Genomic DNA, 67,834 nt, shown 5'->3' with positions numbered 1-67,834 from the left:
CAAAAAACTGACGTCAGTTTTCTGCGGCCACTATTCATTGAATAGCAGCCACAGAAGACATGTCAGTGCACACAATGGAGCGTGCGGCCTCATAACAACGGGTGTTGTTATGAAATATGGCCTTTGTCTTTGCATAGGTGTGAATCTAGCCTGAGTGTGTGTTTTGCAGCTCAGTGCCATTGAAGTGAATGGATCTGAATTGTAATATCATGCACAACCTGATGACAGGGGTGGTGCTGTTTTTGCAAGAAAGTAGTTGTGCTTTTTCTTATCCTGGATAACCCCTTCAAAGGTGATGCAAAAAATGGTCGCAGCTTAGCACGGCCTCCGCTCACACATGTTGGAGTTTCATAGCAGTACTGCAGCATCTTTACAGAAATGATGCAATACACATTGATAAAACTGCAATGTGTGAACACAGCCTTAGGGCAGAAATTAAGTGTAAATTAGAAGAGAGATCTATCCCAGCTGGTAGCTGCCATTGGTTTCAGTGTCTGGTGCCTGGACAGTCACAGATTAACCAAATTTATTAAGAAGCCTATGCCACTTTGGCGCATCTCACACCTGCGCCTCTATACAGTAATACCAGCGTATTAAAATGCTGTCTTCAGAAAGTCCCCCATTGCATTCCCTTTGAGGTTTCAGATGAGACGGGCTCTTTGACATATTTACAGCTATTGTAAAAGCATCCTAAGAAAATTGTGAATAATATCACATACAATTGCGGTTACCATAATAATAATACTACAAGGGATGAAGCTGGAATCAAGGTGGTGATTTCAGATGATAACATCAAGCTGCAACTTGAATAAATAATCATTTGCTTGAAGCAAGGACTCGTGTATTGGTATATTTGCTCAGATTCTATCCAGAGATACACAAAGGTTTTTCCTCTTACATAGACATTGACAATCCATAAGAATTAGGGATGGTCCTAACCTGCCGAGGTTCGGGTTCGTATGAACCTGAACGCTCGGCAGCAGATTCCCGCTGTCTGCCCGCTCCGTGGAAAAATGGGATACAGCCTATGGCTATGGCTGTATCCCAGTTTTCCAGGCTGTCCTCCCGCTGGATCCGCCCGCTCCACGGAGCAGGCAGACAGCGGGAATTATTACCGAGGGTTCGGGTTCGTATGAACACGAACCGAACTCGGTTCGGACCATCCCTAGTAAGAATATATAAGGTTACCACTGCTTACGGTTTATCTTCTAGAAAAACTGCACCGTGTAAAGCAAGTTTGTCATGAATGTAGTTGTGGTTCGTGTTCTCAGAATTTTATTTTGTTACCAACACTTCCTTCTGTTGAAAATTTCTTCCAAAATTACCAAATATTTTGGATATAGCCATGTAAATAAGGTCTTGTATACGCTACAATACAATACATTAGGCAAAATGTATTGTTGAGTCTAATGGCTGCAATTTTTTTTACCTAGTTTTTGCCATTTGTATTTCTCCTTGTCCTTGCTGAATTTATAAAAAATTGTGCACAGCATTTTTTGTCTAATAAACAAGTGAAAAGTCTACACCTGGTCCGGACCAGACATAGGCCTGCGCCAGAAGATGCAATTTTTATTTTTATTTTTGTGCACATTATAAATAAGGATCAAATCTCAGATTCTGCAAATATTTAGGTGAATACACAAAACTAAGATTTAAAAAAAAAATTGCATTGAATAATTGTTCACACATCAAATACTGGTTAATAATAATAATAATGCTTTAATTTGTATTGTGCCAACTGATAAATAGTTTGTCAATGTTTCCCTGTCCCCATGAGGGCTCACAATCTAGATTGACCTATCTGTATGTTTTGGGTGTGGAAGGAAACTGGAGTATCTGGAAGAAACTCACGCAAACACGGAGAGAACAAACTCTTTGCAGATGTTGTACTTGGGGGGATTTGAACCCAGGACCCCAGTGCTGCAAGGCTACAATGCTTAGTGGTCACTTAGACCAAACAATGGGTGCACCCTATGTTTAATGGAGCCAAAGAAGAAACAAGGAGGGAGTTCACAGTCTTCCCATACAGTGTCGGACTGACCCACCAGAGGATGGGAGAATCCTTCGGTAGCTTTAGAACCTGCACTAACACTGACCAACGTGTCTTTTCTTACTGGTTCTTCATTGGTGGGCCCCCAGGATCATTTCATCTTGTGGGCACCAGATACCCCAGTCCGACACTGTTCCCATAGTATAAGAAAAACATAAAACCTGTGTCTACACACTGCAACGAAGGTAGCATGAGGTCTCTCCATTCAAGTCATTCTCCATCTGCAATACTAGAAGCAATTGTTTTCCAGGTGCAAAGTGAACAATGCACAGGCTTCCAATCACACCTATTGTTTCCTATTGGTTCTTGTCACCCTACAGCTGCATCATCCAACAAATCCTACCAATGGGACAGCTATCTCATCAGCCTTCTGCAGAGGTCACTACAATAGATGGAATAACGCTACCAATAGATAGGCCGGAGATGTGTAGTGACAATGTACAGCTCAGCCCTCCTTGAGTCTAAACAGATGACTTATTCATGCAAAGAACATACTTCTCATAATCTGTTCGTGTTCCCCTTGAAGTATGCTTATCTAGAATGTATATTTTAAGTTGTCAAATACAGGTCTTTACTGGTTGATGTAAAGGTTTCTTTTCTTTAACTCAGAGATATTTTTAGGTATAACCTCCTTCTGAACTGTTAAGATAAAAGAAATGTTAAAATGTTTGGTCTCTTCTGTCACTAATGTATATGGCAGATACTAACACTTTCTTATCCTATATGATTCAGTTTTCCACACGACCAAGACTGATAACAAGAATTCTGCACTTTGGAAGAAATTACCATAATTTTTTTTTCACATTATAAGCTTTGTTATTGGTTGTAAAGGGTTTTTCCAGGATTACCAAAAGCACAGACATTTTCTTGCAAAAACAGCACCACTCCTGTCCTCAGGTTGTGTGTGGTATTACAAGTCAGCTCCATTCACTTTTAGGGTGGGTTCACACTGAGGAATTCTCGAGGAATTGAAGCAGAAACTTTTCTGCTTTAAATTCCTCGCCTATTCAGCTCTGGCAGAATAGGAGCAGAATTTGAGCGGAAATCAAGCAGAATTTCAAGCAGAATTAAAGGGGTTATTCAGCGCTACAAAAACATAGCCACTTTCCCCCTACTGTTGTCTCCAGTTTGGGTGGCGTTTTGAAACTCAGTTCCTTTGAAGTAAATGGAGCTTAATCGCAAACTGCACCTGAACTGGAGACAACAGTAGGGGGAAAAGTGGCCACATGTTTTTGTACAGCTGGATAACCCATTTAAAGCCCCATTTACTTCTATAGGATTCCTGTAGCGGAATCCGCCCAAAGAATTGACATGTCAATTCTTGAGGCGGAAAGTGGATCCACGGCGGAATTTTCAGCGCGGAAATTCCGCTGTGTGAACAAATAATCGTACAGCCCATTAAAGCAAACGTACATTCACAATGTTCATTCTTTACGGGCAGAATTTCATGCAGATTCCGACCACATTTTGCCGCGGAATCTGCCTGAAAATCCGCGAGAATTCCTCAGTGTGAACCCACCCTAATAGAGCTGAGCTGCAAAACCAGCACCCAAACAAGAAAGTAGCCATGTTTTTGTCTACTCCTAGATAAACCCTATAAGGGTTAAAAACTTGAGCAAAGCAAATGATTCTGGAAAACCTGATGACAATAAATGTCACACAAAGAAGTGCTAACCAGGGTGCAAAATAACGGTTTGGTTTATTTGTATGTATGATTTATTTCCTTGAAACCAAGGTAACTTTGTGTTCTACTTTAACCTTAATTATTAATTAACACATTTAGTGTATGTATGTATGTATATATATACACATATGTGTGTGTGTAGGTATGTATGTGTATATATATATATCCATATAATTTTTAGTTGTAGGTGTGTGAAGGTTGCCTTATGATGCATTCACACAGAGAGATTTATCTGACATATTTTTGAAGCCAAAACCAGGAACAGACTATAAACAGAGAACAGATCATAAAGGAAAGATTGAGATCTCTCCTCTTTCCAAATCCATTGCTGGCTTTGGCTTCCAAAATCTGTCAGATAAATCTCTCTGTGTAAACGCACCATTAGGCGGCTTCCCTTAGAGGTCGAAGCTTCAAAGTGTGTAGTTAGCCCCGCTTTCTGGATTGTTCAAGTAAAACAGCTACTTATTAAGGCAAACTATAATGCTATCAGTGCCATCTACAGGCCAAACCTAGGCATTACAAGTTATTGTTGAGCTATAGTCGTTAATGCGAAAACGAATTTTTGCAAACAATGAACAAGGATTTCAACCAACAAGTTACGAAATATACTGAATCTTTTTACAAAAAACTATATATGAATCTGCTTAGCAACTAGCAGCTCTATAACATGACGTCAGTAGATTGGATTACATGTTCAAAGTGATGGGTTTATTATATAAATCATATAATGTGAATAATCTTCTCTCTAAGGGTCCATTTACACAGAAAAATTATCTGACAGATTATCTGCCAAAGATTTATAGCCAAAGCCAAAAAGACTATAAACAGAGATCAGGTCATTAAGGAAAGCCTGAGATTTCCCCTCTTTTTAAATCTATTCCTGGCTTTGGCTTCAAATCTTTGGCAGATAATCTGTCAGATAATCTTTCTATGTAAATGCACCCTTAGTTATCATTATTGGAGCTTGAAGGGTGTTGTCTCAAGACGACATATCCCATTTTAGGACATATAAATCTTTTAGGGGAAGTCCCCACTTGTGCCCCTTATGTGCCAGCAACAAAGAGGTACAATAGTAGGTCTAACATTGCTGATAGCCAGACCCATTGCCTAACAGTTATTAAAAAAAAAAAATAGTCACACAGACATGTCTAATGCTGCGTTCACATGAAGTGATAATTCGCCCAATCAATCATTTAACGATTTTGAAGTAACGATTTGGTTTTTATATTGATCAGCGTTTAGACAAATAAATTGTTCGAAAAATCGTTAGAAAATTCATAAGAAAATTTGTTATTGCGATCATTTTAAAGATCGCTTAAGCCCATTTTTCACATAGGGTGAATCTTTAAAAGACTGAATCTTTAAAAGACTGTTTACACAAAGCGATCTGCCAATTTTTAGCAAACGACAAACAACGATTTGAGGACATGTTGAAAGATCAAAATGAACGATTTTGTGCTCGTCGCTTGATCGTTTGCTCTGTTTACACGGAACGATTATTGCTGAATTGAGATCATTACTGGGATCATTATAGAACGATAATCATTCCGTGTAAACGTAGGTTTTGATTGGTCAGGAGACCTTACCGATCACTAGATACAGCCGGGAGAATTGTGCTGCTGGGCACTTTATTCCCTGGTTCAACACTTTATCCAACTTGATTTATAGACTTATTTATTCTGCAAACTAAAGTGTATGTACCAGTTCCACTGGTGATTTTTTTTTTTTTTTTTTTTTTTACTACCTGTTTACTGTTGGTGCAGAGATCTCCGTGGCCCAGACAATTAAAAAAATAAATAAATAAATAAATAAACACAACACATTCTCTTCATGTGCATTAGTCCGCTCTATGCACTGTACGTGCCTTCATTAGAATCAATGCAGTGCATTGAACAGGCTGGTTTACATAAAGAGAACGGTGCCAATCGTGGGGACCGTGAGGTGTTTTGAAAAAAGGACCATGCCGGCCCCAACCAGGTAGTGAAAAAAAAAAATCATTCACAACTGGAACTGGTACATTCGCTTTATGCAGTGAGACAGAGAGTGAAGTGCACAGCCCTGCGTTTTAGTTATATCCAACAATCAGTGTGGGTCTCAAGTACAATTTACTGTACGCCTACATGCGGATGTAAGTTGTGGAATAAATACTTTAAAGCAACTCTGTACCTACAATTCTGTCCCCCCCCCCTTCCCCCCAAACCGCCTGTACCTTCGGATAGCTTTTAATCCAAGATCTGTCCTGGGGTCCATTCAACAGGTGATGCAGTTTTTGTCCTAAAAAAAAACTTTTAAACTTGCAGCCCTGTATATGTGCCCTAACTTTGCACCACCCCTCCGTCCATCCTCCCCGCCCTCTTCACCATTTCTCCTATTCCTCTGCAGTGAAAACTACACAGGTGCCTTAATGATCCAGCCCATGTGCCGTGCTGACACTAGTGATGAATAGTAGAAAATCTGCCTGGAGCATTCCTAATGATGAGGAGGGACAGAGAGGGTGTGCCAGCCTAATGCATACACAATCTAGGCCACGGCCGTTTGGCACAGGGCTGCAAGTTTAAAAGTTGTTTTTTAGGACAATAACTGCATCACCTGCCGAAGGACCCCAGGACAGATCTTGGTTTAAAAGCAGCTATCTGAAGGTACAAGTGGTTTGGGGGGGGCAGATTGTGGGTACAGAGTCACTTTAAGACCAGCATAAAAATACATTGGTCTTCATAAATTCTCCCCCATATGTGTCCCACATCTTAATCCCTGAATTCAGGTGTTTTTTTTCAGCCCCCATTGCCACAGGTGTGTAAAATGCAGTCTCTACCAGTGCAGTCTACTATTACAAGCATTTGTGCTAGAATGGGCCACTGCATTCCTGCAGGTGAATAGTACAATATTAGGGTTTAAAAAAATAATAAATTACAGCCAAATGATGCAATGGGTGGGGATGAAAAGGATGTCTTTACAATCTGCATCAGAATGCCACAAGTTTATAGGTACAAAGCTGTTGTAAGTTTCGAATATTCTACAAGCCGTGCCCTCTTTACCAACATTAGTATTTGCTCTTTTGGATGAATGAGAAAAAAATCCTACATATACGCTGCAAAACCTTGTAGATAGTCTTCCCAGGAGTGGACACTATTTGAACTGCAAAGGGTGGGGACCAACTTGGTATTAATGTTAATACTTTTGTCCATATAGTGTATTTCCATTGGCTACAAAAATACGCCTAACAAACTAACAATAAATCATCACACAAAGGTCATAGTAAAACATTATGTAGCTCACCATTTGGCAATTCCCCTTGTACAGTATGTTCTGCCGACGTGCAAAGTCCTTACACATTTTCTAAATGATGAAATATTACATGTTTGCACCTGAGCAGATGTCAGAGCCGCGCGAACGCATAAACCAGGCTACAGCTGTTACACATTATTACAACTATGTTGTGGGTGTCCACACCAGTGTATGATGCATTGGAAGTTTAAGCACATAAGGCAGTATGGTAGAGTTTTGGGTGCTAGGAACAGTATAAAGAAAACAAATATATATGTAAAAAAAAAAAAATAGAACACACGGCCTTAAAATTATGAAAAAACACCAACAAAAACTCCTTGGTGTTTGTTCTTTGTTTGCAAAACCCAGATGTTAGCTGGGAGTGAATGGAAGTTTATGATCTGCCATACACAGGTGCCATACACATACTGTACAGTGTTTTTTTAGGGGTGGCGTTTGTCTCCTCTTTTGGCTTTTTTTTTTTTTTTTTTTGGGGGGGGGGGGGGGGGGGGGCGCTCTGTGGTAGTTTTTCCAAAATGTAGCATGCAGTGGGTGTTTTTCTACCATAGACTTCAATGGGAATGTTCTGGTTCTCTCAAAAACGCAATTGCTGTGTGTATGGCTTTTTTTCCTGGTGTTTTGTACCCTTTTGGTGCAGCAACTGAAGTTCAGCCATCTTGGTGCACACAAAGATGCCTAAACCACAAAGAAAGATTAGTCACGTGTAAAAAAAAGTCTAAAACATCAGAAAAGAAAAAAAAAAAAACTGTGTGTGAGGACACCGTTAAACCTAGAGAACAAATCAATACGCACGAGTCTTATATAAGCAATACCTCCACACTATCCGATTCCACCAAGATCCAGTATCAGTCACTAGTCACAAGAAAGGGCAGATAAGGAATAAATATCTCCCCATTTTGCTGTCACATCTAATGAGTGATATTCTTGGGGGTTCATCCACCATATATTCATTTATTTCATCATCAATCAATAAAATGCAGGTCGTAGCTTCCCCTTCCTCATGCGCATGAGAAAGGAGGAGCTACAACCCTCCGAAACGTTCATGGGAGCGCAGCGTGTCTGGGCGTCCAAGTGTTGTACCATCAGCTGTGAGCCTTTTTGTATGCTGCATCTTATAGAATGATTAAATAAATGAATATATGGTGGAAGTCATTGTAATTTTCCAGTCATCAACTATTCGAGTATAATTGAAAGGTTTTTCAAAAAACTGCCTATTATAGTATATTTTAAAAAACAAAACAAAAAAATCCCACTCAAAATGTATGTTCTAAACTATTAAGCACATCAGTTTTCAACCTTTTCATTTTTATTAAGAATAAAAAAATGCTCATTTGTGACATTATAAGCACTAGCAGATTATTACAAACTGAAATCAAACAGTTTTCAAGTCAAAACTTTATTCTAGGTGATGTTAGGTTAGCACTAGGGATGGTCCAAACAGAGTTCTGTTCGGGTTCGTACGAACCCAAACTCTCGGAAATTATTCCCGCTGTCTGCCCGCTCCGTGCAGCGGGCGGATCCAGCGGGGGGACCGCCTGGAAAACTGGGATACAGCCATAGCCATAGGCTGTATCTCAGTTTTCTAGGCGGTCCTCCCACTGTATCCACCCGCAGCACAGAGCGTGCAGACAGCGGGAATCTGCCGAGGTTTGGGTTCGTATGAACCCGAACTCTCAGCATCAGTTTCAGACCATCCCTAGTTAGCACATAGGACTCCTTGTTCGAAAGGAGCTTCTGAACTCTCTCGTTCATTGAATTTGTTTGTTTGTTTCAATTGTTTTGCATGAGGACAGAATCTCCTCCCAGAGCTGCTGCTTGGATGTGAACTGCCTTCCTCCATCATAGACACTCCTTTTGATGATGCTCCAGAGGTTCTCAATGGGGTTGAGGTCAGGGGAGCATGGGGGCCACACCATAAGTTTGTCCCTTTTTATGCCCATAGCAGCCAGAGATGCCGATGTGTTATTTGACGCATGAGACGGTACATTATCATGCAGGAAAATGGTCCTGCTGCGAAATGCAAGGTTCTTCTTCTTGAACCATGGCAGGAAGTGCTCTTTGAGAAACTCCACATACATTATGGAGTTCATCTTTATCCCTTCAAGGATCCTAAAGGTACCGACAATCTCTCTCCCCATGATTCTAACCCAAAACATTACTCCACCTCCTCCTTGTTGGCGCCGTATCCGTGTTTACATGGGGTGTCCATCAACCAACCATCCTCCACTCCATCCTTCTGGACCATCGATCGTTGCACGGCACTAATTGGTGAACAAAACAGTTCTAAAGTCAGTCTTCATGTATTGTTTGGCCCACTGGAGCAGTTTTTGCTCGTGTGCAGTAGATAGAGGAGGTCGACAGGATGGCGACAGGATGGCTTACGCACAGCTGCAAACCCCTGAAGGACCCTGCATCTTGTTGTTCGGGGGACGTTGGAGGCACCAGCAGCTTCAAAAACTTGTCTGCTGCTATGACCAGGCATTTTTGCAGCTGCTCTTTTAACCTGACGTAACTGCCTGTTGATTGTGCGATGATCACAATGAAGTGTCTTGGCAATGTTGATTGTAGTCATGCCTTGACCTAAAAACTCCACAATTTGTTGCTTCTCAGCTGCCGACAGATCCTTCAATTGGACACACCTGTCAAATAATTAGCACAGGTGTCTGCAATTGCTTTCAGTGATATAAAGAGCTCTGACACACGTCACCATCAATGAGTTTAACTGACAAATAAAAAATGTCTTACCTTATCACTCCTAAACACTTTTTGCATAATAATTTGGAACACAGTATAAGAAGTATAAAAGTTAATATCAGCCCCCAGCCCGCCACGTCACAGAGGGAAGGGAAGATAGTCACACTGGGGGCCAGCAGGCCAGCTCATAGAGCTTCATGCCGGGTCGGTGCTTGCGAATAAACCAGCGCAATGCACAGGAACCAGGCGGCATTTAAAAAAAAAAAAAAAAGGAACTGGCGCCAGTCTATTCATGTTAAAAAATAACAAAGCGATGTCCTAGTGGTACATTCGCTTTAAGGATTTACTGAAAAACCAAGACAGGAAAACAGGATAGCAAACACTGCAGAGGTATGCCACCAGATGGAGAAAAAGAGACAAAGACGTAAGAGAGTCGCCAAATGTAAATGTTTATTTTGCCAATGACTTCATCTAATATGTTCCGTACTTACTGTGTGGTCTGAAAATTGATGATGGGTGGAAGCATTGTAGTTAATGAAAGAGCTAGCAGCATATGCTTACAGTCATACAGGGAGCTGTAGTGTCACGTGGTAACATGCTGGCTGTATTTCATAGACTGAAGGCTACGGGACTCCCTGCATCATAATGATATAGTGAGCTCCAGAACATTTAAACACTTCGCTAATAAATGTTCACAGCCGCGTCAGCTCAGTGGTGTACAGTAGTCAGGAGCACACTGCATCATACTGAATTAAGGATGAATGAAGAATCTTTTCTTTCTTACTATCATTATAAATACATCAGTCATGTCAAGAGTTACTGATCACAAGGAGTCTCACTGCTTACCTAAGACCTGAGGCTAAAGTGTCAAAATTAGTGAGTGGCCAGGGAGTAAATAGCGCTGCTGCCATACTTTTTTTCTGGCTATATCTCCTGCTCACAATGGGTCTCAGCAGTGAGACCCGCTGCAATCAGTAACTTTAGATATGTGGTTCAGGGAAGAAAAAGAGTGCTGCACCTCACACCTATGGCTAACACTAGTGCCTCTCGGCTGCATAAAAAACATCAGAATTCTGTATGTGAATTGATCAAGCCATACTGCCCCATGTACCGTGTGCAGTTATCTGATACGCATGGGTCCCTACACTAAGTCCACACTGTGCCGGTCAGCGACCACCACCCCCGCAGGCGTGCACAGTCAAGGAAGGGAGGCCATGGAACGGCCCTACAACCCCCATGCCACAGGACCAGACCCAAAAATGCCACACCAAAACCCAGCCACCACCACCGGCGGAGGAAGCTGCCCCCAAACAGCACAAGTCTGGATAAGGTATTGCACTCACCATAGCTATCAAAGACAGAATGGGACAGACAGGAGGGATTAAAACCATGAGCACTCAGGTGTCTCCTGCTAATTGCGGTCATGTGGGTCTCACCAGGAGGAGTCCAAAACACGGAGAAAAGAGAGAAACAAAATACGGTTCAGGGAAGAAAAAGAGTGCTGCACCTCACACCTATGGCTGATACTAGTGCCTCTCGGCTGCATAAAAAACATCATAATCCTGTATGTGAATTGATCAAGCCACACTGCCCCATGTACCGCGTGCAGGTATCTGATACACATGGGTCCCTACACTAAGTCCACACTGTGCCAGTCAGCGACTACCACCCCCGCAGGCGTGCAGTCAGGGAAGGGTGAGACCCACATGACCGCAATTAGCAGGAGACACCTGAGTGCTCATGGTTTTAATCCCTCCTGTCTGTCCCATTCTATCTTTGATAGCTATGGTGAGTGCAATACTTTAGCCAGACTTGTGCTGTTTGGTGGCAGCTTCCTCCGCCGGTGGTGCTGGCTGGGTTTTGGTGTGGCATCTTTGGGTCTGGTCCTGTGGCATGGGGGTCGCAGGGCCGTTCCATGGCCTCCCTTCCCTGACTGTGCAAGCCTGCGGGGGGTGGTGGTCGCTGACCGGCACAGTGTGGACTTAGTGTAGGGACCCATGTGTATCAGATACCTGCACGCGGTACATGGGGCAGTGTGGCTTGATCAATTCACATACAGAATTCTGATGTTTTTTATGCAGCCGAGAGGTACTAGTATCAGCCATAGGTGTGAGGTGCAGCACTCTTTTTCTTCCCTGAACCGTATTTTGTTTCTCTCTTTTCTCCGTGTTTTGCACTCCTCCTGGTGAGACCCACATGACCGCAATTAGCAGGAGACGCCTGAGTGCTCATGGTTTTAATCCCTCCTGTCTGTCCCATTCTATCTTTGATAGCTATGGTGAGTGCAATACCTTATCCAGACTTGTGCTGTATGGGGGCAGCTTCCTCCGCCGGTGGTGCTGGCTGGGTTTTGGTGTGGCATTTTTGGGTCTGGTCCTGTGGCATGGGGGTTGTAGGGCCGTTCCATGGCCTCCCTTCCCTGACTGTGCACGCCTGCGGGGGGGGGGGGGGGTATCAGATGCCTGCATGCGGTACATGGGGCAGTGTGGCTTGATCAATTCACATACAGAATTCTGATGTTTTTTATGCAGCCGAGAGGTACTAGTATCAGCCATAGGTGTGAGGTGCAGCACTCTTTCTTCCCTAAACCGTAACTTTAGATATGTTTTGATCTCGTCTTTCTCACTGCTTTAATTCCTGAATTACTTCTAGTTCTTCTAAAAGCCAATCTATAACCAAGATAGAAAACTACATTTCCCATCATGCATCTCCCTGATTGGTCTGTTTGCATACTTGCCCCCGTAGTTGTCATTACTATTGCACAGTAAACACAGGCCTGTTTTTTTCCACCGATTTTCCATCACATCACCCCAGTATGTATTCCATACTAGCTGATGGTGAAGCAGAGCCGACGTGTGCATGATGTAGTTATGTGCTGCATTAACAAGCATCTGTTTACTGGGGGTGGGTTGGGGTGGGGTGTATCGAAGATTTAGATCTCTGCTTGCTGACTGAATAAAAACAAACATTCTAGTTCCATCCAGACTCTAAGAACAATATTCAGAGCTGACACAGAGACAGGTATATATGCCTGAATTCACTGACAGCAAGCAGAGATATAACTATAATTCATATTAGAGATGATGCAGATAATATCTCCTGGGGAGTCGACCGGGTTACCAAGTCAATAGACAGCTAACTGACCCCCAGAGAGGAGATCATGTCATGCGACTACAAGGGGGGGGGGCTGGGGAGAAGGAGCTGAGCATGGTCAGAGTGGACACTAAGGAGATGATTTTACACTCCACAGTGGATAGACACACAGAGAAGACAAAAAAAAAAAAAAAAAAAAAAGGGTGCAAGCACCATCCCAGTTTGACAAGTCACAAATTAATCATTGGTGTTTTTTCCCCAATGGTAGAGGTTATTGGATTAAAGGGGTTATCCAGCGCTACAAAAACATGGCCACGTTCCCCCTACTGTTTTCTCCAGTTTGGGTGGAGTTTTGAAACTCCGTTCCATTGAAGTTAATGGAGCTTAATTGCAAACCACACCTGAACTGGAGACAAGAGTAGGGGGAAAAGTGGCCATGTTTTTGTAACGCTGAATAATCCCTTTAAAATAGACACATTCCACTGAATACCAGTGGGTGAATTTCAGGCACGCACCTCATACATAGGGCCCTATTCCACAGTAACGATAAATCAGCCGGATCGGCCCCATTTGGCCCGATTCGGCCGATTATCGCTCGGTGAAATAGAGAGAACGATCAGCCGATGATCGTGTCATTGGCTGATCGTTCATTTAGGGCCAGCCCTAAAATCATCGTTCCCCCACCGCGCATCGCTACGGTTGAATAGCGGTGCACGGCGGGCGACCGACGATTTGACAAGCAGCAGCAGCATACATTACCTGTCCAGGCTTCTTCTCCGCGCTGTCTTCATCTCCGGGTCCCGCGCACTCTATCTTCTGAATGGCCGGTCAGCTGACGGAGCGCTCAGCCAATCACAGGCCGGGACCGCGGCCTGTGATTGGCTGAGTGTGGCCTGTCCGCTGACCGGCCATTCAGAAGATAGAGCGCGCGGGACCCGGGCATGAAGACAGCGCGGAGAAGAAGCCTGGACAGGTAATGTATGATGCTGCAAGGACATCTGTAATGATGTCCCTGCAGCCCTCGCTCAACAATCATCGGGCCGTGGAATAGGCCCAGTAAACGACCGGCGATCTAGCAGATCGGCGCTCGTTTACATCGTTGATCGGACCCTCCTCGGCCCATGGAATAGGACTCATACACTGCGACTATATATGGGAGCTCTAACTAGCCAATTGTCAGCATACAAAATGATTATTCGATGCTTGTTGTTTAGATTTGTTAAACAATGGTTAGGTAGATGGATTTCTGCTTTACAGAGATGAAATGTACACAAGATAATCTGGACAATCCTACAAGTCATTCTTCCAGCACCCCAGATGCCACATTTTTTTTATCATAAAAAATCAATTAATTTTCCAATTACATTGTGTTTACTGAATAGCTCAGCTTAGGCATACAAACATATAAGCCTGTGACGACAAAATATGTCAGTGAAATCCAGAACAGAATCTTTAGTACATCTCGGCAGCTTTTAGCAAGGAGTCTTATAGGGCCATGTTTTCTAATTTTTGCTGTGAGCCTGAAGGTGACATCTAGCGGTTATCTGCTTTATATGGAGGAATACAGGACTACAATCTATGCTTAGATCATCAGGATTTGCAAGTCTCGTACATAATTTATTAGGAGTCCTAGGAGATGCGATTTCTTGTGGTGTATTGTACATATAACATTATCCTGTTACACCCAGCTTCAGGGCCTATAGGAGTACTAACATGGTAAGTCTGAGGACCTTCATTAGGCCCCTAATCAATTACTCTGTCGAGAGCCAGTTAGGTGACGGAGAGAGCCAAGTCCTTCTAACCATCTCATTAATACATGCGACATCTTAGGGTCCATTTACACAGAAAGATTATCTGACAGATTATCTGCCAAGGATTTGAAGCCAAAGCCAGGAATGGATTTGAAAAGAGAAGAAATCTCAGGCTTTCCTTTAAGACCTGATCTCTGTTTATAGTCTGTTTATGGCTTTGGATTCAAATCTTTGGCAGATAATCTGTCAGATAATCTGTGTAAATGGACCTCTAGGAAGGGGGATAATTTTGTTACATGTTAATAGTGTGAGAGTAGCCTCTGGATCACTACCACCTCTGAGACCTATTTCAGAGAATTGGGAGCTTGATCTGTTACTGCAACTTAACCCTGCTTAGGCTGGGTTCACATTGAGTTTACTAAAGTATATTAGAGGTATCATTTAGCATAAGGTGATAAGCTCTGAATGTTGTAAGTATATGTCAGCATCCTGTCATAAAGGTATACTGTGGTGCAGTGGGTTTATTCGGCTTAATGGCCTTAGCAAAGTCAACTAGATTTCCCATACATATCCACTTCTTTAAAAAAAGACTAAAAAACATAGCAGACTATGCTTTGGAGTCCCACTAAATAATAACATAACTAGTGATTGCATTTGGCTACATTTCTTACAGGTATAAGTCTATATATTTTCTGACAGGATGGTAACGAATACCCAAAGAGCTGCCCAGCTCTTACTGTACACACTTCAATATACATAAGCAGCACACATTTATACTGTACCTAGACACAGCATTTGCGGTGAGCATCCTTGTCAGTTCTGATTGTAAAGCATCCAGAAAAAAAAATTGGTGGACTTTCGTACATAGTAGCAGTGCTTACAGGCTTCCTAGTAGAACGTTTAAATTAATATAATCACCATATGAAGGTGCTGCCATCTTGTGGCCACATTAGTTAAAACCCATTTTTAGAACAAAAACTTTGCCCTCGACTTACCAAATAATCATAAATGAAAACAATAGGTTATGTGTTCTGGTCTAGTATGGACAGCAAGGCCAGGATTACTCAATGAATATTCAGGAAGAGGAGGTGGAAAGCAGCATTTTGTTGAATACTACTTAGTGTAATCAGAGCAAGATCGGTGTAAAAACCTACATGTCAAGGCTGTAGATGCCTCTTTACAAGGTATATCTATAGGTTATTGTGCATGCTTCGCATATAGTCTAGAACTGCCAAAAGTTATAGGGCTGGCAGATGCTGGTACTGAGGTCAGTAAAGAAATGTAATAAATACATTTTTTTGTGTAGTAAATCATGCATGTAATTTTTTTAATGGGGTATTCCCCTCAAACATAACTTTTGATATGTTGCTGCCCATGGTGAGACTAACAATTCATTCCATCCTTATTATCTACTTAGTCTCCTTCCCCCAGTTCTCAGCTGCTTTCTACTGAAGACACAAAATTGTGTGTGAGTTTTTCCTCTCCTTCTCCTCGCTCCTCTACACTCCCTTCCCCAGACAGCTGATGTAAACAAGTCCCTATCTGCAACTTTGTAGCTTCTTTGTAAAGCTGGGAGGGTTAATCAGGGCATCTATATTGCATATTGGTGTTTTATTTGACATTTTATCCCCAAATCTTTAATAGAAATACAGGAATCTAATGACAGTAATAAGCAAAAAAAACATGCAAGGGATAAAACTCCAGAGATAAAAACATCTAAAATAATTTACACTGTAATGAGAAAGCAACAGAAAAAAAAATGCCAAAAAGCAAGCAATACTGCTGGTAGTTTTTTGGGCATTTTTACACCAAGAATAACACTGTTCAAATTTGTGTCTGGGGAAGCCTAAATGACACTTTCCGCTTTATAGCTATGGGGGATACACCCTTTCCTCACACACTTGTTTTACTCTCAGGCCACATTCACATGTCTGTAGTGCAGCCCGCAACGTGTGAACGGGCCATTGAAAAACCTTTGGTCCTATGTTCTGTCCACAATTGTGTGTCTGCAGCTGTAGACAGAACTATGGACATGTGAATGTGGCTTTATGATTCACTAGCAGAGAACTCCCCCATCTCAACAGAAGCGGTCAGCCATTCCAATACTTGTGTTAAAGCTTTTAACATGCTCTCAGACCTGTTCATCGTGGAACATATCCACAGTAACACGATCTTCTTCATGACAGGTACCCTTTAAGTTGCTCTCAAAACAACATATTTGTGCATAATACGTTTTCTTATGTTTAGGAACAGATATAGAAAAAACTGAATTTGCAATAGTCATTTTATTGCATACAACTAGAAACTAAATAAACTGACAGACATGTTTCTCAATGTATAAAGCTTAGCACAAAGACACTGCAAACACTGTTTCCTAATATGAGAAGAAAATAGGAGTGGTAGGAAAGATATCTAAGTGAGGCACTAACACACCTATATATATTATTTTTTTTATCAAGATTTCCATTTAACCAGGAAACCACTTAGTCTGCTGTCATATGCTACTTAAAAAAAAACAAAAAAAAAAACATTCTTTAGGATCCATTGAAAATGGAAACGTAACTCGGGTGTTACAAAGCATTAACTATAAAGTCTGCAAATATAGAGACCTAAAATTAGGTGTTTGTTTTATTAATAGTACAGAAAACAATTGCCTTTTCTAACCTAAAGTGGTCTACGAACTATGTAGGTGCAGATCTTGTGTTAAATTTCAGTTGTGTCAGAATTTACAGAAGACCCTAAAGGTCCCCATACACCTTAGACTTTGATCGGCCGTATCTGCAGCCATTTTAAGGTCTAAGGGGCTTTCTTGACTATCCATCTTTAATCAGGAGAGATAAGACGCAGTGAGAGCTCTCTGGCTGCAGCTTACCCCTTCCTCTCCCCATTGAGAGCACAAGAATGCTCAGTCCTGCCGAACATTCCTGTGTATGGGGTGGACAGGAATCACTTTGGAGACAGAACTGATAACTACTCACTCAGCTGTCAGTTTTAAACATGTATGGACAGTTTAAGATCAGAAATTGGGAACCTTTAGCCCTTAATCTAGGGCAGAGATGGATAGCCAAAGATGAACACGTATAGATGTGATGGCCTTATAAAATCAGTAGTCTGCATTCACTATCCATGCTTCAACAAGCTGGAATACTAAAGCACAAAAGTGCATGGGTTCGGAGAGCTCCAAAGGTCTGCAGTTAACATCTGTAACTTCTGAAAAACCATCTTCCATGAATAAATACGCTGGGTCTTCAAGAGTGGGATACACTGCTTGTTGCTGTTTTGCTTTACATGACAGATACCCCCATCCAACCTGCCCCCCTGTCAATTAATATATGACAAAAAATTATTTGGGTTTGTGTATATCAGACAGATGCTTATGATGTGTGCCACTGTAGTGCTCAAAAGGTTCCTATTTGGAGAAAAACAAAGCTTGTTTATATGCATTTTTTATGCAACTTAGACAATATGTGGTATAAAACTAAGAAACTTCAGGGGGAGAGGGGGTTTGGGTGGTTTGTGGGATCTTGTGTACAGAGGCATGTACTGGCAAGCCACTCCCACAATCCTACCTACTTAAGTACATGTATATTGCACCTCTGCAATCTATACAGTGGATAACCTACTATCTGTGCAAATTTAAATGGGGCGTCATTCCCTACACAGATTCCCAAACAATAAAACCTGGGACTGCTTGATGAGCAGGGATCATGTCATTTATAATACAAGGGGGATACATTTTCAGCTCTCAGTCTTCATAAGGAATTATCTTGCAGATTGTTACGACTCAAAAACAAACCTTAAGTGTAGTATTACTCTCTATACTTACTGTTGGATTACACAAAAGGAAACATTCTAAAAATAATAATCTGCCATGGATACAGTGTACTGTTTGAGAAGCACACTGTGCATTGACAGCTAAAGAAAAAACACCAAACTGGGTTTAGGGTGAGTGTATTGTATGTTCCCTATTGTCTAGGGATTCCCATAGGTGAAGGCGTCCTCCCTAACATTGGGTGTAAAAACTGTGCGTGTTATTATTGTGCTTACCCACACAAACAGAGGGCCAGGCAGTAATACTGTAACTATACTACACCTTGTACTTCCTCTGCACCCGCTTTCTCTCTTTACCCTTGAACCTGTTATTGTAGAATAAACTAAAGCTACAAAAACAAAGTGTAGGTTACAAAAATGAAACTGCACAAAAATGTTAAGAAAACAGAAGCTTGACTTCTCTGGGACACTGCAGTTATCTCCTATATATCTCCTATTATATCTTTAAGCTTTTCATTCCTCCAGCTTCAGCAGCAAAAGTTATGTGAACGGCAATTAGGAAGCCTGTGAAAGAAGAAAAATATGATAAAACAGCACTGCGGCAAAAATGTCTTTGAGCAGAAAAGTAATGCACATTTTAGAAACCAAAAAGCTTGACCACCACTATGAACTAGTTCTGAACGACCATAATTGTTAGAGAACATGACTTTCTTCTGATTCAATGTAACAAGCAACAAAAACCTACATTTAACAAACTTGTGAGCTTTAGGGTATATTCACACGAACGGTCTCGCAGCGAGATTCTGTGTTGCCCAGCCGCAGCCACTGATTGGCCGGACGGGAGAGCAGGACGCCGGACCCGTGCAGCGAGGACAGGTAATGTATGCTTACAGTGGGGGAGCCGGCCAGGAGCAGAAGGGGTTAAGGGCGGCAGAATTACATACTTGCTGCGGTCGTTCAGACCACAGCGAGTATATAGTTTGTGGGAACTGCCAGGACCTGCCGGTCTCGCAGCGAGAATCTCACTGCGAGCCCGTTCGTGTGAATATACCCTTAAAATAAACATGCACCAAGGGAAGAGCAGAGACCACCACCACATGTCCTGTAAATGTACGTTATGCACTATGCAAATCTAATATTATAATACCTGCCTAACTTCTTATGCTGGAGGAATATTCTCTAATAGTTTGGAAGATACTGCATATATAATGTCTGGAATAGTCCAACCACCAAAGGTTCCTCCTCTTTTTCTTCTAATTTCTTCCAGTGTCGCAATTATCTGTTCTCTGCAAGAAGACTTGTTTAATGTCTTTTCTATTTTAAGTTTATAAAAATAAAATAAAAACATACCACGCAGTGATGGCTTACCTAGTACAATCTTGATGGTAATCCATAAGATACTTAACAACTCTTTTAAACTGGGAGAAATTTAACTGGTTCGGAATGATTACGATTGGAAGCTCTGAAGATGGGTCAAGTTTTGGATACACACCCCAGTCCTTTGGAATAAGAATATATAAATATAACTCACTGGCAAACCATGGGTAAAAGAGTCAACCATATAAAAATACACTAACATATCTTCCCCCCCCCCCCCCCCCCCCCCCCAAAAAAAAAAGTTATGCATTAGCATCAGGTCACATTATTCAAATCATCACTAACTGGCATCACCCTATCGCTTCTCGGCCATTTGGCTAAGATCAAGTGTAGTATCTGTTCTTATCAGTGTAATATCTGATACGTCCCCTATCTGGGGACCATATATTAATGGATTTTTAGAACAGGGAGATGGAAAAAGAGCTTGCTCTGTGCTCTTCAGGCATTGACCTGGTATTGCAGTGCCTCCAGGTTCAGTGCACAAAAGAAAAAAAAAAAAAACTGGCATCACCCTGCTCTAAACTGATGAACAACAAGAACACCAAAACTGCCGTGGTTCGGCTAATAGGGGGATTTCCTTCCTTCTGGAGAACTAACTTGCATGTGGTTTTGTCGCATGGATCATTGCCTAAAAATAAGTCTCTATACACCTAGGCCCAGATTTATCAAGAGGATGTAAGACATAGACTGGTGTAAACTGCCCACAGAAACCAATCACAGCTCCTTTTTCATGTTAGCAGAGCTGAAAGCCGAGCTGTGATTGGTTGCTTTGGGCAGTTTACGCCAATGTATGTCTTACAACATACATCTTAAAGCGTAACTGTCATTTCAGGGTCATTTTTCTGAAAACATTAAATATCAACAGTTCAAGCGATTTTAAGAAACTCTGTAATAGGTTTTATGTACTAAAAGAGTTTCCTTCTGTAGTGAAAAAGCAATCTCCCAGCCTCCCCCCTCACATCAAATGAAGCAGGATTTCTGTCTCCATTATGTGGCTATGGAGAGGGGAGGGGCTGTTAGGAGTGACTGAGCACGGAGCAGTCCTGCAGAGCACAACACCCTGCAATCTTCTCTCAGTAAGTTCATAGATAAGCACTGACCTTTCTGACACCTGAATTTAGCGTTTTAGGTGCCCAGACAGTCTACAAACAGCTGACCTTCATGTCACCTCTTCCTGCTCCCTCATCTCCCTCAGCCCCTCCCCCCTTCATAGGCTTACAATGGAGAGAGCAGAGCCCGTCTTCACTGGCTTCTCTGTAATGAAGACGTGTTTGCCTGATAATGCACAGATAAGAAGTCAGGGGGGGGGGGAGGCTGGGAGATTGCTCCTTGAGTACAGAAAGAGGCTTTTTTGGCTTATAAAACCTATTACAGAGTTTCTTAAAATCGCTTATACTACTGATTTCTGCAATAAAAAAAAAAAAAACATGACAGTTACGCTTTAATGCTGGATAAGATTTATCTCTTTGTGGGCAATTTTATAAGGTGTATAAAATGTAACATTTACCTAAATATTAAAAAAGATTACATATAAAACCACAGGACGTAAACTAAGGCAAGCATAACTAAAGCTATAGACAATACCTGAGGCTTACAGGGAACCCTAGGCTTACAGGGAACCTGCGACGGGGCTTCCAAGCCGCCGATTGGGGACTGCTGCTTCATCACGGATGTCTGGAGGGACATAAAATGAAAAATATATATATTCTATTGTGTACGTCACGATACAAATATCTAAACGTAATGTGATCTATGGGTTTTTACCAGGTTTCCAGTAGACTGAGAACCTCCTTCTGGCGATGTGGCACTAGAGCTTATTTCAGCCTGTTTTGGAGATTGGGTAGTAATTCCAGTGCTGGAAGTGGGATTTACATATAGCTTACCGGCTTCAGGTATCGTTACACTAGGTGGAACAAATGTTGGAAATCTTAATGGAGCTGCCGACTTTGGGTCTAATGGTTCATAGATATTTTTCGGTGTATAACCAGATGACGGACAATCAGTGACCGTAGTTCCTACCCCAGGAACACTTGCTTTGGTAACCGGAAAAGACATTTTACAGGAATCACCTTGAGATGCAGGTTCTGAACAGTGAAGATTTGCATTGCTGGCTCTGGTTAAAGAGGTTTGTTCATTGACATATTTTACTGTGACTTGTTTATTTTCGTTCAACTCTGAACCAATGTTATTTTCCAATACTTTTGCTTTGGCAACTGAGGGTGAGACTTGTTTGTGTGCATTGAATCGTGGAATCCCAAGTTTGCTTTGTCTATTTGTGCTTTGAGTAGATTTTACAGGCTTAGCATGCGCAGAAATGCTATCTTCTTTAGGAAACTGGGTATTTACATTAAATTTTATGTTTGTACTCGGTGCAGAGTTAGAAGGATGTAAAGACTGAGAAGGAGAATGGTTGGGCCATTTATAGAAAGGATAGGAAAAAGGAACATACATTAGATTTGGCATGTTGCTGTACGATAGCATGTTTGAATGCTGCGACTGCCACATCCACTGATAACCCGGACCAATGAGGTTGGAGAAGCCAGATACACTATAAGGTGGTGCAGCTGGAAATCCTTGGTTTGTATTGATGTGAGGAAAGCACTTACTGCTTGACATATTTCCAAACAAATTTTTTGCACTTCCACCAAGTGAAGTAGCAGGGGTAGGACCATGCTGATCTTGAGCAGGCTGGGTGGAGTCGCTCTTTGGTGGCATTGTCTGGAAACCTTCTTTTGGCTGAACAGCAGGAAATCTACCTTTTTCATCTTCAGTTAAATCTTTAGAATCACACTTTATTTTTTGAAAGGCTAGTGGGAGATTATAATTGGAAGTCTTGATGGCACGGACTTTTAATTTTTTTCCATGCAACATTCTTCCATCCATTTCTTTTATGGCAGCTTCTGCTTCTTCTGATTTACAGAAAATCAGCACTGCATAACTTAAGAAAAACAAGGTAAAATAAATGCATTGAACAACTGGTGCTTTGCTGAGTTTTGCAAATTTGTATAATCTAAAAAAGGCTAAACCCATGCTGCATTTTCATGAACGGACACCAATAAGCAGCAGAAAGGCCTTCCTAAAAAGACTGGAAAACACTGCTAAATGTGGTGTGTGAGATCAGCTACAACAACTATCATGCAACCTCTGCTTTGTGTATTTATAGTATGTTCGGGGCCCAATTTACACCGCCTAAGCCTGGTCACAATTATTTATTTTCAACACTGAGCACAGATCCACTTTAAAGAGTCAATGTCATGAATTTTTTTTTTTTTTTTTTTTTTGCAGAAATCAATAGTCCAGGCGATTTTAAGAAACTTTGTAATTGGGTTTATTAGGCAAATATGCCATTATCTGCATTTAAAAAGTCTTTTCCCAGGTCCCCCCTCCTCTCCTTTCTGTCATACACTGCTAAGAATCAGGAAATCTCAATCAGACGCGCCCTGTCTGAGCTATGGAGAGGGGGAAAAGAGATGGAGGAGAAATGTCTGCAGCAGAGAGCAGAGAACAAACGGACGCTTCATCTCATAAACACTTGCCCTAGTTTCCATGAGATGAACCAATATGTTTAGAACACATTTCTTAACTCATAGTATAAGAACAGACTTTATACAGGAGATAAGATGCCAAACGTTTACCTGCAGGTCAGAGAAGATTCTTCAAGGAAAACACTCAATACATGAAATTTTCTGAAGACCTCCATTACTTCCACCTACAATTCAATTGAAAAATAAATAAAATAAAATTATACACAGAAATTCATAATAAAACAGATAATGGCCAAGATTTGCTAAAACTGAAAAATCTGGTGCAGTCTCTTAGTTTATGCTAAGAATTAGACAAAGACTAATTTGGCTTAAACTATGACAAATATGACAGTGTACCAAATTGAGTTTAAGGCATGCCCCCTTAAATAATGCTACAACCTTTTAGATTTAGATTTTTGTTATCCTGGTCACATCCCAAAAACTATATTCTTAAACTCTGCCAGTGTTCTAGGATCAGTGTTAGTGATGTAAACCTGACTTCCAAAATGTAGGTGTTTAGCGGACTCTCCTCCCAGGACCACACACAATGATCTCACATTGAGGCCATCTGTTCTGCCCATTTCAAAATATGTATGTATGTATGTATGTATGTATGTATGTATGTATGTATGTATGGTGTGTGTGTTGGAGACGAGTTCATCTTTGGAATTTGAATACCGGTGGCTGAAGAAGTTGGATGCAGCACTAGGGCATCCTGGAAAATATTGATACAGCCATTGACACAGGTGGCTACAGACTAGAAACATATTGTCTTAACCCCTTAAGGACGGGGCCCATTTTCGTTTTTGCGTTTTTGGTTTTTCCTCCTTGTGTTTAAAAGGCCATAGCACTTGCATTTTTCCACCTAGAAACCCACATGAGCCCTTATTTTTTGCGTCACTAATTGTACTTTGCAATGACAGGCTGAATTTTTGCATTTGGTACACTACGAAACCAGAAAAAAAAAATCAAAGTGTGGTGAAATTGAAAAAAAAAAACGCATTTCTTTTATTTGGGGGAACTGTGTTTTTACTCCATTTGCTCTGGGGTAAAACTGACTTGTTATGCATGTTCCTTAAGTCGTTACGATTAAAACGATATATAACATGTTTAACTTATATTGTATCTGATGGCCTATAAAAAATTCAAACCATTGTTAACAAATATACATTCCTTAAAATCGCTCCATTCCCAGGCTTATAGCGCTTTTATCCTTTGGTCTATGGGGCGGTGTCAGGTGTCATTTTTTGCGCCATGATGTGTTCTTTCTATCGGTACCTTAATTGCGCATATACGACTTTTGATCGCTTTTTATTACATTTTTTCTGGATTTGATGCGACCAAAAATGTGCAATTTTGCACTTTGGGATTTTTTTGCGCTGACGCCGTTTACCGTGCGAGATCAGGAATGTGATTAATTAATAGTTCGGGCGATTACGCACGCGGCTATACCAAACATGTTTATTTATTTGTTTACTTTTATTTAAAACCTGACCAAAAACAAAGAATAGAGGACAAAGCACTACTTAAGTCTGTAAGGTGGGGTGCTCAACCCAATATGACATGAGAAATTAATACAAATCAACAAAGAAAAAGCCATGTCACACATGCGAGGGTGGCACTCCCCCAGGACAAAATAGAATAAGCTGCATGTAAGAGTGCTGCTGCAGCCGGAAGTAAACGAGTGCCGAGCCGGGGACGGCGCCATCTTGGACGAGTCCCCGGCCGGCATCAGTAACGGAGATCGCTCCTCAACTTTGACAGCTGCCTCCAATTAGCTAATTAGCAGGCACGGCGTTCAGACCGTGCCCGCTAATAGCGGCGGTCCAGGGCTACACGCAGCACCCGGGACCGCGGCGCTTCAAAGCGGGGTCGCCGCGCGGCACTGCTTTGAAGTGCTAATGAGGACATATGACGTACGGGTACGTCATATGTCCTTAAGAGGTTAAGAGACAAACCAAATTCTGTTTATGATCTGATGACAGCTAGGTTCAAGTATGGAAGCCTAGTGGTGGGCACATGGCCCCAGCTACTGGTGGGATGATCTGGGGAGCCATCACACACAGTCAGTCACCACTAGTAGTGATACAAGGGACACTAACAGCTCAGTGATGTGTGTATGACACCCTGTGGCCACACGTATTGCCTCTCATGGCAGGACTTCCATTTGGCAATTTACAGCAGAATAAATGGTCACCCACACAGCCAGGGTTTCCCTGGTATTTCTCCACCAGATTGCAACATTTCCTTGGTTGCCCTGTCACCAGATTTATCACCAAGTAAGCATTTATTGGACAAACAGGGACACAAGCTTTGGCATCCTGCATGTGTGTAGGATCTACAGGCTAACGTTTAACAGCTGTGGGCAAATGTGCTGCAGAATGCCATACAGAACCTGTATACCTCTAGGCCAAAATGTATTGGATCTTGTATGCAGGCTAGAGGGTCGAGTCCAAAAGGGCACTAGAACCCCATTTCAGTTGAACAGTTCCTCTAATAAACTAATATTTTCTTTCTAACAATATAATCATTTTTTTTCTATCATTACATTTACACTTTACATTCCAACAACTCCTTCCTTGTGTTTTATTTGCAGATGAATGTAATAAGGATGGCAGGTACATTAAAGGGGTAATCCAGGATAAAAACGATAGCGTTCTCTTTTCATTCTATTTCTTTCTGAAACAGTGCCACAGGTTCTTAAATTTGTGTGTGGTATTGCTGCTCAATTCTATTCAAAGGAGCAGAATTGTAATACAGCCTGAGGAAAGGTGTGGTGCTGATCTTGGAAAAAAGCAGCTATGTTTTTCTAATCCTTTACCTACTTTTTAAACCCTGAAAACTTGCATAGCTATTACAAATAAATAAATTTAAGAAACAGTTTGTCACTTTGACACTAAAAGCAGGTGGAACATATTTTTATAAGCATACCTCTTTAACACAAGGAGCAATATTTCCCACATGGACATAGAAACGATTAGGGTCTGACACACTCTCCGTAGGATCGACTTCTTAAAAAAAAAAAAAAAATCACAACAGATCAAAAAAACTCATACTACATTGCAGTGAACTGTATAAGCCCCATATTGCCTATTAAACTGACCAAGATACAGCAGAATGCTACCTTACAGACTATTTGATACGCAATTAAGAATTATTGCAAAGAAATATTTATGGCTTGATTCTTCTCACTAACACCACAAGCATAATCCTTTAATTTTTACAGGCAATATTTGATGAGAAATAATCTAAATGATTTGTGCACGTCTTGGAGTATACATCATGAAATCAACTTATTGTATTTGGTGTGAACTGGGCCCATAATATGGGCTTATCTTTTTAACAGAATTAGAATAGTGTTGGTGACAAACCCAACAATAGCTTGGAATGCAAAAGAGCAATCTAATAGCCCTTTAAAGGGGTTGTTTAGCGCATAGGTGTTTTTGGGAGTATGCTCTACACACTACTAGTGTCTCTTACCCTCTTAATCACGATGCGGCTGGCGGTCCAAGTTGCTCCTGAGTCACCCTGCACCCACTGCTCAACATGTCGCAAACTTCCTTACTTCCTTGTTGGTGAGGCAGGTGGATGCTGGGCAATACTCCAAAGCCCATCATCCCCCAAGCTGTGTTTTCCTTTGTGGGGGCTGGCCAGACTTCCTATCCCCCTCCCATGTATACCTCCCCCTGTGCTGGAGTCCACGCCTCCAACAAAGTGCCCTCCTATATTCTAATTGTGGTGGGTGAAGTCCGCACCTCCTGAGGAATGCCCTCCCATTATCTCCTGCAAGCACAGCAGCTTGCTCGTACTGTCACTGTCCAACGGAAAAAGCGTATGTGTCATTGTCAGTGACCAGTGCAGCAGCTGCAGGTTTTCTCTTTTCACATAATGTTACGGTGTTACTTTTATAGCGCAGCCTAACATATCCTTCGGCCCTCCAGCTGTTGCAAAACTACAATTGCCATAATTCCCAGCTTTGCTTTTGCTGCCCAGGCATGATAGGAATTTTTGTTTTGGAACAGCTGGAGGTTTCCTAACCCTGCTCTATAATGATGATACAGGCTGCAATCTTTAGTCCTGCAATAAAGTCTACTTGCTCAACATACAAGGGGTGCCATGTTAACCTAATGCATATTTTCTCTTTTTTTTTTTTTGTATATTTCATACCTCAAATTTTGGGAGATTTCGTCTAAACATCCCTTCAAGGTGCGAAATATACAAAAAAAAATTGAACGAAAAATGCAAAACACATTAGAACTTATGCTGTATGCAGACAATTGTTGGCAGGGAGCCCTAATCTGTCTAGCAGAAATATCTTGAAAAATCTGTCTTGCCGGGCATCTTACTTTTTACAAGATGCTGTGCAAGACACATTTTCCAAAATACAATAGGAAAAAATGATAAAGCAGCCATACTCATCTGTGTGTGCTCAACCCGATGCGGTCTTGCTCTGGCTCTGGTCCCCTGATCACTGACTGCCCACTCAGCCAATCTCTGCACAAAGCCAGTGGCTAATGTACAGTGAAAAAATTAGAAAGATTAAAAATATTGATTCTATGTAACTATGTAAATCAAGCTTTGCAAGCAAACTAGGGCAGCTGACCCGTGCTCAATTACAAGTTTGACCATTAAAATAAGCTTAATGTACTCACTGACACTAGTTTGCTACTTTGATTCACAATCTTGAACTGCAGATTGCTGCCCTAGTCTGCTTGCAGAGCTTGATGCACAGAGCTGATCTACACAGCCTGGTAGCAGAGCTAATAAAGGCATCTGAAGAGTCACTGCAACTATATAGCAAATTAAATCATGCCGGATTACAAGTCTGATCATCAAAATAAACCTAATATATTCATTGGCATTATTTTGCTTCTTTCATTCACAGTCTTAAACTGCAGATTGCTGCTGTAGTCTGCTTGCAAAGCTTTATGCACAGAGCTGATCTACAGCCTGGTGGCAGAACTAACAAATAGCAACTGAAGACTCCCTGCCCTGCTTAGATAGGTGCCTGCTCCTCTCTCTCTCTGCTGCAGCTGGGAAAGATCGTCTAGGGGAACATATTCCAAGCACTTCCTGTAATGATCAAACCACACCAGTTCTGTCCTTGCAAGAGGAGCATCAAAGCGGGTTCTATTTCAGGGACAGAACGAGAGAAAGAGAGAGAAAGAGAGAGAGAGAAAGAAAGAGATAAAGAGAGAGAAAGAGAGAGAAAGAGAGAGAAAGAGAGAGAAAGAGAGAGAAAGAGAGAGAAAGAGAGAGAAAGAGAGAGAAAGAGAGAGAAAGAGAGAGAAAGAGAGAGAAAGAGAGAGAAAGAGAGAGAAAGAGAGAGAAAGAGAGAGAAAGAGAGAGAAAGAGACGAGCAGGCACCGTTCACAGCAGGGTTTGCAGGTTCTGGCTTATGTCTTCAGCCATAGGATCTTCATGATAATCAGTATCATGATCACCAGCCAGCGATTGGATGAGCGGCCTGTCACTTCAGAGACCGGCTCAAAAGTTTCAGTGGCAGCTGCGGCACCGGACAGAAGTGATAAGAACACTGGGGAGCGCAGAGAGGTATGCATAAGGTTTATTATGTTTACATAGTCATCAGCCGTGCATCTGTATTACATGTAACAATCCGTGCCTGGCAGCCAATGACTTTCAGATAGGAATAAATGACAATCAGCCAATGGTTCTTCATCAGCTTATCTTTGTCTTTATTACATGGAGTAATGATCTGCCAAATCAACCTTATTTGGCGGATTATCGCTTCGTGTAATAGGGTGCTTACAACTTTTTAAAATTAGTCCCAGCTCTACTCTTCCTTCTCCTTTTTTAGTCTTTGTAATACATGCCCCACACTGCTGAACTGCTGCTGTAAATGGTTTTACTCTCCTGTGAGTTGAGTACTATTTCAATTATAAATATATTTTTTTAAATATAAAATAATAAAACACCTATTGCAATAATAATGAACAGCTTGGTGGACAATCTATTCACTAATTTTGGGGACACCCATACATTGAAGAGTAAAAGAGCTGTCATTATCAAAGGGATTGGCCACTTTACAGTAAAATTGTTCAGTGTACATGTATTAGTAGCTGTACTTACTGTATATACTGACAAGCTCTCTGTGTACCATGGAGGAGCATGTGACCATGCCACCAACCCTGTATATGCCCATGGAGGAAACTGGGGGGCTGGGCATGGTCACATGCTCCTCCATGTCGGCCATCTTATGGACAGACTCCCCACAGAGCAGGGCAGCACAGCCCGGAGGAGGGGAGTCTGATTTTAGTTCTATGAGGTACTGTCAGTAGAACTGTGAGTACAGTTACTTATATTATACAATGTCCAACCCCATTAAGGATGTAGCAGGGACAATCTATGCCATGTACACGTGTCCTGTATATTGCATAGTGAGAGGTGAGGTAATGTAGGGAAATGAGCCACCAGAGTTTATGATGTAAGGGGACACTGCCTTACACCAGTATTTGTAAGGCAAACCAAGGAGTGGAACACATAGAAGAGTACAAATACAGATACAAAATATAGACCAAACTACTATGTACAACATAACAGAAGGTTGGAGTCTTTGTCCCCGTAGGAAAAAGTTGGAGCTCAAAGATTTTTATCTCAGCGGAAAAAGGTGATGAATACAGATGAGCGAACCTGGAGCATGTTCGAGTCGATACGAACCCGAACTTTCGGCATTTGATTAGCGGTGGCTGCTGAACTTGGATAAAGCTCTAAGGCTATGTGGAAAACATGGATATAGTCATTGGCTGTATCCATGTTTTCCAGACAACCTTAGGGCTTAATCCAAGTTCAGCAGCCCCAGCTAATCCAATGCCGAACGTTCGGATGGACTCTAACCCAAGCCCGGTTCGCTTATCTCTAGTGATGAGCTTTATGGTAACATGAACCTTATCAAGTAAATTTCAAAACCAATTTCTAATCAGAACACTTTAGCACTTTAAATTTATATTAGACCAACCATTTGATGTGTGGTTGAATTTATCCAGACAAGACTTGAATGATGGCTCAAAATCCTGAAAGTAAAATACATATAAGCTAATAGAAAAGGGGAAAACAATCTTTACTACACAAAAACAAAAGAATACATACATTTTTCATACACTTTGTTTCCTTAGAACCCTCAGCTGGAACATTAGAAACATTATCCTTTCCACTGTGCTGAATAGGGTCATTTAACGGATGACTATAGAGGGGAAAAAAAAAAAATGAATGACATTATGAAGCCAGATGCTGCAGTATTTGATGCGTGCTTATGTAATATATGTAATTACCTTTAATTGCGCAACACTATAACACAGCATACACCACAAAAAATTTAAACAGAGAGAAGTGCATACATTTATACATAGATATGGTGTGTCAGCATATAATGCCAGGAGATGTAATACTTTAAAAAAAAACAAAAAAAACAATGAAAACAAATGTGTCCAAAACATGTCTACCATATACCACAGGATTAAATTATATCATCAGGGGGGGAAAAAAAGGAAAGAGGAAGATTACGTCAGACAAGGAGAGCAGTAAAAACCATGTAGAGAAGGAAGGAGACCAATCCATCAGTTCATCAGTACGAGGAGCCTGACAGAAGTGAAGAAAAACTAAAACACCAAGGAACGCAGGGATTAACCCACAGTAGGTTTGTTGGCTACCCACACTCCCCAAATCTTATCACATTAGTCAGGGCATCCACATGCCTCATAAGACTATTTGTAAAAGAGCAAAGAGCTCACTACGGTGAGCCAAGCCTGTAGGGTAGGTACTTTAGGATGAAGATTTTTATCATCTGCGGCATGCCAATAATGTTGTGGATTTTGCCAGCAGATTTCACACCCTTCAACATATAAGTGGAGAATTGTGTGATGAATCCACATGAAATCATGCAGGTGACGTGTCAGATAATCACATGATTCTGTAGTGGGAACATACCATAAATCCAAATGATGCAACACAGAAGTCAACACAAAGGGACGCCATTTTTTATATTCTAAATGTACTTACTCAGTAGAAGTTCCAACTGTGGTGAGCTACAATGAAAAACAAAGGACTCAGATTAGTACATGTCCAATGGTCTGGTCAAAAACAGAATTTTGGCGACTATCACTGGGAAAAGAAATGACCACATTCATGCCATTTTTAAATTAAGGTTCAACATTTTGAGGAAAGTCATATTTAAAATAAAATGTGCAACCTTTGGGATTGGTGCACAGGGTCTGGTAGTCCCACCTCCAGTGCACCAAATTGGAACAGATAATGTCCTAAAAATGTCAAAATGTATTTTTATTTAATAAAACTGATTCAGATATGCCAATGATTATTCCCAGACTTATCCTTCACTAAACAGCAGCAGTTAGAGCAAAACTGAAAAGCAAGCACAGACATACATTCTGATGAGCGTCTCTTTTCAGAGCGATCAACAGAAACCAAAAATCAGAAGCCCCTTAGAACTGACATGTCAATTCTTTGAGCGGAGAACTGAGGCACGCGAGGACTCCCATTTAAAAGAAATAGCAGGTGGGATTGAATAGTGTGAACAGTGTGAACAGTATCAGAATAGAGCAGTTTTAAACACATTTAGTTTTTAATTAAGCTTTAAGAAATTTTTTAAAAGCTGGAAAACAAAATATAAGTTGCCTATCGTTGTAATTATACTGAGGTACATAGTCCGTTTTACCACAGGGTGAACAGCGTAAAGACACACCCGAACCCGGTTCACTCATCTCTATTGTTCACAGTTTTCCTTTTTTCACCATCCTTTCTCTGTCTTTACTATGAAAGGGAACCAATCAGCACGATTGTGCCAATATGGTTCCCTCAAGATACAGTGCAGCTTGGGGTATGTAGCGGCCTCGGCTGCAGCAGTAATTTTAATAGGCAGAAAAACAAGTTTTATTCTACCGCGTGAGACAGGCAGACAATCACCCCTGCAGTGCGCGGCAACAGGCAGAGAGCGGTGACTAGTCCTGGGCAGCTCTCCACCCAGATGACTAGTAGCCGACCCTCTCCCTGTCTCGCAATTCAGAATAAAACTTGTTTTTCTGCCCACTAAGGCTATTGCTGCAGCCGCAGATGGTACGTGCAGCAAGATGCACAGTAGCTCTGTACGGTGCTTGAGGGAACCATATTAACTCAATCATGCCGATTGGTTCCCTATAAATTCAATGGACTTTTCAATTAATAAAAAGGTGAAGTCATAAAAGTTTACTTGTACTTACTTGCATATTGAGTGGAACCAGTGTATCAAGTGGGGTACCAGACTGAATTTTTGCCCGCATTTCCTGATACTTCTCCTCCACTTCAGCAAGAGCTGATGAGAGACTGAAACTAGTCAAAGGTCCTGACTGTGTGGTCGGTTCTTTGTTTAAGTTAAAGAAGGACTGCTTCTCTATAGATTCCTGCTGTGTTTTCCAGCACATCTGCCAACACAGCCAGCGTTGTATATCAACAAGCTGAAGTTCGGCCTTCACTGCTCTCTGCAGAAGTGCTTCAGGAGATGAGTAACCTTTAGTTCTGTGGAAGAAAATAGAATTGAGCTCCTCGGACCCATTCATCTGCCATCATGTGGTCAATTTTCCAGCATTGCAACCACAAAGAGAAAAAATAGTGCCCGCTACAGCTAGGACTGTTTGGTACGTCCTCCAAAGAAAGATGCTCTTTTGGTAGCTGCCCTCTACTGCCGCTAACTGATTAAAACAAACGGAGGACTTCCTTATATTAGGTCAAGATGCACTACTAGAACACATGATGTTTTTGGTGAACCAGGCAGCCCTTTATAAGCACCCACACCCTGCAACACCTTTTCCACATCTTTAAAAGGAGAATTAAAGGAGGTGCTGCATTAAAATGAGACTCCACTTAAAAGGGTAATCAAAGTTGTTAAAACTTTATGTTGCTGCCCTTAGAGAACATAATAAAGATCCTATTTTTACCTCACTATGCTCCCTCAGGGTCCCCTGCTGAACAATTCTGTCACCGCTTCGGAGGTAGACTTGTCTTGGCAGTGACATTCTACTCAGCCAATCAGTGACTGTGGCATGACAATGCCGCGGGCTGTCATTGGTTGAGCGAGGGGTCACTGTCAGGACAAGTCCGTTTTGTAAGTGTCGGCAGAAGCCCGGGGAGAGTAGAATTTATCAGGGCTGTGGAGTCGGTAAGCCGCAGCTCCGACTCCAACTCTGACTCCTGAATTTTATCAGGACAGACTCAGACTCCCGCTCCTTCATAAATGGCCAGTCATATACCAGGAGAGTTATTTATCACACTGGTTCAGCAGCTTCTCCCTAATGTCCTACATGATCCTAAGGCGACTTCTGAGTGAATCAAGGAATACTGTATATAAAGCAGACTCTCCTGTGTGTGCAGTGGATGCAGCCAGTCTTCAGCCTCCATGTCCTGAACTACTCACAACTAGATGGAGCAGGTGGTCTTTTCCTGCTGACAATCTATGATTCTAACTAATCACCATACTTAAAGAAACACTGCTAACAATGCCAGCTACCTGGGATATAGAGGTCAGCCATAGTGATATAAAGCTAAAGAAAAAGAGAACAAAGACAGCGCTCCATGTGCAGGACCAGATGCAAATGGGATGTATAGAATTTCAGTACCGAAGTGAAACCGGCTCCCCTCTCACCTGGCTAAGTTGTGCAAGATTGAGGCACAACTCTCCATGCGTATACTCAAGAAGGGAACCAGTGTGCAGCCTTCCTGCAAACCCACGCCAGGGCCGTAACAAAACGCAGACCTCCTCTCCAATTTCCAGCAGGTATAACAGGCGCTAGCATCTGATGAAGAGACCAGTCCGGTCAAGAAACGCGTAATGCTGAGCCTTTTATACATGTTTTTATTATTTTAATATAGTAATTTTACACATCATCTGTTGGGAGTAGCTGCATCTGTTATACCTGCTGTAATTTGGAGAGGAGGTTTGCATAGTGATATACAGGGGGTTACACATAGTGATATAGAGAGGGGTCACACATAGTGCAATAGCATGCACGCACACACACACAGCCTACTGCAGCCATAGCACGCGCACGCACACACACACACAGCTGCGGCGATAGAACACTGAAGAAAAACACACAATCTTCTCCCAGAGAGAAAACACCACACTGAGGACAGAAGTTACACATACACTACTTATGTCTTCCTCTCCTCTATATTACACAGGATATCTTCATATTACACTGCTGCTCATATACAAGCATCCAGGAGGGACCAGCACAGATCTCCCCCCACACAATGGACTCTTCCAGCTAAAAAACCAACTGCCAAATCGTGACCGACAACTTTTCCATCACCACCCTTATGTAATAGGGGCAGTGTCCTACTAGAATGCTGCTCAAAATATATATTTTTATGAAGAAAACTTGTAAAATTCATATCAAAATTCAATTCTACATTTTTAAAGATTTTTTTAAAGCTGGAGTTGGTACATTTTTTTCCCGACTCCAACTCCAGCCAAAACTAGCTCCGACTCCGACTCCACAGCCCTGGTTTTTATTATGTTTTACATAATGGCAGCACTATATAACATTTTTAAAGGGGTGAAGTACCCTTTTAAAGAAACTTAGAGGCACTTATTACAAATTGCACAACTCATTTAGGGTATGGCCACACATGGTAAAAATACTGTGTATATTCTGTAGCAGCCTATGAAGCAGAAAATCCACACCATGCCCTGCAATCCTGGTGTTGATCTGCCGCTATGTAAAGGAGAAGGGATTCCTGTCAATGCCTCCCTGATCCAGACAAAAAAAAAAAAAGGATTATAGTGAAGTATTGTTCATCATCACAGGCACTCAGCTCAGCACAAGTCCTCCAAAAGTAAAAGTATCACATTTACATTCTATGCTTCATTTTAGAATGCTACATACCCCTCGGATTCTTGCACAGTCTTGGCAATTCCTACTCCAGGTGCTGCATCCTAGTAAATAAAATTGTTCAAGGTCTTAATTTCAAATGAATATTTTTGTCTATAAGCAATATTATATTACTGCAATATTAAACATATTCACCTACAGTGTATATACATAGTCACTTCTTTATAGTCCTATTAATCTTATTTCTTGCATGTCTTATTCACACTTGCATTTTAAAATAGGGCTATGCTTCCACTAGGGGAACATTCCGCCTTGTATCGGGGAAAGGCAGCCGTCTATTGATGATGATGGCCACTAAGGGCGGGTTCACACTACGGAATTCTCGCGGACAATGTCCGCGGAATTCCATCAGCTGTCCGCCCACACATCTGGACGCCTTTCCGCCGGCCCCATAGACACCATTCTATGGGCCGCCGTATTCCGCTATACGCTGAAAGTGTCATGTCACTTCTTTTAGCGGATCGTGGAATACGCCGGCCCATAGAATGGTGTCTATGGAGCCGGCGGAAAAGCGCGTGCCCCTGCGGACGGACAGCTGACAGAATTCCGCGGACATTGTCCGCGAGAATTACGTAGTGTGAACCCGCCCTAATAATGAACATTACCATTATTTGCGGCCCTCAATAGTAACAGATGGACACCTTTACCCACTATGATGCCGTAGTACACGTGTCAAACTCAAGCCATCCAGCTCTTACAAAACTCCAATTCCCATCATGCCTGGAGCAGGCTAAAGCTTTCGCTGTCCAGGCATGATGGGAATTGCAGCTTTGCAACAGCTGGAGGGCCTGAGTTTGACACCACTACCATAGTAGGAACATAGCCTAATGCTAAATCCTGACTGGAGTTTGATGGTACATTCAGTTAACTTTAACAGTTAACAAAATAGACACACACACACAAAGCAGCTTGAACAGAACTTATAAAGACACTATAACTGTATCCAGCCAATAAGAGGCATCTCTGTGTATACAGTATGCAATGTAGAACAATCTCCAGCCCATTTATAGTTAACTAGTTGATAATTGCTCCTTGCCTATGTTTGCTGTACTCCTGGATATATACTGTACACATTTGCAGGGTTCTCATGCCATATACAACGACAGGTCGGCTCTTTTTTTATCATCAAGTTATCAGAGAATATTTTTATTCCTAGATTTTACCAGGTGTACAGTATATAATGTCAAAAACCTATAATACTGACGACAAAGACACACCTGACCTGACTTTCAAAGGGCCACACCAACCAACTGCTGACAAACACTGATGATTGTAAATAGTTTAGCCCTTTGTACAGTAGATCAAATTCCCCTGATGGAAATGAAAAATATTTTTCTTTATCCTTATTGTATCATTTTTAAAAGTGCAAAGAATTTAAAAACTAATTTGGCCCAGATTGGGAATTTTTTGCACTTTATGGCTATGTTAACACAACATACGTTTTCATAAAACGGCCGTTCTTGTTGGGTAAAACAATGGCTGTTTTCTAACATCAATCTTTTCCATTGCGTTGAATGCAAACAACGCTGTTCTTGCACACAATGTAGTGGACGCGTCAATTTTTTCTGGCTGTTTCGCAAACATTGCCCATTGTTTTTAGTCATTCGCACACTGAACCTTTTTTTTTTTTTTTTTTTTTAACCCATCCTTTGTGTTAAAGTCAATGGAAAAGGACATATCCAAACGTGACAGAAATCAACACAATAATGAGAAAAAAGAAAAAGAACCTATATTTCATTTCCATCAGGGGATTCAAACCAAAGAAAACCTACTGTTGCTGGTCTCTAGACAGGTCATATACCCCTAAAACCAAAGCTCCAAGGGGAGTTTTAACTATATCTGATTGCCGATCAGTCCTCTATTGGCAGATACTAACTGGCAGCATGGGTGAGAAGGAGGCCGGGCAGTATTAATTATTCATGAAGAAGAGGGAGGAGGAGTGGTGAGATGCAACAGAGTGTGGCACAAATGCTTAGCCACAACACCTCATTGACTCTTCATTACAGTAGTAGACAGAGATTGTCTGTAGTGGATTATGCACAAATTACCAGAAGGTCCCATGCCTACTAGGGGACTGCCAACTACAGCACACTGTCAGCACCTCAGGTAGGGCCCAGGTGCTGAAAGATTCCCTTAAGGGTATAAACCCACACACCGTATACACAGCGTATTTACTGCTGCGATACGCAGCGAATACGCAGCAAAAACGCAACAAATACGCAACAAAAACGCAGCAGATTAGATCTAAATAACTGAACTCAGCATTAAATCTTCACCATCAAACTGCTGCGTATTTGCTGCGTATTTGTTGCGTATTTGCTGCGTATTTGCTGCGTATACGGTGTGTGGGTTTGTACCCTAAATCATTATTTCTAATCAGAGCTGGCTGTTAAATAAAGCCTTTTGTTTACATCCACTATCATGTACATGGGAATGCTGCTGCTTTCCCCATACACAAGATAATGCGTAATATGGTTAAGCTTGAATCAACGCAGAATTGTCCAGCCATCATTCTACAGGATGCCTGCAGCTACCTACCTGGATCTGTGAAAACAAGACAGATTCTATTGGCTCTGTATTTACTCCAGTATCTTGTGTGCTTTTTATTGGAGTCTGAGTTTCTTTCTGATCGTAAGACACCGACACTAATGAAAGATCAGTATTACACAATGCATCTCTCTGTTTGGTTTTACTACACACAGTGGTTTTCTCTACTGAACCTTTCTGTTCATTGGTTGTGCGTGTCATATGCTTGATCTCTAGAAACGGGTCCCACACAGGAGACTGTTCCCAATGTTCATGTTCGATCGGTGAATTATGAGATTGAATGTACTTTGAGAAACCGGAGAAGTCTTCAAGTGCCTCCTCGAAGACACACTGCTCAACATCCGTATTGTCATCCAGGGAAAATGGTGAACTGGACCTGCTGTAAAAGCTCCCACTTTTAACAGAGAAGAAGGTTTCATCATCAGGTATATCAACAGAAGAACAATCATTGTCAACATGATCAGCACCATCCGAGATGCATTTACGCCATGGCAGAGGACTCCTCTGATCCTGTGCCACTACCCTATTAGAGTCCTCAAAACTTTCATAGCCCCTGGAAAAAGAGTCACGTTCCTCAAAATTCTTGCCGGTTTTCAGACTCGCATGACAAGATAAATCATACTCAGAAGATTCTTTGTAAACTGCTTGGCAATCACTAAAGTGCTGTTCTTTAGCTAATGGTTTTGTTGTTTGTAAGCATGACGTAACATATGCAAATTCTTGGCCAGTCTTCTGATTGTTTGGGAAATTCAATGGAAGGACAGGAGTTAGAGGGTCCTTAATCTGTTCAGTATCAAATGTTTTTATAGGTTCTTGAAGTGTTGCAGAATCCCACATTTCTAAATGTAATGATTTGGCATCGCAAGCATTTAAACTTTTAGTCCCAGGATCTAAGTCTTTTTTAAAGTCATTATCCCTCTCATACCACAAAGTATTACTCCGAGGGTTAATATTTCCATGTCTAGAGCTCAGCAGCATCTTGTCACAGTACTCCTCGCTGTAGCCTGAACTATAATTATCTTCAAGACTTTGTGAATTTTCCATGGAGGAGCAATAGCTTTCACTTGAATTGTCAGGTATCTCAGCACTTTCACCTGATTTAAAGAGACAATTATTAAGATATGAGTAACCCATTATAAACCCCATATTATAACACCATTTTTTCATACCAGGAAGGGGCATAACAACGCATCTTTCCACTGATAACAAATGAAATAAAAAAAATATAATAAAAAGTACTGTAGTAATACATATTTTAAAAAAATACAAAAAAACAAAACACTGATTAAAACATGGAATGAACTCTTAGGGGCTGTAGTTGTGTTTTATTTGCCACAATTAGACGAAGTGTTGTTTATCAACAGTAAGATAAAAGGGGATGTTGCCAAGCGATGGGTGGAAAAAGGGTTACTAGTGATTGTGGGTGTGTCACGAAGAGGTCGACTTGACTATATTAAAACAGGGGTATTATAGTTTTTCCCAACCCCTGTAGATTTAAGAGAAAATGTAATTAAACTAAACAGATCCAGGCTTAGAAAGGCATGGTTTTTCTCTTCCTAAAACAGCCGCAATCCTGTCCACAGTTTGGATGTGGTTTTGCAGTTCAGTTCCACTGAAGTGAATGGAGCAGAATTGCAACACCACACACAACCTGAGGTCAGGCATGGTGCTGTTCTTGAAAGCAGTTGTGCTTTTCTTTAATCCTGGATAAATCTTTTAACCTTAAAGTGTCACCGTTGTTATAACTTTCAAAATCTAAAATCAACAGTAGATGTTATATAAAGCAACTTACATTCTTTTTTTTAGTTATCATGGAAAGCACGGCACTTCCTGTTTCTGTTTCCTATTTTTTGAAAATAAGAGTCACAAAACAGGAAGTCCCGTGTATCCCTGGCCATCTGAGCACTCACAGAGAGAAGGCAGTCATGTGACTGAAGGGCACATTGAGCTATGACACTATGTACTGGTAATAATTCCTGTGTTTAGTCTGTTTATTCCAACCAGAAATCTGCCTTCAGGAGACTGGACCTGGATTTCTGGTAAGTTCAGCTTTGTTTTACAGAATGATAACACAAAATAATTATGCAAATTACATATTGCATGTAAATTGCAAACTTGCTTCCTTTCACATCTACTGTTGATTTAGATATTGAAAGTTATAAAGACAGTGACACTTTAACCCCCTTAGTGACCGCCGTGCTGCCTTCTCACGGCGGCCACTAATGGGCTTTATTCCGATGCGTACGCCTTTTAACGGCGTACACATCGGAATGAATTGCCGCCCGGTGGCGGCTGTGCGGGGGATCAGCTGTCAGTATGACAGCTGACCCCCTCCTGTAACTGCCCGGAGCAGAGGATTCTCCACTCCGGGCAGTTTAACCCGTTAAATGCCGCTGTCAAAGCATGACAGCGGCATCTAACAGGTTCCGGTGTGTACCGGACGGCACTGCAGGTCCACTTACGTGATCAGAGGTCCCGTGAAGCCGTCCGGTCCCCCTGATGTCTCCATGGTAACTCCGGGGGCCTAATGAAGGCCCCCAGGCTTACCATGGATAAGCCATCCTGCTGACAGGGGTGGCTGTGCTACTGCCTGTCAGCAGGATGGTCACATGATACAATACACTGTACTGCAGAAGCACCAAACACAATCCCCCCCAGCCCCCCCAATAAAAAAAATGCATTACATTCCCCATACACTATAAAACATTACATAAAAGTGATCAAAAACACAAATCATATACATATTTGGTATCGCTACGTCCATAACGACCCAATCTATAAAACGATATCAATAATTATATCGCACGACACGCTGTAAAAAAATAAAAAAAACAGTACCAGAATAGCTGTATTTTATCAATCTGCTTTAGAAAATACATCATAAAAGAGATCAAAAAGTCATATACATATAAAACTTGGTATCAATAGAAACTACAGATCTTCCCCCATAAAATAAGCCCCAAACCAGCTCTGTCACGCAAAAGATAAGAACACTATGGAACTTGCAATGCGACGAGTTTTTGTGGGTTTTGGCTTGGAAGATAGTGGTAATAGTTAAAAAAACCTACACAAATGTGGTATCGCCATAACCGTAGTGACCCAGAGAATACATGTATTATGTTATTAGTGACCGCCGATATGAATTTCTACGGCGATCACTAATGGGCTCTATTCTGCTGCCATCAGCTCTTTATGGCGATGGTGCAGAATAGTGCAGCAGCGCCAGTAATGCCCGCAGCCCCCTCCTCTCAGCTACCGGAGGTCGCTGAGAAGTTGGGGCAGAGTGTGGGCTTAGTCCCGGCCAGTGCCCGAACCGACGATCGCCGTTATTACCAGTGTAACGGCGGCTACCGGTATTGGATGCATTGCATGCTTTCATCTCCTCTCACCGTTAATCCACAGTGAGAGGAGATGAATGCCCCCCCACACTTGGAATAACCTTAGTGTTCACAGTGATTAATTCCTTAGGGTACAAACACACTTGCCGCATCGGCAGTGAGTTACTTGCTGTGTATTCGCAGCGAGACTCGCTGAGGGTCCCGGCCCTGTGTACTCATGGCAGACAAACTCGCAGCAGGGATGTACATCTTTGTACAGTTTGTCTAAAGGCCGACCCGTTAACCCCCCGGCCGCCGGAGACTATACATCACCTGGTCCCGACTATACATCATCTGGTCCTTCGCTGATTCCCGGCACGTCCCGCTCGGCCAATCAGTGCGCTGCCCCACCGCAGCACTGATTGGCTGAATGGGCAGTGAAGACATCGGGAGCCCCGTAGCCGGGATCAGGTGACGTATAGTCTCCGGCAGCCGGGGAGTTAACGGGGCGAGCTGCGGACAAACTTGCAGCAGGGATGTACATTTCTGCTGCGAGTTTGTCTGCCATTGAGTACACATGGCTGGGATCCTCAGCGAGTCTCGCTGCAAATACGCAGCCAGAAACTCGCTGTGGATACGGCATGTGTGTTTGGACCCTTAAAAAAAGATCAAACTCTCATTCTCTCCACTACCAGAGGTGGCGGTGAGCATGGGGCAATGATCAGGGACTAGCCGATGTGGTCCTGGTACAAGTGATCAGCGGTATATACCACTGATCACTTGTTCCAAATGCTGTCGGCACTTTTTGTCCAGTCACCAAAAATCATTGTTGACGGGATAAAAAGTCAAGTGCCCCGGATTACCTTTAACCACCTCGCATTGCCTGTAACCACCCCAGATTGCCTGTAACCACCCCAGATTGCCTGTAACCACCCCAGATTGCCTGTAACCACCCCAGATTGCCTGTAACCACCCCAGATAGCCAGTAAACACCCCAGATAGCCAGTAAACACCCCCAGATAGCCTGTTACCACCCCAGATTGCCACAGGCTACCCATAACCACCCCAGATTGCCCGTAACCACCCCAGATTGACCATCACCACCCCAGTTTGCCTGTGACCCCCCCCTCCCCCAGATTGCCCGTCACCAACTCAGATAGCCAGTAAACACCCCTAGATAGCCAGTAAACACCCCTAGATAGCCAGTAAACACCCCAGATTGCCACAGACTGCTCGTACCATCCCAGATTGCCCGTCACCACCTCAGATAGCAAGTAAACACTCCCAGGTTGCCCGTCACTACCCCAGATTACCTGTAATCTCATTTAAAAAACTGCGCTATTCTAATTATCGATACTAGCTGCGGTTTTGCTCCAGCAAAATGACGCTCCTTCCCTTCTGAGCCCTGCTGCGTGCCCATACAGTGGTTTATGCCCACATATGAGAAACCGTTGTACTCAGGAGAACCTGCTTTACAAATTTTGTGGTGCATTTTCTCTCCTGTTTCTCGTGAAATTAAGAAATATCAAACTAAACATATTATTGAAAAAACTCTTTTTTCATTTTTACTTTCTTATTTTGAATCCTTTCCTCTAATACCTGTGGGGTCAAAATGCTCACTGCACCCCAAGATGACTTCTTTGAGGGGTGCACTTTCCAAAATGGGGTGACTTATGGGGGGGGGGTCACTCTGCTGACACTACAGGGGCTCTGCAAACGCACCTAGCGCTCAGAAACTTCTACAACAAAATCTGCACTGAAAATGCTAATTGTCGCTCCTTCCCTTCTGAGCCCGGCTGTGTTCCCATACAGTGGTTTATGCCCACATATGGGGTACCTTTCTACTCGGAAGAACCTGCATTACAGATTTTGGGGTGCCTTTTCTCTTCTGTTTCTTGTGAAATTGAGAAATTTCAAACTAAACATACATATTATTGGAAAAATTCTAGTTTTTTATTTTAACCGTAATTTTGAATACTTTCCTCTAATACCTGTGGGGTCAAAATGCTCACTGCACCCCAAGATGTATTCTTTGAGGGGTTAACTTTCCAAAATGGGGTGACTTTTGGGGGATTTCACTCTGCTGGCACTACAAACACACCTGGCGCCTGAAAACTTGTACAGCAAAATCTGCACTGAAAATGCTAACTGGCGCTTCTTCCGTTCTGAGCCCCGCTGTGCGCCCATACAGTGGTTAACGCCCCCATATGGGGTACCATTGTACTCAGGAGGACCTGCATTACAAATTTTGGGGTGCTTTTTCTCTACTATTGCTTGTGAAAATGAGATACTTTAATCTGAACGAACATTATTTAAAAATTTCTATTTTTCATCCGGCCATCCCATCCCATCCATTTTTCCGGCCTAATTGTGAATACTTTCCTCCAGCCTCTGTAGGGTTAAAATGCTCATTATATCCCTAGATTAATTCCTTAGGGTGTGTAGTTTCCAAAATGGGGTCATTTATGGGGGTTTCAAGTAGGGATGGTACGAACCGAGCTCGGTTCGGGTTCGTACGAACCCGAACCCTAGGTAATGATTCCCGCTGTCTGCCCGCTCCGTGGAGCGGGCGGATCCAGCGGGAGGACCGCCTGGAAGCTGGGATACAGCCATAGCCATAGGCTGTATCCCAGTTTTCCAGGTGTTCCTCCCGCTGGATCCGCCCGCTCCACGGAGTCGGCAGACAGCGGGTATCTGCTGCCGAGTATTCGGGTTCATACGAACCAGAACCTCGGCAGGTTCGGAAATCCCTAGTTACAAGTATACAAGCCTCCTAAACACACTTAAAAAAAGAACTGGTCCCTATCAAAATTAGTTTTGGAAATTTCATGAAAAATTTATAATTTGCTGATACATTTCTAAGCCCCGTAACACCCAAGAAAAGTAAAATATGTTTACGAAATTATGCCAGAATCAAGAGGACATATTGGTAATGTGACCTAGTAACTAATTTATGTGATACGACTTTCTTTTTTTAGAAGCAGAGAATTTCAAAGTCTGTAAAGTGCAAATTTTTCATGATATTTTTATGTTTTTCACAAAAAACACAAAAGATAGTGACCAAATTTTGCCACTAATATAAAGTACCATATGTTACAAAAAAAAAAACAATCTCAGAATTGCTAGCATATGTTAAAGCATTACTGAGCTATAAGCGCATAAAGTGAGACAAGTCAGATTAGGCTTGGTCCCTAAGGGGTTAAAGAAAACAAGCAAACTTGTCTGTTATTCAAAAGGCAGCCCAGTCCTTGCCTCCTTATGCTTTCCCTGAAAAGAAAAGATGGAACGCTTTTTTAATTTATCTAGGAAGGTAATGTAGAGCGCAGCACTACTGCCCTTCCTTTGTACCAAGCAATCTTAAAAATAGGTCTTCTATGCTGCTGTTTCTATTATAGCTGGTTTACAAGAAGACCCTTATTATGCCTTTTAATTTGACTACTAACCACATGTAAATCAGGAACATTCTGTGTTATCTACGGAGTTAACAAAAATGAAAAATTAAAATGAGTTCAATGGGATGCATAAGAACTGGAGTTTAGGAAGTCTCTTAGCTAGAAGCAACCTCCCTCAGTGATTAAAAATTTTCAGATGCAACTGCACGAGAGATAGACAATGATTTAAAGCAACTCTGTACCCACAATCTGAACCCTCCCAAAACCGCTTGTACCTGTGTATAGCGGCTTTTAATCCAAGATCTGTCCTGGGGTCAGTTCAGCAGGTGATGCAGTTATTGTCCTAAAAAACAACTTTTAATCCTGCAGCCGTGTCAAATTGTCGTGGCCTAGAGTGTCTGTGCCCTAGAATCCCTCCGCCTGGACATTAGGAATGCCCCTAGAACAATTTCTCCTATTTATTAACTGTCACCTGAACATGGGCTGGATCGTTAAGGCACCTGTGCAGTGTTCAGACAGGTGATGAATAGGAAAAATCCTGCCGGGGGAGCATTCCTAATGATGGAGAGCAGGGAAGTGGGGCACACACTCTAGGCCACGCCAATTTGACACAGGGCTGCAAGTTTAAAAGCTGTTTTTAGGACAATAACTGCATCACCTGCCAAATAGACCTCGGGATAGATCTTAGATTAAATGCAGCTAACCGACGGTACGAAAAGTTTGGGAGGGTGGTGGGGAGCAGATACAATTATTCAATAAATCCCAAAATCCTATTAATATAAGGTGACACCTCACCTTAAACACACCTAACAAAGTTACAAAGGGCTATACTCTATAGCTTTCACAGATTAATAACTTACCATTGGTAAAGCTATTCCTAGGGCCATAGGATAGTTAAAACACATTGCAAAAATACAGTGCGTAAAACAAAGGGTTATATAAGAAAAATGCAGACGTATACATTACAGTGAAATACAGTTCTTAAAATAAACGGGAGAAAAGAAAACAGAACTTAATACGTTACACAACATTTTAGCCCAGTTGCCTGGGGAAGCAGAATAGAGGCCAGTCCATCCAACAAGGGATCCCCAAAGAATGACACCTTCCTAGCAGAAATTCCATCTTAAAAGGGGCTGTGAGAGACCCTCTCCCCACCCTCCTTTTTCTGATGTCAGAGGAGGCCAGGGAATATGTTAATGGCCTTTTACAACCCTTTAACAAGCCTCAAGATGTTCATAATACCATAGTTCTGCAGGTGTTCATCATAACAACGTCTCCGCCATGCCATTCCATCTGCCATGACCTCCCGCACGCATACATACCAAACATGGCGACAGTCGGCACAATGCAGTGGGAGTTACCCAAATGCTTCCTGTTCCCATGGGACGATACGTTCACATTTGATACTGTAGGTTTGTATCAGTGTCCTGTGTACCTCTGCAAGAGCATACCTCTAGAATATGTATGAACTCCACATTTCTAGAGGGGTCAGATGCAAGAATGGTGTTCTGTAGGTGACCTCCAGTGTCCCTTACCTAACCTCTCTGGGTCTCTGGTTTGTCAAAGACCAGGATGTGGATTGTCTCTCTTAACATGTTTTATGAGTCCTGGTGTTTATGACCCATTTAGTTCCTGGTCTCAGGTCTGGACACTAGATAATCATCAAATTAGGAATCAGGAATGCTAGAAGGGCAGGGTGAACAGCCTCAGTTCATAATTTTAAGATCTGGGGATATTGATCACCACAAAAATCTATATTAATTTCTAGCACTAGTTGATTTAAAAATAATAATAAAAAAAATCTCTAGAGTCCCCTTTAATTGATGGTAGAGGGAGTACACTGGGACTCACACAAAGCCTTCATTTAAAATCAACTTTATCACCTTAACAATAACTAGCAAAATTGGATTTATTCTGCAATAATTTTCTCTATCCTGAATACCTCTTTAATTTTCTATATAACAGAAACAAGAATGTGAAGTATGTAGACATAGAACGTAAACCTTGCTCCTACTTACTTTTCAGCTGCACCCAATTATTGACTACTAACAGAGAAGGGTTCTTCTTAATATATTCAGATATATGACCGTATTCTATAAACAAGGAAAATCAGAAATTAGCTATTTACACACACACACACAAAAAAAAAAAAAAAAGTCTAGTGTCTGTAGCTGCACAAGAGGAGAGAGAGTATTCCTGTTCACTGGAACTTAATGCTGGACAATGCTGTAAATGTACTGTTAAAATATTCACTGAATAGCTTTTAAGTAGTGATGAGCGAGTACTAAAATGCTCGGGTGCTCATTACTCGAGACGAATATCTCCTGATACTCAAGTGCTCGTTTCGAGTAACGAGAGCATTTTTGCAGGGGACCCAAGTTCGGTAGAGAGAAGGTCGTGTGAAAACCTGTCAACCTCAGAAAATGATGGAAACACAACAGAAATGCACAGGAAACAGCAGGGGCAGCATGTATGCATGCCTCTGAGGCTGCCTAATGGCACCATTATGCCTAATTATGGGCAACAGCCTGGTTAAAACAGAGGTAGGCATATGAACCACCCAAAAACTCAGCCTGACACGGCATGGCAATGAGAACACAGGGAACCATTAAAAACAGAGGTAGCATATGAACCACCCCAAAATTTAGCCTGACACAGCATGGGGGTGAAGACAGAGTGACCAAGGTAGAAGCGGTAGCCAGTGAGCCTCCCAAAAATTAGGCCAGACACAGCATGGCAGTGAGTACAAAGAGAACCATTAAAAGTGAGTGAGGAAGCAAGTGAGCCTCCCAAAAAATTAGTGTGAGGCCAGTGGCTGGGATTTATAGTGGACACAAACCTAGGTGCTGATAGCTAACTGGCTAGGCCAGCTGTCAGTCACTATCAAGGGTACACCTGATGCCGATCGACCAGGGGTGGTCGATCGCAGCCACACAATAATAATAAAAAAAAAAACACCCAACCAAGCTGGTTGGTTGCCGGGGACGCGATCGGCGGGCCCCCAGCAACCAGTCCCGCTCCTCCGCAGACGTACTGACGTCAGAGCATGGCAGTCAAGACACAGAAAACCATTAAGAGTGAGTGAGGTAGCAAGTGAGCCTCCCAAAAATTAGGCCAGACACAGCATGGCGGTGAGGACACAGAGAACCATTAAAACGAGAGGTAGCATATGAACCTCCCAAAAACTTAGCCTGACACCACAGACCCAGACCAAGATGGACAAAACAATCATCCAATAAAAATAGCCAGATTATGGCTAGATTTTGCCTCACCCACTCATGCAGTTGTGCGTGAGAGGCATATCTTTGGAGGTAGGGACGAAAAATAACAATACAGTCTTCTTAACCCCTTAACGACCGCGGGCGTAAGTGTACGCCCCCAAAACCCGTGCCTTAACGCAAACGGGCGTACATTTATGCCCGCGGTTTCCCCGATCGCTGCGTGTACACACGCAGCGATCGGGGAAGATGGCCTGCTATAATGTATAGCAGGCCATCCCTGCTTGTCGGCACGGGGGGTGATTAACCCCTCCCGTGCTGACGATCGCCGCTATTGGCTGATCAATTCAGATCAACCAATGGCGGCGATCTGCAGCTTTCCGGGTCATCGGTGACCCGATGGCCCGGAAAGCAATGGCGGTCGGTGCTGTCCGAGGACGGCACCGACCGCCATTACTGTTAAAAGTAATGGTGGCCACGGTGCCACGTCCCGATCGCCGTGACCGCCCGGCCGATCACGGCGATATAAGTACCCCATGAAAGGGTTAAATACCTGCTGTGGACACCTCAGCTAGGTAGCTGAGGTGTCCAGAGCAGGTATTGACCCATGCTCACCGGATCCAGCGTCCCGATCGCGTCTTCCGGGTTCCGATCGCGTCCTCGTCTTCGTCTTTTTCCAGCGGTCCCCATCGGCTCCAGCATCGTCAAACTTCGGCTTTTTCCGGAATTTGCGTTCTACTGCCCCCTAGTGGCTGATAAGTGTATATAATACACATATCAGTAGCTATAGGGTTGAAGAAAGTTTTTTTTTTTTTTCCGCACCCTATCACCGCTGAGTGCTGATCAGCATCGCACGTAAGTGCGCTGCTGATCAGCAACTCCTCCTTTTTGGCGTAGAGTGTTTTTTTTCCTATATCCTACAGCCACGGTCTGCTTATACAGTAAGTGCCGCACATAAGTGCGGCATTTATCAGCAACTCCTTTCTTGGCGTAGTTTTTTTTTTAATACTTAATGTTAAAAAAACATGTAAAAAACACTATTACACTACACGGAATAAAGTTTTACACTACACCACTACATATTTACATACCCCATATACCAATCCCCGTATAACGATGGCCCCCAGGGTATTTTCGGTGTCGGACGCATACGCTATTATTGCCTCCGACACCGAAACAGCCAGTGAGGATGAATGGGGGGATCCTTCTTTCCTCCATTCATCCTCATCATCCAGTGACGTGTCTGGGGGTAGCGTAGCGTATGCTGCCCCCCAGACTAGTCTTTTCCGCCAGTACCGTCCCAATAAGAGATGACGGTATGGCGTGAAATTCTACAAACTTTGTGAGAGTACCTCAGGGTACACTTACAGATTTAGGGTACGGGCACACTGCGGAATGGCGAAGGATAACCCTTTGTGCATTCCGCAGCTGGAACCCGCCGGCGGACTGATGCAGGCGCGTGTCTCCACCCGTGTCATAGACTCCATTCTATGCACGGGCGGATTCAATCGTCCGTCCAAAGAATGAACACATTGGTCGGAGAGCGGAATCCGCCCGTGCATAGAATGGAGTCTATGACACGGACGGAGACGCGAGCCCGCATCAGTCTGCCGGTGGGTGCCAGCTGCGGAATGCACAAAGGGTTATCCTTCGCCATTCCGCAGTGTGCACGTACCCTAAGAGTGTATGAAGGAAGGGACACCTGAATCCAGCCCCCAGATGTCCCCCCTCCTACTCGGAGTTAGTGGGGAGATCGTTGGGGACCTGATCTTCCCACTGCTGGATAAAGGTTACCACCTGTACAGGGATAACTTTTATACCAGCACCCCCTCTTCCGGTCCCTCGCTGCCTGAGCTACTGTAGCTTGCGGCAAGATCCGAAGATATCAGAAGCAGTAATAGCGCCCTAATATTTAGCAGCCATGGAGCGGACCCAGCGCTTCTGGATATGAAGGACCCCGTATCGCACGAGGGCAACATTCTCCAGGTGACGTCCCCCACACTGGAGAACGGGAGACCCCAGAAGAAGTGCAGAGTGTGGCGTAACAGGGGTATCAGGAAGGACACCATTTTCCCGTGTGACACCTGTCCTGATCACCCCGGCCTCTGCATACTGGATCGCTTCAAGGCGTACCACACGTCATTGGGGTTCTACATTGTCTAAATTCTGTCCCTTATTCTTATTTCAGGGGTCAAGTTGATCCGGGGATTATTCCGATTGCCATTATGGAGTCGGGAAGGAATTTTTCCCCTGTGATAAGTCTACTGCCGTCTGCCTTACAAGGGTTTTTTGCCTTCCTCTGGATCAACACAGGTTGAATTTGATGGACACCTGTCATTTTCAACCTTATAAACTAATAATTGGCCTAATACCCCCAAATAAATTAGAATGGTCCCTTTTCCCCAGCTAAATAGGTATGGCCGCCAATCCCATTAGAGGATGCCATGATGCAATTACAAAGCGGCCAGGACAGTAGAAACCCCCACAAGTGACCCCATTCTGGAAACTACACCCCATAAGGAATCTAACAAGGGGGGCAGCGGGGATATGGCCCCCTGGTGACGGCCACATTTTGGACGTGAAAATGGAAAAAAAAATTTTTTATTTTCACGGCACATGTTCTACATATGTGCCTGTTACCAGTGGGGTTTATATGCTCACTGCACCCCTTGTTAGATTCCTTATGGGGTGTAGTTTCCAGAATGGGGTCACTTGTGGGGGGTTTCTACTGTGCTGGCAGCACAGGAGCTTTGTAATTGCGACATGGCCTCCATCCTCCTTTCCAGACTCTAAATGGCGCTCTGTCCCTTTGGTGGCTTGCCCTGTGCCCATATGGCACATTATGCCCACATGTGGGGTATTTTCGTACTCAGGGGAAAGTACCCTAAACGCTTTGCGTTTATTTTCTTTTTTAACCCCTTGTGGAAATGGAAAAAAATCAAGGCTAGACCAACATTTAGTGTAATTTGTTTAAAATTTTTACTCTAAATCATTAATCTTGTCTTGATTTTTTCATTTTCACAAGGGGCTAAAAAATAAAAAAAACACAAAATTTGTAGATCAATTTCCCCTGAGTACGGAAATACCCCACATGTGGACATAAAGCGCAATGCGAGTGCAGGATAAGCCTCCAAAGGGAAGGAGTGCCATTTGGTTTTTTGAGGCTGGATTTGGCTAGAATGGATTTCGAGGGGCCATGATGCATTTAAAAGGCCCCTGTGTTGCCAAGACAGTTGAAACCCCCCACAAGTGACCCCATTATGGAAACTACACCCCTCAAGGAATGTAACAAGGGGTGTAGTGAGCATATGGACCCCACTGGTGACGGGCACAAATGTGGAACAATGTGGCGTGAAAATGAAATATTACATTTTTTACACTATAATGTTGGTCTAGCCTTGAATTTATCATTTTCACAAGGGGTTAAAAGAGAAAAAAAAACACAAAAAATGTTTAGAGCAATTTCCCCCGAGTCCGTAAATACCCCACATGTGGACATAAAGCGCCATGTGGGTGCAGGGCAAGCCTCTCAAGGGAAGGAGCGCCATTTGGATTTTGGAGGTTGGATTTGGCTAGAATGGATGATGAACGCCATGTCGCATTTACAGAGCCCTCGTGCTGCCAAGACAGTGAAAAACCAACCACAAGTGACCCCATTCTGGAAACTACACCCCTCAAGGAATCTAACAAGGGGTGCAGTGAGGATATGGACCCCTTGATGACGGGCACATTTGTGCCGTGAAAGTGAAAAAATGAAATTTTTCACTTTCACGTCACATTGTTCCACATTTGTGCCCGTCACCAGTGGGGTCCATATGCTCACTGCACCCCTTGTTAGATTCCTTGAGGGGTGTAGTTTCCAGAATGGGGTCACTTGTGGGGGGGGTTTCCAGTGTTTTGGCAGCACGAGGGCTCTGTAAATGCGACATGGCCCTTGAAATCCATTCCAGTGAAATCCAGCTTCCAAAAGCCAATTGGCGCTCCTTCCCTTTGGAGGCTCGTGCTGCTCCCACTTGGCACTTTATGTCCACATGTTGGGTATTTCTGTACTCGGGAGAAACTGCGCTACATGTTTTGTGTTTTTTTTTTCCTTTTATCCCTTTGTGAAAATGAAAAATTGAAGTCTAGAACAACGTTTTAGTGTAAAAAATACTTTTGTCTTTTTTCACGCCATATTGTTGGGAAAATCTGTGAAGCACCTGTGGGGTCCAGATCCTCACCGCACCCCTTGTAACATTCCTTGAGGGGTGTAGTTTTCTGAATGGTGTCCCTTAAGTGGTGTTTTTTAGGTTTTGGCACCCCAGAGCCTCTGCCAACCTGAAGTGGTACAGTCAGAAATGACCAAATATAACGGAGCCATTGAAATGCACTAGGCGCTCCCTTATATCTGAGGCTTGTGGTTGCGTCAAATAGCGCAATAGGGCCCCATATGGAGTATTTCTATAAACTGCAGAAACGGGGCAATAATTACTGGGGTGCATTTCTCTGGTAATAGGTTTATAATTATGAAAAATATTGGATTACAATAAAATCTCTGCACAGAAAATTAAAATTTTCAAATTTCTTACACGCTTAGCTTTTATTTCTGTGACTCCCCTAAAGGGTTAAAAAAAACTTTCTGGATATGCTTTTGCAGAGTTTGGGGGGTGCAGTTTCTGAAATGGGGTGCTTTGTGGGGCTTTCTAACATACAGTCCCCTCAAATACACTTTAAACCTGAACAGGTCCCTAAAAATATCTGATTTTAAAATTTTACTGAAAATTTGGAAATTTGCTGCTAATGTTTTACGCTTCCTATTGTCTAAAAAAAATGAAATATAGTTTAATAAATGCCGCCAATATAAAGTAGACATGTTGCTAATGCTATTTAATATATAATTTATGTGGCATAACCATTTTCTGTATAAGCAGAAAAGGTTTAAAGTTGGAAAAATGCATTTTTTTTACAATTTTTCACGTTATTTTGTTTTTTTTTCATAAAGATTCGTTATAAGTATCTACTCCAATTTACAAGAAATGTGAAGTACAATATGTCACGAGAAAACAATCTCAGAATCAGCCGGATAGGTAAAAGCATCCCGAAGTTATTAATGAATAAAGTGACACTGGTCATATTCATAAAATTTGCTCCGGTCCTTAAGGCCATTTTAGGCCCGGTCCTTAAGGGGTTAAGCAGGGCTGTGGACTCCGACTCCTTCATAAATGGCCAGTCACATACCAGGGGAGTTATCACACCGGCTCAGCAGCTTCTCCCTAATATCCTACATGATCCTGGGGTGACTTCTGAGTGAATAAAGGAATACTATATATAAATCAGATTCTCCTGTGTTTGCAGCAGATGCAGCCAGTCTCCAGCCTCCATGTCCTGAACTACTCACAACTAGACTAGAAGGAGCAGGTGGTCTTTTCCTGCTCACAGTCTTCTATGTTTTTAACTAAATATTCACCATACTTAAAGAAACACTGCTAACAATGCTAGATACCTGTAATATAGAGGTAAGCCATAGTGATTTACAGGGGGTCACACATAGTGATATAGAGGTCACACAGTGATATAGAAGGGCACTGTGGGGGCACGCAATAGCACGCACGCACGCACGCACACACACACACACACACACACACACACACAGCCTGCTGCAGCCATAGCACACACCACACACACACACTGCTAGCTGCGGCCATAGCACACACACACTAACACACAGCATGCTGCAGCCATAGCATACACACACACACAGAACACTGAAGAAAAACACACAATCCCAGAGAGAAAACAAAACATTGAGGTCAGAGGTTACTGCTGCACTACTTAGGTCTTCTCCACCTCCTCTATATTACACAGGATATCTTCATATTACACTGCTGCTCATATACAGTCATCCAGCATCCAAGAAGAGAACAGCACAGATCTCCCCCTACACGATGGACTCTTCCAGCTCAGAAACAAACTGCCAAATAGTCACCAACAACTTTTCCCCGACCACCCTTATGTAATAGGGCCAGTGTCCTATTAGAATGTTGCTCATAATATATATTCATGAGCAAAAATTGTAAAATTCATATCAAAATTCAATTCTACAATTTAAGATTTTTTAAAAGCTGGAGTCGGAGTTGGTACATTTTTTTCCGACTGCAACTCCGACTCCAGCCAAAACTAGCTCCGACTCAAGACTACACAGCCCTGTTCTTAAGAGGCCCCGGAATTTAATTTGATCGAATGAATACAATTTTAATCCTTTAAAGTGACTGTACCACCATGCCCAGACTGAAGCACTGGAGGCGGGCCGACCCACCCATAGTGGGAGGAAACCCTAGCCCTTCTATGATAGGGTTTCATTGATTCTAATGAGAGTCACGTCATGGAGGGGCTGGAGTTTCCTCCCACTAAGGGCGGGTCCGCCACCTCCAGTGCTTCAGCCTAGGCCTGGTGGTACAGTCCCTTTATAGAGTCTCTAAGAATAGGTAAGTGCGGTGGGTAGCCTGTCTATTAAAAAGACCTGGTCAATCCTGCCTTCAAAAAGGCTACTACAAAATCCAAGAGAGGATAGAAGCTACTGGCTAAAGACCTGGTCAATCCTGCCTTCAAAACGGCTAAAACATCCAAGGAAGGTAGAAGGTGCTGTTCAGCAGTTTGAGCACCGCCTGTTGGCGCTTACCAACGTCACTGCTGCTGTGCCTAAAACTAAAATACCGGATTATGGCTAAGTTTAGCATGGCAGTGAGCACACAGAAAACCATTAAAAGTGAGTGAGGAAGCAAGTGTGTCTCCCAAAAATTAGGCCAGACACAGAATGGCAGTGAGCACACAGAGAACCATTAAAGAGGATGTACCACCAGGTACATCCTCTTTAACCTGAACTGACGGATCGAACGGCGCCGTCACGGGGAAGCCGGTGCCACGGTCCGTTTTTTCGGACCGTGGCCCGGTTCCCGTGCACGGCGCCGTTCTATGCACCGTAAGCGGCCGGTGCTCAAGCGCTAGAGGCAGGCCGAGCCGCCCCCAGTGGGAGGGAATTCCCTCCCCTGTATGAGGCGGCTCCATTAGAATGAATGGAACTGCGCCATAGAGGGGAGGGAATTGCCTCCCACTGGGGGCGGGCCGGCCTACCTCCAGTGCTTGAGCACCGGCCGGTTCCGGTGCATAGAACAGCGCCACGGCGCCGTTCGATCCGTCGATTCAGATTAAAGAGGATGTACCTGGTGGTACATCCTCTTTAAGAGTGAGGAAGCAAGTGAGCCTCCCAAAAAATTGGAGTGAGGCCAGGGGCCGGGATTTATAGTGGAAACGAACCTAGGTGCTGACAGCTAACTGGCTAGGCCAGCTGTCAGTCACCATCAAGGGTACACCTGATGCCGATCGACCAGGGGTGGTGAGGCCCTGGCTAAAAAAAAAATAAATAAATAAATAAAAGATATAACAGCTGGCTGGTTGGCGGGGGGCACGATCGGCGGGCCCCTAGCAACCAGTCCCGCTCCTCCTCAGACGTAGTGACGTCAGAGCATGGCATCCAGGACACAGAGAACCATTAAAAGTGAGTAAGCAAGTAAGCCTCCCAAAAATTAGGCCAGACACAGCATGGCATTGAGGACACAGAGAACCATTAAAATCTGGAAATATACTAGTGGTCCCACTAGTTTTTTGGGGGGCTGTGAGATACAATGTGGTGGTGGCTGCACCAATACACTCTGTGACACCCCCTTTACACTGTGCAAGCCAAGCAGTAGTGAACTTAGATATGCCTTGTTGTGTAAAAAAAACTGAAATCAGAAAATATAGTAGAGGGCCCACTAGTTTTTAGGGGGCTGTGAGATACAATGTGGTGGTGGCTGCACCAATACACTCTGTGACACCCCCTTTACACTGTGCAAGCCAAGCAGTAGTGAACTTAGATATGCCTTGTTGTGTAAAAAAAACTGAAATCAGAAAATATAGTAGAGGGCCCACTAGTTTTTAGGGGGCTGTGAGATACAATGTGGTGGTGGCTGCACCAATACACTCTGTGACACCCCCCTTACACTCTGCAAGCAGTAGTGAACTTAAATATGGCTTGAGTAAGAAAGACAAAAATCTGGAAATATACTAGTGGTCCCAATAGTTTTTGGGGGGCAGTGAGATACAATCTGTTGGAGGCTGCACCTATATACACTCTGTGACATCCCCTTTACACTGTGAAAGCAGTAGTGAACTTAGATATGCCTTGTGTAAGAAATACAGGAATCAGAAAATATAGTACTGAGCACTTCTTAGGGGTCTGTGTGCAACACCTAATGTCCCCTTTTTGCCAGCAGCCGATCACCACAGTGTGCTGCTGAAATCGTGGTGGCTGCACTGCAAGTCCCAGCCAGCAGTCTGTAGCAATACAATTTAAAAACGTTTAGAAGCCCTTACAAGCAGGGCTGTGGAGTCAGAGTCGTGGAGTCAGAGCTAGGTTTTGGCTGGAGTCGGAAAAAAATGTAGACTCCGACTCAAGCTTTAAAAATGTAAAATTTAATTTTGATATGAATTTTACAAGTTTTGCTCATGAATATATATTATGAGCAACATTCTAATAGGACACTGACCCTACTACATAAGGGTGGTCATGGAAAAGTTGTCGGTCACTATTTGGCAGTTTGTTTCTGAGCTGGAAGAGTCCATCGTGTGGGGGGAGATCTGTGCTGTTCTCTTCCTGGATGCCTGTATATGAGCAGCAGTGTAATATGAATATATCCTGTGTAATATAATAGAGGAGGAGAAGACATAAGTAGCGTAGCAGTAACCTCTGTCCTCAGTGTGGTGTTTTCTCTCTGGGAGAAGATTGTGCGTTTTTCTTCAGTGTTCTATGGCTGCAGGTGTGTGTGTGTGCGTGCGTGCGTGCGCTATGGCTGCAGCAGGCTGTGTGGGTGTGTGTGCGCGCGCGCACTATGGCTGCAGCAGGCTGTGTGGGTGTGGGTGGTGTGCGCTATGGCTGCAGCAGGCTGTGTGTGCGCGCACTATGGCTGCAGCAGGCTGTGTGTGCGCGCACTATGGCTGCAGCAGGCTGTGTGTGTGTGCGCGCACTATGGCTGCAGCAGGCTGTGTGTGTGTGCGCGCACTATGGCTGCAGCAGGCTGTGTGTGTGTGCGCGCACTATGGCTGCAGCAGGCTGTGTGTGTGTGCGCGCACTATGGCTGCAGCAGGCTGTGTGGGTGTGTGTGGTGTGCGCTATGGCTGCAGCAGGCTGTGTGTGTGTGTGTGTGCGTGCTATTGCGTGCCCCCACAGTGACCTTCTATATCACTGTTTGACCCCCTGTATATTACAGGTATCTGGCATTGTTAGCAATGTTTCTTTAAGTATGGTGAATATTTAGTTAGAAACATAGAAGACTGTGAGCAGGAAAAGACCACCTGCTCCTTCTAGCCTAGTTGTGAGTAGTTCAGGACATTAAGGCTGGAGACTGGCTGCATCTGCTGCACACACAGGAGAATCTTCTTTATATACAGTATTTCTTTATTCACTCAGAAGTCGCCCCAGGATCATGTAGGACATTAGGGAGAAGCTGCTGAGCCAGTGTGATAAATAACTCCCCTGGTATCTGACTGGCCATTTATGAAGGAGTTGGAGTCGGGAGTCGGTCCTGATAAAATTCAGGAGTCGGAGTTGCGGCTTACCGACTCCACAGCCCTGCTTACAAGGGTTGTTTTGCTATTATTCCCTGCCTACTGGAACGCTTATTCCCTCCCTAACGCTCTCCCTGACCAGCAGCAGCTCTGTCCCTAATCTCTTTCAGCATACGTCTGAAGCGAGCACTAACGGCCCGCGATTTTTATATGGCAGGGTCATCTGATCTGGCCAACCAATCGCTGCTATCGACATGTATGGGTCCCATGTGATCTCAGGATGTACCAAAGAGTCTCCTGTATGTTTATTGGCTGAGAAATAGCGCCTAAACTTACAGGAAACGGATGATGAGATTTTCTCGAGTATCGCGAGATGCTCGTCCGAATAAAGAGTACCATCGAGTACCCTAATATTTGAACGAGTACCAAGCTTGGACAAGCATGTTCGTTCATCACTACTTTTAAGTTATTGGGGATACAATTTGGCTGAACGTGTTTGTATTCTACAAACTAAAAAACAAAATACACACACACACAATATGACAAGTGCCAGCCTATTCCCCAGTTATAGTCCCAACCAGGAGACTCAAAAAACGTCCTGTAGATAAAAATAACAATAGAAAAAGCAACACAATTCAGCATAATTTAACTGGTGCCACTTTGTGCTACTAGAATAAGAATGGATAAAAATACAGTACTCAAATAACAAACCTGAAGCCCTATGTGGCGCAGGGGCGTTAGCATAGTCAAAAGTAACTATTAGCATTTTCAAAAAGTTCTGCAACTTTTGAAAAAATGTCACACAGGGGTCCTGTTCTACTAACCATTGGGGGCTGTGACTTTTTCATAATGACAGCTATGCTTAAAGGAAAACTATCAGCAAGTTAGAAGTCTGCAACCAGCTGATATCTCCCTACAGGGCACAGAGCGCTGATGATGATTAATTCCTTCCCTTTATCCTTGATGCCATTTTCAGGACATTAGCATTATTTTTTTTTTTTTTTTTACTATACTAATACGGTGTTTTGATGCACAGGCGGAGGGGCTACCACCCTCAGTGAACCAATCTGCCCTTCCCCTCCTAAATATAAATCATTAGGAGGAGCTGGCTGAGACTGATATGTGCAGTGAGGGTGGTAGCCCGAGCCCCAATGCATCAAAACACCTCATTAGCAAAGTAAATAAACTGATAATGTCTCAAAAATATCGCAGAGGATAAAGGTAAGAAACTTCACTTTATCCTCAGGGCTCCATGCTCTATAGGGAAATATAAGCTGGTTAGACACTTCTAACCTGCTGATTAGGAATGGTCCGAACCAAGTTCGGTAATGATTCCCGCTGTCACGGAGCGGGCAGATCCAGCGGGAGGACCGCCTGGAAAACTGGGATAAAGCCATAGCCATAGGCTGTATCCCAGTTTTCAGGGAGTTACTCCCGCTGGATCCGCCCGCTCCACGGAGCGGGCAGACAGCGGGAATCTGCTGCCGAGCGTTCGGGTTCATACGAACCCGAACCTCGGCAGGTTCGGACCATCCCTACTGTTGATATATTCACTTTTTCTGTTTAAAAAGGAAACTAAACACACCTCTTATGAGTCTTCTGTCTTCATCAGCAAGTAGCATAAACCAGCCTAAAATCTCCTTTCCAGCAACTTCAACAAGACCATGTTTTTTCACCAGCTCATACAACTGCCTGCAAACAAAGGCTAAATATTTTCAATATGGAAGTTTGAATATATAGACTTCCATACATAAATTAGAAGTTGCATTTCCTATTGCCTCTTTGCCACATCAATTGGCCATTATCCTCATATAAATCCCTTTCCTCAGCGTTCTGACCAAAATGTTAGAATGTCTCTGTACTTTACCGAGTGCTAAGAAAGATTACAAATATGTCAGATTTTGAGTGACAAGTAATTTGCGAAGTAAGATCCTACCTGAGCACTGTAGACTGGGTGCCATGTTCTTGCAATTTATTTATTTATTTTACAGCAATGGAGCTGTGAGAATTAGGTGCACTCTTGACTGTTCCTTTATCACATGGTAAATGGGAAAAGTGTTTTTAACCCCTTGAAGGGGATTAGAAGCAACAATATAAGCAATCAGATTTCTTATACTATTGAGTGATATTGGCATTCCCAAGCTCCTGAAGTGCTGAGGGCTGTTACACCTAAGGGCTCTCCCTATCACCCCTATCTCTGACTAACCATCGGCTGGACGGTGAGCCCCAAGCAGGGGCAGGTATGGGTGGGAGAGCGAGAAGGTAGATCACCTTTCAGGGGTTTAGGAAAACCTCTTTACACAGGAGATTGAAATTATTTTTCTGTCTTTTAAAGCTTGGTTCGCATCTTGAGTAGATGCTGTAGTTTTTGAAAGGGGGGAAAAAAAAGTGCAGCATATGGCATTACTATTCTTATCAAAACCAATACCAATAACCCTTTAGAAGTCAGTGCAACGGATCCAGTACAAGCAGTATGGTATCTATTCATAACAGAAGCCAGGACAATGATTTACAATCAGAACAACAGAAAGAAGAGTGATGAGATCACATACCTATTAAGTGACTCTACCTTTTTCGATCTGCACTTTTCACAAGTTGTCTCGCTTGCTTTGCCTCAGAATAAAATTGAGAAAGCATAAGTATACAAGCAGATAGAGCACAGAAGTATGATGGGATGTTTCACAGATCAGGGAAGGTCATGGTTTGTTGAATTTTATCTTAAATGGATTAGTCCATGAATGTGTTTATATCAGCTAGAGATAAGAGGGGGGTCACCAGTAATATAAAAAAAAAAAAAAATAGAAACTAAAGAACTTCCTGGGCAGCAGCTGAGAGCAGACAAGTGGCTGAAAACAGCAGAACACATTAAACATCCCTATGTGAGTAATGTATATGTTGGGGAAAGGAATAGAAATGTGGGTAAATGTTTTTAGTGGAGTACCCCTTTAAAGGGGTACTGCGGCGCTAAACATTTATTCACAAAATAACACACATTTCAAAGTTATACAACTTTGTAATGTGTGTTATGCATTTGAATGGCCACCTTCCCCGTGTCCCCACCCCCACCCCGGAAGTGTGGTGCAGTATACTGCTGAGTCGCTTTAAAAGTCTCCAGCTTTCCAGTACTTAGCTGCTGTATGTTCTGCATGAAGTAATGTATTCTTTCCAGTTTGCCACAGTCCTCTTTGCTGCCACCTCTGTCCCTGTCAGGAGCTGTCCAAAGTTGTAGCAAATCACCATAGAAAACCTTTCCTGCTTTGGAAAGCCCCTGTCACAGACAGAAGTGGCAGCAGAGAGCAATGACTGGAAAGACCACTTCCTGCAGGACTTACAGCAGCTGATAAGTTAATTTAAAATTAGTCAAAAGTCGCTGGAGTTCCCCTTCAAGTAACCAACTCTTAAAAATGTAACCCTGGATTTTTGAAAAACAGCACCACAGCATCCTTGGGCTGCGTAGTATTACAATTCAGCTTCACTTTAATGGAAGAGAGCTACAAAATCACACCCAAAGTGAAAAGTGGTGCTGTTTCTGGAAGAAAGTGGCCATGTTTTCCTGAGTTGTGAGAAAGTGATTTTAGTGTCTCTCACTGCCGTTATAGGTAAATAAGCGATACACTCACCTGAATAGCTACACACAGATGTTTGGTGTTGAGAAAACTGTGTTAACTTTGCATTCTGGTACGGGAAGGCCGGAAACGTCACACAACATCCAACTGTAGAATGCACAAATGGAACAGGCATACAATTTCCGCAGTGCAGCATATCACCTGGATTACAATAAAAAGTCGAAGTCGATACCGTATCAGGAGAGGATTTCTAATGCTCATTACAGTATATTTCATTGTATCGTTTAAAAAAAAAAAAAGTTTCTTTGTCTTGAGTAGGACCTGTAGTTACCACAAACATACTAAGATTTTACCACCATGTGTTACCTTATAGTGCCCTGAGTTTAGCAGTGCTCATACACTTTATTCATTTGAACAAAAATTTGCCAAAAGCTAAAAACGATGGGAGGAGCTTAGAGGAAAGGGGTGTGTCGCAAGTGCCACCAGGTTTTACAATATAAGCTACAGAGCTAGCATATATTGTAACTGAAATGTACACTAGCTCAGGAGCGGACGTACATTTGAAGGTGCAGCACAGATGCTGCAGTGACTGATTCCTTTTTATGTACTGGACAGGAACCACACAAGTACCTCTACAACGCGGTATCAGTGGTTCGGGGGGCGACAAGGTGCCGGAACACAGTCGCTTTAACTTTGCGTGCTACTCGTATTATATCCTTTATATGGTCTGTATTAAGTATGGTATTACCCTTCTTACATGATCGGCAATTCAAACTGTCTGTCCCCCTTTTCCTTATCTTGGGTGACATGTCTCCAGTAGAATCAAGCATGGCTGTGTCACTAAGGTGTGGGGATACCATTACACTGGGGGCACCAGGCCCACCTCCACTGCATACAGCAGGCTGGTGCACAAGAAGAGAGCTGCATCAAGCAAGGGAACCAGGTGGAGTTTTGGGAAAAAAATGGGGGCACAACATGTGGCAGGGAGGTGACATGGCCTCCCCCCATGCCAAGTTTATGCCTGGAAACAGGCAAAAAACTATACCTGCTTTGAGCAGGTGTAGATTTTTGCGCAATGCCTACGCCAGGCTGACCAGCTATGCTAAGAGGCGTGCACCTCTTAGTAAATCTGGCCATAGAAAGAGGGCAGGGCTTTATTTAAGACTGGTGTACGAGTACCCCAGTCGTCATAAATGTCCCATAGGAGCAGAACCCTGACTGGAGCAACTGGGAAACTAAACGGGACCCCCACAGTCACACTGCAGGAGTTCTGACTAGTCAGTGGCAAGAGATGCACCTGTCACTGATACTTGGAGCAACCTCTGACATCTCCTCAGACACGTCAAAAGTTACTTTTCACATGACCTGCTGCAATCCCAAAATACATTGGGGGGACTGAGGAGTGTGCGTCAGTGTGTTCATATCCCCAGAAGGTCGAACATCCAATTCTTTTGCTCCAGACACTAATGAAGTGAACAAGTGGGATTTAACTAACAGCCATGAAAAGATGGCACCTTCCGCAAACCTCCCCCCCCCCCGACTGCATCTCGGGATCACATCAGATCTCAGCAGTGCGGCCCAGTGCAATCATGTTAAAAGTTACTGAAAGTGACAGTAAGGCCGCTTTCACATCAAAATCTGACTGCACTTGCGGACCCTCAAATATTGAGAACCCGCTTATCCCCATACACACACACGTGTACATGTTACAGATGTGTGTTCGGGCCAGGAATGCAGACAAGCTACAGACGCACATCCAGACAGAGGTCTCTAGCTGTGGCATAAAGCTTGGAACTCTGAGATGGCCCCTGGCTGCCTTGACAAGCAAACAGCAAGTCACACTGCGTCTAAGGCTAGGTTCACACTGCGTTTTCAGCATCCGTTTAACGCATCCGTTTTTTGCAAAAAACGCATGAAAAACGGATTGCAAAAAACGGATTCATTTGTGTGCATCCGTTTTTCCATTGACTTCCATTATAAAAAAAACGGATCCGTTTTTTTTGGCGGACCAAAACGGACCAAAAAACGTTGCTGACCCTATTTTTCTGGACGTTAAAAAAAACGGATCCGTTAAACGGATGCTGAAAACGCAGTGTGAACCTAGCCTAACCTGCGGTCACTACTGGCTGCAGCATCCTGGGAAATTTTATATATATATATATATATATATATATATATATATATATATATATATATATATTTAGCATACTATTACCGCCCCCCCATCCCATCCCATCCCATCCGTGCTCCTGCATACAGTATATGAAACAAAGCTGAGTAGCTACCTGTCCCTGCGCTGCAACAGTCTACAGGACCCCGAGGAAACACCTGCTCCTCGGTGATGGCGCCTGCCCGCTGACTCTGCCGCGCACGTAGATGTACGTGCAGATACGGCAGATGGAAGGGGAGCTACGTACACTGACGGCGGAGGAGCCAGTGCGGTCTGTGTACTGGCGCCCAGCAATAAGTACGGGAGTAAGGAGTGAGCGCAGGCGGCTACAATGCACACTGAGCGGCTAACCACAGCGTTATCTAACCTACAGGACTGACGACATCAGGATAACACGTCTGCTCTTTCAATGATTTCTCATACGAATCTATTAATACTTACAGTGTGGTCTCTATAAAGATAACGGCCCGACTCCGACGTGGCGGCCATGTTCTGTCATACAGCTAGTAAAAGATCAAAATGGAGCGAAGTAATTCTGTCACGGACACCTACCCGAGTGATGAGGCGAGCAGACGCTGGAGTCAGTGCCCGTCTACAGCCGGTGACTACCGCTCCTCCACACACAACCTCCGCCTCACGGCAATGGCTCCGGTGACGCAGAACAGAATCCCGCTATTGGTCCTCCCAAGAGCAGCTCAGCCTCTCCTCCAATCAGCGCACAGCGCGGGCCGCTCCTCTGCCCTAAGTGTAGGACGTCTTGTCGGGCGTGTTAACGGCAGAGAAGCCGTAAAGTGAACTGCTACAAGCAACACATTTGTACTGAGGGCTTTTTAGTACAATCCACTTGCAGCCCTTCTAGGCCCAGGACGGTGACTCTGTGAAATAAAATGTCTGCCACCACTGGTTGCTATATCTCCTCATTGGTGCATATTGGGCTGTGTTCACTCGGCATTAGGCAGTATCCTGCAGGGTCTTGTCAACATAAGCACCAAGATCTGCTTACAGACCATAGAGCCCCATTTACCTAAGTGCCACAAACATTCTTTTTCTTATCCACCATGATGCAGTGTTTTGGCTTTTTTTTTTTACTATTATGTATTTTCAGGGCTTTTAGCCATTTTTAGTGCATTTGCAGTTTTTTTTTTTTTTTTTTTACATCATAGGCTCAGTGTTTGTCTGTTTTCTGCAGAAATGTTGACATTTTCCTCCCATAGACTTCTATGGGGAAATAAATCTCCAGAAAAACATTGAGTGAGATTTATCAATCTGGTGTAAAGTAGAATTGTCTTAGTTACCCCTAGCAACCAATCAGATTCCACCTTTCATTTTTCAAAGACTCTGTGAGGAATGAAAGGTGGAATCTGATTGGTTGCTAGGGGCAACTAAGACAATTCTACTTTACACCAGATTGATAAATCTCCCCCATCATGTCTAGATGTATATTGGCATTTTTCCCCAATGTTTCAATAGATGCCAATATACATCCAAAAAAGGTACTGACCAATAGCGTAGATACCATGGAGGCAGACCACACAGCTGCTGTGGGGCAGACAAGCCCGGGCCCCCTCACTTGGCCTGCTTCCATGGTACTATGGGAATAGCTACCGGCAGCCCTTCCAGCACTCTTGACAGCTCACCAACAGCCACTGGCAGGCACTGGCAGGATCCTCTGCTACGCCTCCCCTCCCGAACAGAGACAGTGTGCAGCTCGAGACACTGTCTCTGTCTGAGGGGGGAGGGAGGCAGGGGATTGACCCAGCGAGCGGAGGTGCTGAAGCCTCATACTGTCTCTTTTTGGTGGGAGGAGGAGGAGTGGAGGATTTTGCCAGCTGGCAAGATCCTCCAACTCAAGACAGCTCATTCACAGTAGCCACAACCCCCACACCCCACAGATTCATGGGGCCCCCATGTATCCTACCTACACCCTGGTACTGACACTATCTTGCTGTAGTTAATAATAATAATAATAATAATAATAATAGGAAAAATAGTCTTTTTTTTTCACCATAAAATGACAGTTCAAAAAGTGGCCCAAAATCCTGTGTGAACATGGCCTGACACATAGCTATACAGTCATGTGTTTTGAAAAGTCTGACACTGACCCAAAAAACACCACTCAAGTGAGAGAAACAAAATGATTGTGTATGGTTGTAGAATTTTTTAATGCATAATACTAAAATACGGACACTATTTGGCCACATGAAGACAAAACTGTGCATCCATGCTTTACCAATAGATGCACAATGTGGAAAAACAATCCTGGCAACAACATTCAGCTATTGGTGACTGTATGGTGGCACGGTTCATTCATCACTATGTAGGAACACAGCCTTTAGAGGTGGACACCAGGTAGCCTTGTTAACCCCTTAAGGACGGGGCCCATTTTCGTTTTTGCGTTTTCGGTTTTTCCTCCTTGTGTTTAAAAGGCCATAGCACTTGCATTTTTCCACCTAGAAACCCATATGAGCCCTTATTTTTTACGTCACTAATTGTACTTTGCAATGACAGGCTGAATTTCTGCATTTGGTACACTACGAAACCAGAAAAAAATTCAAAGTGTGGTGAAATTGAAAAAAAAACGCATTTCTTTTATTTGGGGGAACTGTGTTTTTACGCCATTCGCCCTGGGGTAAAACTGACTTGTTATGCATGTTCCACAAGCCGTTACGATTAAAACGATATATAACATGTATAACTTTTATTGTATCTGATGGCCTATAAAAAATTCAAACCATTGTTAACAAATATACGTTCCTTAAAATCGCTCCATTCCCAGGCTTATAACGCTTTTATCCTTTGGTCTATGGGGCGGTGTCATTTTTTGCGCCATGATGTGTTCTTTCTATCGGTACCTTGATTGCGCATATCTGACTTTTTGGTCGCTTTTTATTACATTTTTTCAGGATTTGATGGGATTTTTTTGCGCTGACGCCGTTTACCGTGCAAGATCAGGAATGTGATTAATTAATAGTTCGGGCGATTACGCACGCGGTGATACCAAACATGTTTATTTATTTATTTGTTTACTTTTATTTAAAACCTGGGAAAAGGGGGGTGATTCAGACTTTTATGAGGGGAGGGGGCTTTTTACTATAAACAACACTTTTTTTTTTTTTTTTTACACATATACTAGAAGCCCCCCATGGGGGACTTCTAGTATATACACTTTGATCTCTCATTGAGATCTCTGCAGCATAGATATGCTGCAGAGATCAATGAGATAGGCACTCGTTTACTTCCGGCTGCTGCAGCCCGAAGTAAACGAGTGCCGAGCCGGGGACGGCGCCATCTTGGACGAGTCCCCGGCCGGCATCAGTAACGGAGATCGCTCCTCTGGGACAACGTCCCGGAGGAGCGATCTCCCCCACTAGACACCAGGGAACGGTTGCCTCCGGTAATCGGAGGCAGCTGTCAACTTTGATAGCTGCCTCCGATTAGCTAATTAGCGGGCACGGTGATCAGACCGTGCCCGCTAATAGCGGCGGTCCCGGGCTACACGCGGCACCCGGGACCGTGGCGCTTCAAAGCGGGGTCGCCGTGCGGCCCCGCTTTGAAGTGCTAATGAGGACATATGACGTACGGGTACGTCATATGTCCTTAAGAGGTTAAAGGGGAACTCCAGGTAGAGGTTAAAAAAAATTAACCTACTGCAGAAGCAAATAGCATTATTTACCTTACCTTATCTATCCCAGTTTTAAAACTAACAAAAATCCATTTGTTTTGGGGGGGTTTGTTCTGTTTTGTGTTTATGTACTTCCTGGTTGAGCAGTTGTGCACAGTACTACAGGTTCCAGAATGCATTGCTTTCCCTCAGCTGTTCATCACAGTCCTCCACCCTGCCCATTCCCCGCCCATATCTGTTGCAGAACATCTAGGCTGTGTTCACACATTGCAGTTTCATTGTGTTACTGAATTATTTGCAGTACTTTCATTGTGGTCCCACCCACACAGCAAAGAAAACTGAATGTGAGACACTGCAATATGTTATACAGAGATAACTGTATAACTTTCAATGTACTTTTAATAGTAAATAATTTTCCCTATCCAGACTTCCCCTTTAAATTAAAGTGTAACTGTCATTTAAAATATTTTAGTAGAAATCAATAGTATAAGCGATTTTGATAAACTCTGTAATAGGTTTTTTTAGGCAAAAAAGCCTCGTTCTGTATTCAAAAAGCTGTTTTCTGCCCCTCTTCCTCCCCTTTACTTCTAATCTGCTCATTGTCAGGCGAAGCCATCTTCATTACAGAGAAGCAAAGTGAAGACGGGTTTGCTGAGTCCATTTTAACTTATAGATGGGGGAGGGGTTGAGGGGGATGAGTGAGCAGGAAGAGGAGACAAACAGCCTTGCTATTTGAAGACTGTCTGGGCACATAAAATACTGGATTTACAGGTCAGAAAGGTCAGTGCGGGTTTGGGAACTTGATGAGAAGAGATTGCAGGATAATATGCTGTACAGTGCTGCCTTTTCTCCTCTTTGTGCTCACTCATCCCCTTGGCCCCTCCCCCTCCATAGAGCATTATGGACACAGAAAAGCTGCTACTTCTGAAGTGAGGGGGGAGGCTGCAAAACAGAATTTAGAAAAATTCAATAAAACTTTTTAAGAGTTGCTTCACACGTACAGTATCGCAGCGGATTTCTTGCTGCCATGCTTTGTACTGCCATGGTCTATGGCTCTGCATTCTTGCAGCGGATTTTTATTCTCCTGCAAGAATGTAGTCACTGCCTACTTAAAGAGGACCAATCACCTAAATGTAACTGTCCCTATTATGAAAGTATATCTCTCCCTAACTCTATTCATGAAGATACAGACTGCATTTGCAGTCTGTATCTTTATACTTTACCTGATCCTCTGTTCCCTGGCTGTTCCGGTGGGCGCCGCCATCTTGATGACGTCACTTGCGTTCCAGCG

At 43.1% G+C, this 67,834-nt stretch overlaps 1 protein-coding gene, 1 long non-coding RNA gene and 1 other non-coding gene across 10 annotated transcripts; 2 read left to right on the top strand and 1 right to left on the bottom strand.

Annotated features, from left to right (window-relative positions):
- Window positions 1–16,823: 16,823 nt before the first annotated feature.
- On the bottom strand, window positions 16,824–63,868 carry RBM44 (RNA binding motif protein 44). Of its 8 annotated transcripts, none has more exons than XM_069983174.1 (19): window positions 63,363–63,868; window positions 60,806–60,952; window positions 59,738–59,798; window positions 58,771–58,877; window positions 46,404–46,478; window positions 37,668–38,770; window positions 35,124–35,173; window positions 32,460–32,754; window positions 31,246–31,271; window positions 30,337–30,430; window positions 30,206–30,260; window positions 27,645–27,740; window positions 26,161–26,240; window positions 23,341–23,414; window positions 21,470–22,643; window positions 21,290–21,379; window positions 19,697–19,827; window positions 19,476–19,614; window positions 16,824–18,892 (listed from the first exon to the last, which is right to left on the bottom strand). In XM_069983174.1, the coding sequence occupies exons 2-18, from the start codon at window positions 60,945–60,947 to the stop codon at window positions 19,488–19,490; spliced, it is 3,780 nt and encodes a 1,259-aa protein (XP_069839275.1). In that variant the 5' UTR covers window positions 60,948–60,952; window positions 63,363–63,868; the 3' UTR covers window positions 16,824–18,892; window positions 19,476–19,487. The 8 variants fall into 8 exon arrangements, with proteins under 8 accessions (XP_069839275.1, XP_069839274.1, XP_069839276.1 ...); XM_069983173.1 differs by having other exon boundaries at window positions 19,480–19,614; window positions 63,474–63,833; XM_069983175.1 differs by having other exon boundaries at window positions 26,161–26,237; window positions 63,474–63,833.
- LOC138802240 (U2 spliceosomal RNA) lies at window positions 20,003–20,192 on the top strand. The gene has a single exon (XR_011364716.1). It is a non-coding gene; the product is annotated as a U2 spliceosomal RNA (small nuclear RNA).
- LOC138800929 (uncharacterized) lies at window positions 63,054–63,822 on the top strand. Its single transcript, XR_011364542.1, has 2 exons — window positions 63,054–63,218; window positions 63,295–63,822. It is a non-coding gene; the product is annotated as an uncharacterized lncRNA (long non-coding RNA).
- Window positions 63,869–67,834: the final 3,966 nt, after the last annotated feature.

This window comes from Dendropsophus ebraccatus, chromosome 9 (assembly GCF_027789765.1).
Source record: "Dendropsophus ebraccatus isolate aDenEbr1 chromosome 9, aDenEbr1.pat, whole genome shotgun sequence".
Classification (NCBI taxonomy): domain Eukaryota; kingdom Metazoa; phylum Chordata; class Amphibia; order Anura; family Hylidae; genus Dendropsophus; species Dendropsophus ebraccatus.
This window is presented reverse-complemented; position numbering and strand designations above follow the sequence as displayed.

Coding starts and splice junctions, on each gene's coding strand:
- RBM44 (XM_069983174.1), bottom strand. CDS start 60,947: ATGCTGCACTGCGGAAATTGTATGCCTGTTCCATTTGTGCATTCTACA. Junction 59,799..60,805: donor ATCTGTGTGTAGCTATTCAG/GTGAGTGTATCG, acceptor TTTTATTCTGAG/GCAAAGCAAGCGAGACAACT. Junction 19,615..19,696: donor TACCATCAAGATTGTACTAG/GTAAGCCATCAC, acceptor GTCTTCTTGCAG/AGAACAGATAATTGCGACAC.